The sequence below is a fragment of the Pinus tabuliformis genome, chromosome 8, assembly GCF_031772625.1.
Source record: "Pinus tabuliformis cultivar Carrire ecotype Pingquan chromosome 8, CPIR1, whole genome shotgun sequence".
Taxonomy (NCBI): domain Eukaryota; kingdom Viridiplantae; phylum Streptophyta; class Pinopsida; order Pinales; family Pinaceae; genus Pinus; species Pinus tabuliformis.
Window position 1 is genome coordinate 1,848,376,927 of NC_142294.1, and position 72,089 is coordinate 1,848,449,015.

The window sequence follows — 72,089 nt, forward strand, 5'->3', positions numbered from 1 at the left end:
TGTTTGGGAAGTGGTCCCAAGACTAGCAGACCAATAATTGGTTGGTTCAAGATGGATTTACAAGGTAAAGCATGCAGTAAATGAGAACATAGAGAAACATAAGGCCATATTTATGGCCAATGGGTTCTCTCCGGTGGAGGGAAATGGATGTGAGGATACTTTTTCTCTAGTAGCAAGGTACGCATCCATCAAGTCAATTCTAGCACTATTAGTGCATATGGGGTGGAAGATCCACCAGATGGATGTGAAGACAACATTTCTCAATGGAGTTATTCAGGAGGAGTTGTATATTGAGAAACTAGAGGGGGCTGAGACCTTTGACAGGGACTCACGTTTGTTTAGACTGAAGTGATCATTATATGGACACAAACAACCACCCGATGCTTGGTATACCAGGATCAATATCTATCTCACTAGTTTGGGCTTCACCAAAATTGAAGCAGATGAAAACCTTTATTACATTGTCGCAGAAGTTAAATTATTGATTATTATGTTATATGTTGATGAATTTATACTTACTCGTGATGAGTAGTTGATCATATCTTGCAAGGAGGACCTTTTAAGATAGTCAATATGAAGGACATGGTACTCATGCATTATTTCCTCGATTTGGAAGTATGGAAAGGAGATGGGGAACTGTTTGTCTCTCGAGTAAAGTATGCTGACGAGATACAGAAGAAGTTCCGCATGGAGAGCAACAAACCCATGGACACTCCTATAGCAGGTAATTGGAGGAAAGAGGATGCCACTTCAGGTGAGTACGTGGAGACTGCCATTTACAAGTAGCTTCTGGGTTCACTTATGTATTTGGTGAACACATGACCAAACATGTGTTATACAATTAACTAACTTAGTCAATCCATGGTTAATACAACCAAATTGTATTGGAAGGCAACAAAGCATGTGTTTATATACCTCATAGGCACTATTTAGTTTGGTCTTTGGTATAAACGAATAGAGGGGGTGAAGCTACAAGGCTTCACAGATGTAGATTTGGAGGGGAGCCCATAAGGCAGGAAGAGCACTTGAGGAGGAATTTTCAGTGTTGTGTCAACAATAGTGTTTTGGTACAGTAGGAAGCAGATATTTGTGGAACTCATCTTAGCGGAAGCAGAATATATGGTTACACTTCAAGCAGCATGTAAGGCTATCTAGAAGAGAAATTTTCTATAGTGATTTACTATGACAATTAGAGTTGTATAAGACTCTCTGAAAATCTAGTATTTTATGATCGATCCAAGCATATCGGCATCTAGTATCACCATCTACAAGATTGTGTGTAGAGGCGAATTATGTTATTATAGTACATTCCGACATGAGAAACATGATGTTGATATTTTGACAAAGGCTTTGGCAAGAGGAAAATTTGAGTTCCATGGAAGCAGGATTGGGGTACCTGATAATACCTTTCTTGTTGAGAGCGAGTGTTGAAAGTGTAGCAACAAAATCCTAATTTAATTTTGCCTTGATCAAATTAGGAGAAATTTCAATTTCAATTTTAGTAGAATACTTGGAGGTATTTAACTGAGGTGACATACAAGGAAAATTTTAAGGATGGGAAATTTTCTTGAAGTTTAAAAACATTGGTGAATCTCACTAATCCCTAATATGAAAACTATAAAATGTTTATTGATATATTTGTAAAATTATTCAAATTTATAATGATTTTATATATAGTCTCTATACAATGTTGGTGATTTTTAAGGTAAAATAATTTTATATTCTGAAATGTGGGCAAATCATCTTTTATAAAAATTTGAAATTGGCGAATCTTTTTTGTGGAAAAATCATGGAAAATTAGCCCACTGGGCGAACATTAGCCCCTAAAATTTTCCATGGTGACATAGCTCTTGTCACTTAGTTAACTCAGTAAATTCGAGCTGGAGACAATGGAGTTAAGTTCTACATGATTGATTTCTATTTTGTAGCAATTTATTTCATTTAATTTGAGTTATTGTCAGTATAACTAGTTCTCACTGTTAGTAGAACTAGTGGAGGTTCAGTCTAGGGTCGGTAACTTTTTCACACTAAGTGATCATCTAGTTAAACTGATCAATCATCCTAAATTAACTCATGCATGTAAATAATTCGAGTTACCAAGTTGGAATTGGAGTTCAAGGGTAGTGTACTATCAGTTGTAGAGTTTTCCAAGTTGTACAGGTGGTGCATCCAGTCAAAGAAGGGCCTAAAGGAATTGTGCAATTCTCAATGAATAATTTCCCTAATTAATAGGGGTATAATTACTTATAAAACAATGCATGGAAATAGGATCTTGGTAGGCTTAGAAATTAGCTAAGTATTGCCTTCAGTCAATCTATGAGGCTGTGAGATAGATTATACTAGTGTAGGGGTTTCTTAGGCTTGAGCAAGCATTGTATTTCAACTATATTATTTGATTAATGTAATACATATAGTAAGGGGTTTTTTGAGAGGTTGATTTCCCCTAGATAAATATTTGTGTATATATGTTCAATATTGATGCATGTGAATGATTTGTGTTCTCGATCGCGATAAAATTCTGCAGATGAGTACAATAGCTTCAAGTCTTGTGATCTAGTAAATTTCATGAGTAGTTTTGAATCTAGACATTAAATTTCTACAATATGCCACCACAACCAATTGTAGGAAATTAGTCCTCTTAGGCAATTTTTGGGAAGTGCCTCTAATATTTGGTTATTCTTTGCCAAGATTGAATGAGTCTAGTGCATTGACTTGTTGCACTCAATGATTCTTCTTGGATGATGTCTAGGGATCACCTACGTTAGACATATCCTCTCTTTTTATCTATCATTTGTCCCTTAAAATTTTTTGAATGTTGATTGAGGGTTTATGGTACTACATTTCACATGTACTTGTTTTCTTAGATTCTTCTTCTAATGTATACATTTTTTTAGTCAACTTCCTCCTTATTGCTATAATTATTTTCTTCAATGTGATAACTCTTCAACAATGGCTAAGGCATCTCATGAACCAATGACCCCTCCTTCAATGTGATAAATCTTTAAACAAAAAATATTATTCTTAAACCTTGAATACAACCCACACTTCTAACTTCCATTACAACCCTAATAAAGCCTCTACTCCCATGATAAATAGTGGAGGTGACAAGTGGAACCCTTGTCTCAACCTTATAAATGGTTTGAATAAGTATAAGGCTTCCATATTAAACAAATTAGAAATGAGTACTTATGTAACAAACACCATTATTCAATTCACAAAAAGAAGACTAAAGCCAACATGAATCAATGTAAACCTTAGGTATAGCTTTATTTATCTATAAACACTTCGAAAAGGGCCTTTTCATTTGGGAAATATACTAGTGATATGACCATATAAATAAATCAAAAACACATCTAGATAAAACATTACCATAGTCTAGTGTTTGGTTATAAATTATGTGACCAAGAACAATGTATAATATCTCCACTAGATATTCCTTAATATTAATCACCACCACCCCTTCCCATTGTTCAAAATGCATTGGAATTGAAGGATTGGTCAACCATAATTACTTTACTAAATTCATTCTCTAATTAAATGTCTCATTCAAACCCTTGTATCTTCACTTCAATGGTTAGTTTTGTGTCAACTTCAAACCTTAAGTTGAGGTACACATTCCACAACTTCAAGGCAATAATGAAGACCCAAAAACCAAATACCCTCAAGGATTAAGGATAAGTATACTCCTAAGTGGAAAGTGCAACCTATCCAACCACGAGGAATTATGTAGAAAACCATACCATAGTTGATAAGTAGGCCATAAACTTTTTGTAACTAAGAATTTAGGAAATCCTCTATAATTTTCCTCCTAAAAATTTTACTAATGGGTGCTTTACATGCATAGTTCAATACTTGATAAAATTATAAATCCTAATTGATTACCGTCTTCATATTGTACTCTTTCCTTTCAATTACCCTCCTATCATTCTTTTCCTATCACCCTTCCTAAGAATCCAAACCTTGAGCCAAAACTCATTTACATCCATCCAGAAACTCCATATACAAACTATCACCAATAAATCCTCTTCCTTTTCTAAGTCATGGATGGAACATTTTCTATACCTTGACATTGTTGTGAATCCTTGAGATGGACTTTCTATTTTCTCACTCTTTGGAGTCTCTTGCACTTGAAAATTTTATGATTCCACTAGAGACTATATCTATGCATCTTGAATGATAGCTTTCGATAATGGAATTAGAAACTAGGACTGAACCTTCCCAATTTTCCTTTTCCAAAATTCATGGACACCAATTGAAAGCTCTAGAGACTATCATTAAGTGCAATATTCCCCTTTAATGCTCTTGATATTAAATATAAAGTTGAGATTTGAAACCATTGATGGAAACTGGGGTAATACTGAGAGGGGTTATGAATCAGTATTCTATAAAATTTCACAATTATTTAGCCAATCAAACACATTCAACAATGTAGCAATATCACATAAAGCTTGAACATGGAAAACTTACGTGGAAACCTGGATGCAAGAAAACCAAAAATATTATTTTAATTATAGTGTAAATGCAAGCACTAACTTCAAGTTTCATTAGCTTTTGTAAGCACCAACCCCATTTCTTTGCAAGAACCAGCTCCCATTATTTGTAGGAACCAACTTGCTAGAGGCACCAACCCCCTGATCTTCATAGGCACTAACCTAAAGGAGACACCAATCTACTTATTTGAAAGCAACCACTTTCTTCAACCACTCACATCCTTTCTTCATACATTTTCAAACTCAAATCTATAGGATTTTTAATTAGAAGTCACTTAAACATCAATGGTTAAACTTTGATTTTCTTTCTTTATTTGATATTTATTAGCAGCTACCTTTTTCTCTAGTTGTCTAATTCAATTGAATTTCTACTTGATCATAGAAACTCCTTCTCAATTCTTCTTATGGACAATCACTGTTTTATAAAACAATTCTACAGATAAAGCTTCAACACCTCAAATCTAGAAATTTATTTAACACAACATCTTCAAATCTTAGTCAATCTTCTCTTATATTATTTTTAAAGTACACCTATGCATACTCTCTCAAATTACCCCAATTTTATGCTAAAATTAATGTATTCACAACAACAAGGCTACCTCTCGTTATTCATCACTAACTCCACTATTATGCATGTCCACAACATTTTCACATTGATTTTCATGAGAATCATTGGGTTCAAATTGTTTTGTTTCTATTTGTAGAAATTAAACTCTTTGTCTTGTCTAAATCAGAGTTTAATAATTCCAAACTTTAATTAAATTTGGTGCTCGAAACACCAAATTTCCATTCTCAACACTATAATTCTAGCCCCCATGATTCATATGATTGATGGCTAGAACTAGTGGCTTAACCCAAAAGGCTTTAAGACTAACATTCTATGTAATCTAGTCAAACCATGTTATCACCATTTCCTACTCTAAATGGAATTTATTTCATTTTCCTTTCACGACTTCATTGGACATGTTCACTTCCTATTACAACACTCTCTAGCTAGGTGGTAAAATAGATAGAGTCTTCATTTGATGGTGATATTCCTATTTGTTGTTGATGATGTGAAACTATCTCATTCATTTCTCACCACTCGTCGCTCTTCAAACATATTCACCACTCATTACTAATCTAGATTATATCACTATATTTTTTTTTCCTCTATCTCGATGCTCTTAGAGTGGAAAAAGTGAAGGGATTAGCTTACAAGGCCATTTTTACCAATGGGACCCAATTTGGCATATTGGGATTTGAAACCTTCCAGGAGCATTTTTAGGCATAAAATGACATTCTTTTGGGGGAAAAAATTGTTTCTTTAGAGACAAAACTTTGTTTCCTATTCTACACATATATACCTTTCCAATGGCACTAGAATTGCCTCAATCAGAGGCTGTATGCAAATGTTATTCCACTCAGAAGTTGACCTTCTTATTTTGGCCACCATAATTTGAGAGGATACCACATCAACCCCCATTATTTATGTAAAAGGGTCTAGCCACATAATCATGATGAAGAATACTATAGAAGATTCCATACACTAGTTAAAAGTTGAGGGAGCCAAACCTAACCATTAGTAGGCTATCAAGTTCTATTATAACCATGCCACTAAGAGGAAAATGGGGGTTCCATTATTTTAGTGCACTTGTTCCATAAACAAGTAGAGTATATGAGATGGATAAGGAGAGAGAACACATAAAGGATTTATGTATTAAAATATTCCATAGGTCATAGGCCTTACTTCTTTTTACTCATAGCCATTTTTATATTCACAGAAAGAGAGCAGACTGACCTCAACTTCCATCTGGGCTTTCTCCCAAAATGGGTTCATAGGATATATCTTGTGTCAGATGTGCTTTGCAATTTTTTATTTCATTGTTCTCTATTTTCTACATAAATTTAATTTTCATGCATACAAAATAAATAATAATCTAAATATCTAGAAATATAAAGAGAAATAAACCCTAATAGTGTACCCTCAGTATTACAACAGGAGTGTTGCAACACCCAAGGCTACCAGCTTTAATTATCAACCCAGCGTTCATACAAACTTAATAGGTGGAAGTGCTATATGTATAGTAGGATAATCTCTACTCATGTCACTTTCAAGAAATGGACTAGACCTAGGAACACAAAGACCATTCTATCAACTAATTCTAGAATGGAAAGAAAAGAAATTGCATGAAAGGAAAGTTCTATTATATTTACAGAAATGGAAATATTGCTTTATTTTCAAAGGAATGGAAATGATGCTTGCTCAAAGGTAAATGATAACCCTATTTATAGGAATTTAAAGGCTACACTACTTGTAGAGATGTAAACAGTAATCTATTTGTAGAATGTAAATATTTCATATAGAGGTAACCTAGTCTATGTAATGGAATAACAATGCTTGAAATTGAAACCCTAGATTAAGAAGCATAAATCAAAGAAAGAAATCCTAATATACTCTGTATGAAGGGGAAAAAACATGTGATAAACCTTTAATCACTTTGTTACAAAGAGAGTAGATTTAGTGATAGAATTCATTAGACATCCGATGAGATAATCAAGAAATTCATCACTGTAGTACCCAATTCATAAATATATCCACTAACCCTAATTTCATAAATGTGTTGTAGTGGGAAAAAATGGAAGTCCTAGGTGGCCTTTGGTCTCCCTCAATCATGGTTTTAGAGTCTAAGGGGCATTATACAAGGTTGGGAGGAAAAAATCAAGCTTTACGAGTAATTCTGGCCAAGTTTACATAGTGCTACAAGATGTTACATAATTGCTACAAGATTGCTACAGGATTGCCTTATTTCACTATAGGATTAGATCCTTGAGAATTCCAAGGATGGTAAAGGAAATATGAGGGTAGGTAAAGGTAGTGAAGGGTATATGAAGATTATGTGAGGCCTTCAATCCTGATATCCATGGAAAATCTTAGGGGATAATGTTCGTAGGTGGGCTAATTTTCCATGGTTTTTCCAAAAAACATTCGCAAATTTCATTTTTTTTCTAAAAATTATTATCCAAAATTTTAGAGTATAAAATTATTTCACCTTAATTATTGCCAAAATTTAACAAACACTATATAAAATCATTATAAATTTGAATATTTTTACAAAAATATCTTCAAACATTTTATACTTTGCATGTTAGTGAATAGTAAGATTCACCAAGGTTTCTAAACTTTAAAATAATTTTATATCCTTAAAATTTTCCCTGCTAATACCATTTAGAGGCCCATCTTGTATAAAAACCAATGCATGGTGGGCTTCAACAACCCATAATTGTGTTCTCGGTGGACAATGTTTTGGGAGAGTTGTGAGGTGGAGATAAAGAGGCTAGTGGTGGGGAGGGGAGTGTGAAATGAAAATTCCAACCCTACAAAATAATAGTGGTAGCTTCACACCAACAAAAAAATTCTTTTGCAACTTGAAAAGAGTGCCAAACTAATAACTAAATTGTATAAAGATGGAAACAACCAAGAAAGGATGAGTTGAATTTTATTTGAGATCTATCTACTGCATTAAAATGCATTCTGATTTGTAGCATGCAAAATACCTACATCCATAAGATACTACGCTTTCCAGGTTCAAACAAGACTATTAGATCAATCACTATATGTGTAGAAAAGAGTATGTAAAAGGAGGAAAATCAAAAGACTTAACTAGTGAAGAAAAAAAAAAGAAACTATCTATTTTATTGTTTTCCAATGCTATATGTCCAACCATGCATCCCACAAGAGAAGTGATTGGAATACCTCCATAAGAAAGTTTCATAAACAAGTCTACTAGACAAATAAGGAAAATTTTTCTAGGAAAGAAAAAGCATGAATAAAATATCCAAATAAGAGAGACTCGAGCCTCTAGGTTGGGCTCTAATATAAGGAGACTCAACACTCTAAAATAAAATTGACTGTGGATTAACAACACATTTTTCATTGATGTAAAATAGTGCTCAAGTACATCAGAAATGGAAACAACAAGTTCTTAGCTCCTAACAGTCTTTATCCTCTTGCAACAATTCAAATCCTATTGATCCCTTAGGCTTTCTTATATATACAAAAGTGACTGAGGGGAAACCTCCTCGGAGAGAGGGCTACTCCCCTCCAAAATTCCTAGAAAGATGGACCTTTCTCCCTATAGTCCTCAAGTTCACCAGCTTCCAATGGATCTGCAAAATTAATGTGAGTAAATGTAAGAAGCAGGTCCAGATTTGGGTGAGTAAATGTAGGAGACCATCCACCTACATCCTATCCAATTTCCTTCCAATGTATCTCTGCATAGCAAATGCATTCTAATGAATATTTTCCTGAACATTAATCACATTAGGCCACAAGATATGATAATCATCCTCTAGTCTTCCTAATAACCACATAATAGTAAAGAAGATGTCATTAAATGCGAGGAAAGAGGTAAATATAGGCTTAAGGAAGGCCATATGAGCCTTATTATTTACCTATAAATGAGACCCATCATCACCCCTCTATTGAAGGTCTTTCTCACCCTGTGAGCAACTTAATCACTGATTTGTAACTCATGCATGGCCCTAGTAGGATCTATGAGATCCCAAGGCACTTCAAATGGTGTGCCCTCTTGTGGATAAAAACCTGCATTTTCCTTTATTGTTTCCCACTCCTTCTATTCTTATGCCTAATATCTCCTTTCTTGTAAACCCAATAACAAGGGAGGACTGAGATTTACCCCTATCTAGTTGATATTAAATCTCTAAAAAATATTCTTTTAGAATGGATTTCTCTCTAATACATTCCTCAACCTCTTAGGGGAGTGGTATTCCCTATCTTTAGACTGTGTGAATAGCATGACATCTCCTTTGATAGGCCTAAACACTCTTAGTCCCCAACAATATAAAAATCTCTTCAAAATTTAAGATGGTTTGCTCTTCATTAGGGGAGTTTCTAGGTCTAAAATGGGCCTCTTAAGGAAATTATAAAATAATAGTGGAAATAACAAAATAATAATAGATTACATCATCAAATTTTAGAGGGAAAAAAGAAAAAAAATCAACTCGTATTTTTTACTTATTGCCTTATGGGTTTACTCAAATTTCGAGTGAAAACACTTGTTGGATGCAGAATTTGGTTCCTCATCCAAGGAGTACCCATTTTTCATACTTTTGATGGACACTGCTACATGAAAAATGAGAAATACATTAAACAATATTGCAATCACATTTTTTCATGTATTTCTCAATTTTCTTGAAGTAGGGTCCATCAAAAGGATGCAACATGGGTACTGCTTGGATGAGGAACTAAATTTTGCATCCAAAGAGTACTCCCTCTTGAAATTTAAGTAAAACCTTATGGAGATAAGTTGAAAATACGAGTTGAAAAACTTATTTTATTATTTTATTATTTTTTAATCCTTTTACTTTTTACTCCAAAAATGGTGAATCACCCCCCATGGTTGACATCATCATCTTGAACCCTATTGGTCCTTATAAAGTTTATTTTGGTTGTACATTTTTCTTAGGAGGCCCATTTTAGACCTCAAAATTCCCCTAATGATTTTTGTAAGTAACGAGGAGCTAATTGGGTGTATGTAGAGATGACACTATGATTGTTTATGACAACCCTTGGACTTGTTAACTCTGCTACGATATAAAGCCTTCTTTACTTCCTCATCCCTTGCTTCCTCATGGGAAATCCAAGAGGCTAAGGCCATTATTTGTGCCTCCCCCTATATCAAATTGGGGTCCCAGAATTTGATCTTTGTGAGGATCATATTGTGCTTGTAAAATTTAGCTAATCTCACCCTATCCTCAAGGCTGACATGTTGAAAAAAATCAATAAACTTTCTATAATTATGAAATGGGAGAGAGTAATATTGTGCCAAGATTTTGATTTGAAATTGCAACAATTGTTCTTTAAGGAAGATTTCATATGACTTGGATAGTTATCTTCACTGAATGGCCTCCATAACTAAGCTTTCCATGGTGGCAATTTGTCCTTCTCTCTCCTGCAGTTGCTCTCTTAACCTATAATTTTGCATTTGCAACTACTCCCTCATGATTGAATTTTTGAATCTTAAATCAACCATTTCCTCACTCATATTCTTTATATTTTCTTCCATAAGGCCCACATCCTCAAATTTCTTTGATTTAACAATCTGCATCCATTGATAGGTTCAACTTCTCTATTTGTCTAGTTCAATTATGATGGGGATTGAATTTTTTTTAGGTATGATTTGCCCCTCCTCATAGAACTTGTAGTAGGACCCAAGATTAGGTTGAGTTTTGGGCTCCTAGAGTTATTTTGGTCCTACAACACCTTCTTATATAAAATCTTCCCTTTCCTATAGCAGTCATGTCTCTTCCTATAGTTGTGTAGTTTCTTTTTGTATTTGCTTGGCCCTAACTTCCCTGGTGTGTGGCCTTCTTTAGGAGGTCTAATGCGGCCTTCCTTTGGCATTGATGAAGGTAATATTTTCAAATTTCCCCTTGCCTTGTCCTAAATCCCCTTCTTGGTGACTGATAGATTATTCAATTGTGATTTGGACTGTTGAAGGAGGTTGAGGCTTCCCTTGTTTGATTCTAGTACTAATTATTCTCTTGAAATATAAGGGGCCTCGCTTGGGCTACCTCCTTTTGATTGTGATAGGTGTGCTAAGGGTTTATAGGGTGGCAACCACCTCTTTTTTAGTCTTTCCTTCTGATAGGATTAATTCTTTGTCATGTTTCCTCTTCTTCTGAGGCTTGGAAGGCTCCCCAAAGGTCTCTTTTTCTGCCCCTAGTTGCTCTTCTTCTTCCTCACCTTTAAATTATTCTCTCTTTCCTTCCTCCCTCCCTTCTTAATCCTCTTATTTAGCAGCACTATTTTTTATGGTCTCTTCATGTTCTATTAGAGGTTGGGCTTGAGTCTCAATTAAAGCCTCTATGTCCATGGTACAAGGTTGTTAAGGTGACTCAAGGAATCCATGACAATGAACCTATGATCCCATGATGAGAAATGTATTGGTGTTTCCCTTCTCTCACCCTTTGGCTCATTTCTATCATAGACTGAAGAAGAGAGTGGGGAATACTGAAGCTGCTTGGGGTAGGAAATTATGTCTAGAACCATAGCTCATAAAGTAGCCTAATATGATAGGTATACACAACAATCATCCTCCCCTCACATGATATGTATTGTAATATGTTGTAGGCTACTTCATCCCATTGTTAAGGTAAGATTTCCCTTCTAACTCCATTTTTATCCTCAATTGGCTTTTCTTCAGGGAGGAAGAAATTATTTTTAGTTGTGATGGCTTATGTCCTATCCTCCTTGACCCACCTAACTCCTAAAGCCAATGTGGTCACCCCACTAATGAGTTTTTCATTGAGATGGATGAAAATCCCTCTTACAATGGTGGTGGCACTATCTTCCCCTTGAGATTGAAGGACCATGGAAAATTCATGGGTTATTTCATCATCATATCCTTTAATTCTCTCAAAGAAACCCTTCCATTGGTGACTTATGAAGATGTCTCTATGGCTCCTCTAAGTTTCTTTCAAAGGATTTTTCAGTCAATTATCAATTTTTGGGTAGCCTATTATTTCAAAATAAAGATGAGAGAAATGGTGTTCTTCTTTTGACTAGATGTATGAAAATTATATGCCACACTCAAAACAAATTCATTCTTCTACTGTCATGCTTTCTACACATAAAATAACACATGGTTTTCTACAGGATGTAGAAATTGACCCAATTTTTCAATTTCATTGCATGGAAGGTGAGGGAAATGTGTGAATTACCCCTCCTTTGGAGACTACCTCATGGATTTTGGGGTTTTGGAGGAGAATTCACACCAAATTGAGCATTTCTCACCCCTTGGGCCAATCCTGTAGTAACTCGTTACAATCCTGTAGAACTAGACTATGACCCTGTAGTTGCCAAGGGGACCCCTAGTGGTAGATAGATCAACTATTGAAGATGTAGTGGGCCTCTATTACTATTTTTGGGAATGATCTCTTAGTACAAATTAATTTCGAGCTCGTCCTTTATTCATTTGGTGGTTTGGTGGCAGGCTTAGCACGTTTTATGAGGTGGTCCCCACCTCCACCTTCATAACTTCTCAAAAACCTATTGGCCCACTCCTAAAAATTATCACCCTCCCTATTTTGTTGTTTTCCCCATGTTGCATGATAGAGACAGTTTACCTCACTTAACTATTCAAGGGTGGCTAAGACTCTTTGTTGCCTTTAGCCTACAAAAACCTCACTTCCCATACATTTTAAACATTTCAAACTATCATGCACTTAAAGGAAGAGGTGAATACTTTCATACCTATGCTTACTTGATGGTATTTGGCGACTTTGATTTCTGCATGCTGCTTTAGAAATGCTGGTCGATCTACTGATTTTCTGAGTTTCCATTTCCTATACTAGTTTCTCCATGCTTCGAGTCTACTTTGGAAGTTTTTTTCTATTCTCTTTATATATATTATATATTCTTGACTGAGTGCTCACTGTAGGTCCTGTTGATGGTGGATCAGGCTGCTACTATTAGAGATGAGCAGTAACCCTTTAGCATCCTTGAATATGTTTTGTGGTTGTCCAAGATCAAGGAGATGATCCCTCAATGGTTCATGATGGCCAATTCTTCATTTTGGTGCTGCCAAGTGCTTTTGACTATGGTCGTGTAAGGTTTGTGCAAATTGTTATAGGATTTGGTTCCTTCCTATAGCAATCACGTAGACCCCCCTATAATTGCAATAATCTACATACAATGCATCCAAAAACTCTGATAATTCATGTTAAGCTCATGGACAAGGATCATAAGCTTTGGTTCTAGTGAAAATAGTGAAAGGAGTGTTAAAGGTGGGGTTTTTTTAATGGAAAACGATGGTTATTTGGGTGGAGAAGTGGCTAAATGGTGTGGAGGATGGGTGAAGGTGGTGTGGTGGAATTTTCATTCCATTTCCCCATGCAAAACATAGGATCTAAACCATTTCCCTACGTTGATCACAATCTTGTAGCAAATATGGAAAATCCTATAGCACTTCAATACTGAGGTGCAATTGAGTGAGATAGGTTTCTTAGTGATGGACGGACTTAGGGAGGATTATGAATGATGAAGGATATGAAGATATCTAGTCTTGGTGGGTGGAAAAGTGGAGTGTGGAGGCTTCTTACTTTGAATTTTGTCCTTATTTGTCTGTGGTTGGAACCCTGTAAAAAATGTTGGGAAAAATACTGAGAGGGGGGGTGTGAATCAATATCTTAAATTAACTTTAACTTTTCATTTCATACTCTAATTTTTGTATGCTATTGTCATTCATGAAACCGACATATGTATGTGACTGTTCCCAAACAAACCTGCATACAGATCTAAAAAACTTTCACTGCAAGCATAATTTCACTTTCCACAACCTTTACTATTAATACTATAGACTTATGAATAACTACTTTAGACCATAGTATTACCATCAACAAAGATTCATCAATGTGAGCTACTTATAAATTTGCAACAAGTAAATCAATCAAGCATATATGTCAACATATTTTAGATCTTTCATGTCTTACTCTTCTCCTTACTCCCAGGTGCACACCTTATTCAGATCAGATCACGCATGAATAACCCATAACTTACACACTAAACACCTTTGATCTCCCTCTCCTTGTATATTTTTAGCCTTAGCCAATATGTTGGGTAAATCCCTTAGTTATGTTACTATTATTTGATGGAATAAAATAACCATCGTTGTTCCCATTACTATGGGCCAATACAATTGTAAAGACCCTTGGTATCCATACTACCATGGTGTGGATTCTCTATGCGAATTTTCTTCACAATACCTCTGTATCTATTGACCTTGATTCTCAAGACCTGTGTATACTTTATCAAACTTTACCTTTACTGTCCATCTACCTCTGAACTACCATTCTTTTGTACATATCACCTATATCACTTGTATCAATCTGCAGAAACATCTTGTTATCACAATGATGACATCTCTATCAAGTAGGTTTCCATATAGTAAGACACATTAGCCATAATGCCAACAATCTCCCCCTTTGGACTTGATGGCAACTACATTGATGTTTGGTCATCACCTGTAATTACCTACAAACACACTTGCAAATACCAAGTCTTCTCACCAAGAATTCTTCTGCAAACACCAAGCTTCTCTTCCCCTTTGTCATCAAGGGAAAAGGGCCAACAAATGATGAATGAAGGCTTCTCTCCCCTTTGTATAGAATATCATTGTAGGTTTGATCTATTGAATATGAAAACTGCATACTGACCATGCTCCCCCTGAGCATATGTTGGACCCTTTGAAGATATATAATAAAATCACAAGACTTTATGACTCAACCAATTATGACCTTTCCTATCACCAATGAATCATGATTACATCAATCACCCAACATAGTGGGGTTACATATTTGACCCAACATTACATGAATTTCCCAAAATAATGGGATTTCATACATAACATGACTTGATCCCAATAACCCATACATGACTGAATTTTGCAATGACTACAACATGGGCTTTTTTCATGACATTTACATCAAGAGACAAATATGACACTTATAACCAGACAAGGACCTCAACAATGAGGTAACAAGATCATGATAGTCATCAGCAACCAACATACACCATATAGGAACCTACAACAAGAACATCTAAATGCAAAATCATAGAATCAATATGAACATCCTCATTGTCAAGACACTATGTAAGATAAGGAAATGTAGCATCAATATTTCCATCATTATATACCTATGACCAAATATTAAATGCTTCTAAGCATCACCAAGAAACTTGTTGACATTGTTGGACCCACCAACATTCAGGGGATCTCCCAAGTATGAAGTCCCAACTAGACCTCACACCATTTGGTGTAAAGGCACCATTAGGTATGATGGCCTAGTTTCCATTATCTTAAATATTTGCCTTAGCTCTTGCTTGTCATCACATGAGAGTGGTCTACTTTGTCTTTAAACAATGAGGTTTGTGTGCCTGGTGAGGGATTAGTGTCGCTTGTGTCAAGGTTCTTGCATTGCAAAGGGAGAGGGTGAGAGTGAGTCTCATGTCGAAAGGGAATAGTCCCAACTCTGTTAGAGACACACAACACAGTAGGACATGCACAACTTTCAATGGAGTACTCCACACGGATGCAGTACACGAAGTGAAAAAATAACACGTGCAACACCCATCAGAATAGTCCACATGAGTGCCATGATCGTTATAACAAGTTTACAAGAATGAATCTCTTGAGTGTCCGGTGAAATATTCCACACGAGTGAGAAAACATAAACAATTGATACAACAAATTTCTAATAGAATATGTATTAGAAAAACCAAAATAGTTCAACTGTCTTATTATCGGTTAAAGCAACATGCATTACAAGCATCCAAAGAATAGTCTTACAAGCGAATACAATACATGTTTGAAAACATGATGGCATGTTAACAGGCTTCTGAATTAAGTGAAAATTCCAAGACACATCTGTAAATCATTACATCACTAACCCCGATAGCAGGGCATTGGAACCACTGCTTGCTCCTTAAAGAAAAGACTATAGACTCTCAAGTCTATATGGGAGGAGCCAAGGTGAAAAGTCCATTACATGTCCAAATGAGGGGTATAGATGGCCAAGGGTGAAACTAACCCTTGTGATTTTTCAATTTCCCTCATGATTTCTCAACTTACATATGACTCTTTGTTGGGCACGGGATACCCCAAGGGAAATTTTGGGGCTTAAAGCCCATATTTTGGTCAAATTTTGTAAATCCAAGTGTAAAGACTCCACACTTTGTGGTCACGGAATGCGTAGATGTTAAAGAGTCATAGGATTATCTGCCCTTATTTTGGAAATGTAATGTCAGCAGTAGAAGATCTACCCATGGTCAGTAGACCATGGGATTGGATAAATAGAGCTAAGCTCTAAGTAGTTTAGAAAAAATAAGATCGAACATGTATGAGAGATAGCTCTGAAGTAGAAGTCTAATTTTGGGTCATAGTGTAGGTAGGGGCTCTACAACTAAGTGCACAGAGGCCTAGAAGTCTACAACTAAGTGCGCAAGGCAGGTCGAGTCTGTAATTGTTTAGAATTATCAATAAAGAGAAGTATTCTACAATTTCTACATCTTTATTTCCTGTTTATGCATCTAGTTATGTTGGGTATGAATTTCACTTATAATTCTTATATGATGCTTGAATATATGCGATTATGTTGGTTAAGTAACACAAGTAAGAACATTTATTTATGTGAAGATAAATAATATCTATTAATAAGACAAGTAAGATACCTAGTCCAGCTTGGGAGATATCACAAATCACTACCCTAGCAACGCGAAAGTATAGCAACCCCTGGTTAGGGTTGCACGAAAGCCGATTGTATCGTTTCGTTAAGGTACTAAGGGGTGGAACTTAGGGCTAAGCAACCTGCATGCAGGCAGGTATAGTCAGGATAGCCTGACATCACAACCATCTCAAGGGTGTGGAATCTTGGTTCCAACATCCCCCCATACTGCTTCGGGTGAGACTTCAGTTCGTGCTCTATGGGCTGATGCCAAAAGGGCCAGTAGTGTAGGGATTTGTTTAGCTAACTAACGTTGAACCTCAGTCAGGCCCCCACAAGCCAACAAATGGTTCCATTGCCAGGACCGGAATCTGCATAAGAGATGTGTGATGTCGTATCACTGGAATCCAACTCAAAAAGAGATCAATGGTTGGTTGGACAGAAGGATCCACGAGTTCATAGCACAAGAAAATATAAACCTGTGACTATCGAAAGAACAATGGCTAGACAGATACCTGTATACAGAGATCCATGAAATATTTTTCGCCTCCTTTCCTACTAATCTATACGTGTGGATCGAAAAGTTAGCAGATAACCAAGGGAGGTGGAAACTTGATGGTCATGTTGTGCGGACCCTGGAGATAGTGCAAAGGTTGGAAGTGTCAGAGGATAAGATCGTGTGTACTATTGGTCAGTAGCTTGATCACATCATAGAAGGATTTGTTACAGAATGCACGGTTGACACCTCAATCAGCTGTAGCAAGGCAGAGCGACAATTTTTCAAAGGACCATGATGTAAGTATGTAAAATCATTGAATACTTGGATTAAGATGCTGTTGTGCGAAAAACGAGTTATGCAACTACCTTGATGTTCGAGTCTACGTGTAATGGAAAATTTTACAGAAACGAAGGACATAAGGGTCTAGAGCATAGCCCCTTCATTTCACATCCACGAGGGGACGAAGAAGGGATCGTGAAGGTCTCTCCACGAAGTTATATTCAGTTTATAAGACAAGGATTTCTGCAAATACCTCATCTGCCCACACCGCGTCCATCTTCACCGCCATCACCTCCAACTTCACTCATACCAACTCCACCTCCACTAAGATTCAGCATGGCAAACACAGTGAAGTTGTCTTTGTTGAAAGGCTTGCGAAATTAGGACTTGGATCAATTCCAATTCGTTGTGAGGGCTGTATGGGAAGCTTATGGTGTTAAAGATGACCATATAAAGAAAGTGACACTAGTTAGCGCTCTGCAGGATCGCGTGCTAACCTATGTTGGGTAGCGAAGGTGTCGTGTAAGGGTTTTGGGGCAGAAAGCCCAAGAAGTAGGATTTAGATACTGTAAAAATTCTGAAATATGCGGAGCATGAGTCAAAGGGTAGTTCACCCGAAAATAATAATAAGTAATGTAAATAGAGTCGGCCTGCACAGGGATTGTGGGCCAGGAAAGGGTATAAATAGAGCGCGGCCCTATGAGGGAAAGGCAATTCTTTTGGAGTATCAAATGTAATGGGTTCTTAAAGAAGACAATCTAAAAGCATTTGTAAGTCCAAGTCAAGGGTTGGGTAGTAGGTAGAGGCTCTGCAACTATGTGCGCAGAGGCCTACAAAGTCTATAGCTGTGTGCGCAGACCCCTGCAGCTGAGTGTGCAGGGTAGATCTGGATGTATTGGTGAAGAATAATAATAAAGATAAGTTTGATTCTAGAATTCTATGTTATCGTGCATCTGTCTTTATGGTTTACCTTTCTATATCTGGTTAATGCAAATGTGATGAATGTATACGAATCTGGGTTCATTTTGTGTGCAAATAATTTATGTTGGTTAAATGTTTTCTTAAAGACCCTATTGAATAGTTCTGAATCATAACTGCTTCATTCAAGTAGAATAATGCATGAATAAGAAAAATATAATCACCCTATATCTGCACAAAGGCCAAGCAATGCGGAGTTATAGACCAATGCATGAACCCTCCAGTACACATCTAGACATCATTAGGGTGCGAAAACCTGGTTCCAGCACCCTCCCTTGCTACCTTGGGTGAGACCTCATTCTGCACTCTACAGGCTGTTGCTGAAAGGGCCGATAGTTGCGAGATTTGTTTGGCTAAATAACTCTTCCGAACCTGGTTCAGGCCCAAACAAGCCAACAAATGGTTCCATTGCTGAGACCGAGATCTGCCTAAGGGGTGTTTAGGTGTGGTACACGGGGACCCAATAGAGAAAGAACGTTGAAAATTTGAGAGGATTAGGGACGGTAATATATTAAGTTTAGAGATGGAAAACACATTTTAGTTACCTGTATTCAAGGGAGCCAGAGGTGAATACCCAAAACAATTTTGGCAAAAAGAAGGCAACGCCTCCTACAACAACGCAAAACATGCAGATGATGAGATCCGAACCTTACAACTACGAACCCACAATCAACAGGATATTTTGATGTGGTGAAGAACAGGAAAGTACGATGTGAAGACTAATATGGAAGCTAGGGAAAGCTTCACAAACGTCTCTACTCAAGGTAGTGTGGATCTGCCTAAGCCAACTCGGGATCCCTCGATGATAACTACTTTCTTACAGACATGCCTAAAACTGCTTCGCGACAACTCGGTAGTAGAGGGTTATAGGAAGTGATTAATAGATGCGCAAGGTGGGGTGAACCTCGCGTGGTCCGGAGAATAGGAAGACACGCATCATGTACGGGTCAAGAAATGTGGCTAATGACGCAGATTGGTGACTACGAGATGGATCAGGTCATTCTCGACTTGGGTTCTGATGCAAACGTATTGCCTAAACAGACTTGGGAGTGCATGGTTCACCTACACTACGATGGTCTCCTATCCAATTGTGGCTAGCCAACCAATAGAAGATCTTGCCCATATGAAGGCTACAAGGGATTACAGTAGACATTGATGGCGTAAGTACCCAGATGGATTTTGAAGTTATTGAAATCATGGACAAACATAGTCCGTATCCTGTGTTGCTAGGGATAGACTAGGCCATTGATATGAATGTGGTTATTAACCTCAAATAGAGGAAGATGATATTTGAGAAGAAGTTGCTCTGGGTCATTGTTCCGCTGGACCTAACAGGCGAACTGCGCGACACAGAATCAGCGTGTGGTGAAGAGAGGGGTGATGTATTAGATAGTATCAACAAATTTGGTGCAACAAAGGAGCGGAGATTCTCGGGGGATTACGCCAGTGATTTAGATGAGGAGGACGAGCGATGGTGCAACAAGGTGAATGAGGCAACCACATTGCACTATAATATGATGACGAAATCCCTGTATTGCGTTAAAGTTCAGAACCGTGAACTGTTGATGTATGACGAGCTGACAGTAGTAGAGGACTTACTGGATAAGTTCAGAAGCACGGTACTAGAGTACCAACGATTCAATGCACTAAAATGGGCGTTGCGCACGACACCGGTGCGATGGTGGGATAACCATGTAGGGACCTTCGAAGATTGGTGAAGCTGCAAGCGCATGATACAAATAAGATTTGGGAAGCCCGAGCTATGAATAACGGGGAAATATAATGGATGAGATGATCCATGCATGCACCTGACCAATTGGACTCGAGCTTATGGTGCAGAGCCTCAACCAGAATGGGTGCACTTATTTTATCATACCCTGGATGTCATTCCAGGAAACTGGTATAAGGAAACAGAGCTCCGGCATCGCACTGGCGAATTGGATACCCCACATGAAGGGTTTTTGTCAACTTTTCTCTTTGAACACCAATGGATGGATACTGTGGATGACACATTATAGCTAGTAAAGGCTACCATATTTAGAATACTGCAAGAGCCAGAAGAAGTTGGGTCATCAGACTGGGTGCGATAGTTGAACCAGGCCTGAGCATGTTACAATGTATAAGAAGAAGATGGCGAGGATGACCCTCATAACATCAAAATACCAGAATCCGTAGGGAATCATGAGGAGCATAGCCCTGAGATAGAAGACCCTGACATCACGGCACCATTGAAAACAAGGAAAGTAAATATCGGAATAGAGAAAGAGACAAAGTATGCCACTCTTAGGAACTGTTGGGATGACGCCACAGTGGAAAAGGTCTTCGAACTACTCTGCGAATACCATGACTTAATTCCTACAAAAATGATGGAGTTAAAAGGGATTCTAGGAGACCTAGGGATGATGAAGATAACTTTGAAGCCAGATGTGAAGCCAGTGAAGCAGCGGCCCTATCGATTGAATGCAAAATACAAAGAAAAAGTCCATGAAGAATGGGATAAGATGTTGGCAGTAGGAATTATTGAACCAGTTGAGGAGTCTGATTGGGTAAGCCCTATGGTCGTACAGGAGAAGAAACAGAACGGGGAGATCTGCATCTATGTGGATCTGTGAAAGCTCAATGATGCTTGTGTTAATGATCCATTCCCAACACCCTTTACAGATGAGGTACTAGAAAATGTGGGCAGGTAGGAAGCATACTCCTTCACAGATAGGTTCTCCGGGTACCATCAGATCAAGATCGTGCCTGAAGATCGGAGCAAGACAACATTCACTACCAAATGGGATGGTTTTTAGTATATAGTAATGCCCTTTGGACTGAAGAATGTGCTCGCGATATTTTCCCGTATTGTGGTAGCCAAATTCAAGGGGTTTATTCACAAGTTCTTAGAAGTCTACCTGGATGACTAGACCGTCTTTGGCCTGGTTAAGAAGCATGTCGCGAGCTTACGATTAATGTTGGATACTTGTCGACGACACCAGATTGTGCTCAACTTAAAGAAGTTTACTTTTCTCGTCCCTTTCCGAAACTTACTAGGCCATGTGGTTTGTAAGCAAGGACTGATGGTGGATTCGGCAAAGATCGTTGTCATATTGAATCTGCAAGTGCTTCGCAGTGTAAAGCAGATACATGCTACATTAGGACATACAGGCTACTATTGGAAGTTCATCAAAAGCTACACCCATATTATGGCTCTGATGGAGCAATTGCTGAAAAAAAATGCTACTTATTACTGCAATAAGGAATGGAACAGAAGCCTAGAGACGCTTAAGGAGAAAATGGCTTCAGTTCCTATATTGGTCTTTCTGAAATTGGACATCGAGTTTCATGTGCATGTGGATGTGTCCTGTATCGCACTAGGAGCAGTACTCACTCGACCAGCAGCAGAGGGACTGGACCATTCAATTGCATTTGCAAGTCGCAGGTTGTCCAAGGCAGAGAAGAATTACTCCACTACTAAGCGAGAAGGATTAGCGATGGTATACGTGCTTCAAAAGTTTCGTCACTATCTACTCGGAGGACATTTTAAGATGTACACGGATAACTCTGCGCTCAAGTACCTAGTGAACAAGCTTGTGTTAGGGGGGTGCATTTGTCGATGGTTGTTGTTGTTTCAGGAATATGATTTTGATGTTGTTGTAAAGCTAGGAGGTTTGAACACAGGTCCGGATCATTTGTCTCGAATTGAGACCGATGAAGAACCAACAAATCTAGAAGAGGGACTTTCAGATGCTCAATTATATGTCGTACGTATTGCAGATGGCCACTTTAAAGATATCATCCACTTTTTAACTACGGCACTGTGCCACAGGGGTATTCCATGCAGAAAAAGAAGGAATTGGTGATACGCACAACATATTTTACCATAATTGTAGGCCACTTCTACAAGATGGGAAACAATGAAATATTGCACAGATATGTACCTGAATTCGAGCATGGGCAAATCCTAGATGAAGCACATGGAGGGGTTGCTGGCAAACATTATGTGGGCCACACCACAGCCAACAAGATTCTTCGCACCAGATTATGGTGGCCCACTCTACATCAAGATTCAAAGGCATATTATCGGGCCTATGATCTATGTTAAAAGACGGGCAAGCCGTCGCAAAGGGATGAAATGCCACTTTGGCCACAAATGACGCTATAACCATTTGAGAAATGGGCAATTGACTTCGTCGGGCCTATCGAACTACAAGGAAAGATAGGCATGCACTATATCATCACTACGACTGAGTATCTAACTGGATGGGCCGAGGCACAACAAGTTAAAGATTGTATGGCTGCGACAGTAGAAAAATTCTTGTTGGAAAACATATTGACTAGGTTCGGCTACCCCAAAATTCTCATGAGTGATAGGGGAACACAATTTTTGAATGAAACGATCAGCGCACTCACTGAGTAATTCCAGATCTATCACCAACAGAGTACGCCCCACCATCCGCAAGTGAATGGGACTGTTGAGGCATTCAACAAGAACATTGACAAAAGTTTGCAATGCATGACGAAATGACTGGGATTTGCACATTCTTGTCGTGCTATGGGCATATAGAACTACATGTAAGAAGTTGACAGGCCAAACACTGTTTCGGTTATTTTATGGCTAGGAGGCCATTATGCCTATGGAATATATTGTGCCTAGTCTACAAAATGCGGCAATCACAGGTATGGCAGATAGTGGGGCATTGGAAGAGAGGCTCGCAAAGCTAGAAGAATTGGAGGAGGAATGGTTTCTAGCTAGATTCCATCAGCAGGTACAGAAATAGTGTGAGAAAGCATGACATGATCACCATATCAAGATGTGAACCTTCAAGGAGAATGATCTAGTCTTGCTGTATGACAGTAAGTTCAAAAAATTCCTGGGAAAACTTTGCATGCACTGGTTGGGACCCTATGTCATCAAAGAAGTTACTGATATAGGCGTGGTTCAGCTGGCTAAACTCAATGAAGACCCGTTTTCAGGAAGAGTGAATGGTAGTCCCCTAAAGCTCTACACGGGCGGGCTGATCTCCTGACTAGCCAAAGAGAAGATAGTCTCACTGCTCCAACCAGTTACAAGAAAGCGCGAGACGATAAAATAGCCTAGGGAACAAATGTGCGAGTACCATGGTGCACAAGCATTTAACCAAACACAATGGTCTCACTGGTGCGAGCATGCTCACGCGAATGCACCGATCGCAATGATGACCGTTGATATCACTATTCATGACAAGATGTCAGCAACATGGCAAAACAAAGCGGGTGGCAGGACATTAAGAGATATAGTACGAGCCAAATATGGAAAAAATGGCCACCGATTCCACACGGGAAGGTTACATGAGGTGAAACAAGTGGCAATCACCACATTTGAATTTTGCATGGCTTATAAATTACCAAGGGGAGTCCACTTAGTGGCCTACAGTTCTAAACCACTGATGCAACTATTAATTATCCATGCACAAGGCATGCACCTGAAGGTAGTAATATGGCTGATGGCGAGGCAGGACTCTCTAAGGAGTATGGGGGTGATAGCTACAAAATCACCAGTAATAGAGGTATCGGAAGAAAGGGAAGACGACGCAGAATTGGTCTGAAGGCCGTCACCTCACCCAGGGGCAGGCTGGTGCACTACAACAGAACAACGAAGGGCTAGAAAGATGGGGACCAAGGGTAGATATGCACTTAATAAGATGTCTCTAATGTCCCTCAAAGTTTGGGATCCTGCAGATAGTAGCCAGGGTCTTGCAAAATTGCAACACAGGATGCAGCGGATGATGCAAAGGGAGGATACAAAGGTCACAAATGGCTACGATGGTACCAGGCGGTCTCGTAGGCGGCTCCCCTGCTTGCACTAAAATCCTCAGAGGTGGTGTTCTATGTTAACCGAGCAGAGAAAAATGAGCATCATTAGTTGTGAGATATGGTAGAAACACTGAAGCAGGAGACGGATGAAGCGTTGCAGGAGACAAGGAAGGAGTACCAGGATGAAAACCATCACTCATAGGGAGGTAAACCATGAAGCCAAGGCAGAGTGTCAGTTGCACCGACGAGTGACTCGGGACGAGTCATGATGATTGTGTTGGGGGACTGTTGGGTAGTAGAGGTATCGTGTAAGGGTTTTGGGGCAAAAAGCCTAAGAAGTAGGATTTAGATATTGTAAAAATTCTGAAATATGCTGAGCGCGAAGAATAATAGATTGAGCCAAATGGTAGTCTACCTAAAAATAATAAAAAGTAATGTAAATAGAGTCGGCCCGTGTAAGGATCACGGGCTAGGAAAGGATATAAATAGAGCGTGGTTCTATGAGGGAAAGACAGTTATTTTGGAGTATGAAATGTAATGGGTTCTTAAGGAAGACAGTTTGAAAGCATCTATAAGTCCAAGTCAGGGGTTGGGTAGTAGGTAGAGGCTCTACAGCTGTGTGCGCGGACCCCTGCAGCTGAGTGCGCAAGGTAGAACTGGATGTATTGGTGAAGAATAATAATAAAGATAAGTTTGCTTCTAGAATTTTGTGTTATTGCACATCTGTCTTTATGGTTTACTTTTATATATCTGTTTAATGCAAATGTGATGAATGTATGTGAATCTGGGTTCATTTTGTGTGAAAATAAATTATATTGGTTAAATGTTTGCTTAAAGGACCTGTTGAATAGTTCTGAATCATAATTGCTTCATTCAAGTAGAATAGCGTATGAATAAGAAAAATATAATCATTCTAGATTAGTGCAAAGGCCAAGCAGCGCAAAGTTATAGACCACTGCACGAACCCTCCAGTACACATCTAGACATCCCTAGGGTGTGGAAACCTGGTTCCAACACCCTCCCCTACTACGTCAAGTGAGACCTCATTTTGCGCTCCGCGGGCTATTGCCGAAAGGGCTGGTAGCTTCGGGATTTGTTTGAATAAATAACTCTTCCGAACCTACGTCAGGCCTAAATAAGCCAACAACCTGGTATATTAAGTACTCCAACAATAACCCAAATGCTAGAGTAGCGGACATCCAAGTAGCAATAAATATGGAATTTAGCAGGCCTAAATCTGAAGCGCAGTTAATTGTGGGATTCAAAGAGATTACGATGCAACCAGGTGAGATGCCCTGGGAAATGGATCAGAGGCTGAAATGTATAATTCATGAAGCCAACATGAATTTGACAGATGGAAAACATTGCGAATGGTTTGTGGCTTCACTATTACCACACTTAAGGAGTGCGCTGTCGCAGCAGAAGATAACAACTCAGGTAGAGGCCTTAGAGATTGCCATGAGACTACATGAGACTCCGATGCAAGATCCTAATCTACGAGTTTATCAGATCCACACACAGCTAAGGAATCTGTGCCTTGAGATACAAAGCTTGAAGGAGGATAGGACGGTTCGACCAGAGGTATGCGAAGAGGTATGGTGCTTGAAATGCAAGAGTTAGGGTCATGACAAAGACCACTACTCGGTCTTCACAAATAACCTTATAGGAGGAGGACTGATGCCTTTAAGGCCAGAAGATAAGGCAGGACCTAGCACGGTGTCTGCTTTATAGTGCGCTATCTATCAAGTAGCTAGAAAACATGCCACAGATAATTGCCACTTGTTACATAAGTACGTGCAAGCACCACAATAATTGTTCTGCAAATTTTGTAGGTTGGTAGGACATGATGAGTGTACTTGTAGGAGCTATGAATTGATGATGGACAGAACTCCCACCTCCGGGGTACAGGCGGAAACGTGGACCCTTGACTAGAATTTAGGGATGGCGCAGACAAGATTTCAAGGGTGCGGATGAGGTCGAGGTGGAGGAGGAGCTGGTAGAGGTAGCAGACAGTTGATCTGCTATAATTGTAGAGGACCAGGACACTATGTGCACAATTGCACTAATCGAACGCACCCGTCGTGCAAGTATTTCATGCCGTTTGATCATGAAATAGAAGATTGTCTCACGCTGATTCCTAGGATACATGACAAAAGGGTGCTACAACCTTCCTCGACTCAGAATCTGTAGATGATGAGGTATGATCCATGCGAGGAAGATCCGAGCATAAATATAGTGCTACGGAGTGGAATCACAATGGGAGATGACAAGGGGAAACAACCAGAAGATAGTGTATAGGTTCGTAAAGCCCCGACGAAAGAAGCTGAGTTCAATTGGAGCGTGCTAGTGAAGCACTCATGGAAGCTAAGAAGAGCTTCACTGAGTCCTCCACTTCAGGAAGCAAAGATAACCTTGAGCCGGAAATGGACCCCTCTATAATCACAACTTTCGTGCAAACCTGTATGAAGTTACTGTGTGACAGTAAGGTTGTGAAGGGTTACAGAAATTTATCAATAGATGTGTTGGGACAGTGCCAGGTGAACCACGCGTAGTTCGTAAGATCAGAAAGCATAAGACAAGGACAGGGCATGAAATGAGACTCACCGCATAGATCAGAGAATATGAAATGGATCAAGTCATTCTGAATTTGGGATTAGATGTGAATGTTCTACCAAAACAAACATGGGAGCGAATGGGGAGACTTGCACTGCAATGGTCTCTGATTCAGATAAGGATGGTGAATCAATAGAAAATCATACCCATGGGGTGGCTCAGGGAGTGACCGTGGATATTGAGGGAGCAAGCGCTGGAAAACTTTGAAGTAATAGAGATTTTTGATGATAGCAATCCCTACCCTACGCTCTTGGGAATTGACTGGGCTACTGATATGAACGAGATAATCAATCTAAAGAAGTGGAAGATGATCTTTGATAAGAAACCATTAAGCATAATAATACCCTTGGATCCTACTGAGGGATTTCACTATACAGAGGAAGTCTACGACTATGAGAGTGATGATGATCTAGACTGCATCTATAAGATAACAACTTGAGACCAAGACTGGGTGAATCCCACCATTGATTGACGGATTACATGGGAGCACGAGAGTCCCTGCACTTCAGATTCTGACGAAGAAACAGAACGTTGACAGAATCAGTTACATGAAGTAACTATGCTGAATTGCAATATGATGACCCGGTCGCTACATTCTATGTTGTCCAAGGTAAGAAATCTTCCTAGTTATGACGGTCTAACTGAGGTAGACACCCTTTTGGATGCATTTGAAAGGGAGGTGCCAGAAAAGAAATGCTTCCAGGCCTTTGACTAGGTACTGTGAACTACGCCCGCAAGATGGTGGGGTACGCACAAGGGAAGCTTTGATGATTGTCGCAAATGTAGGAGGATGACGCGAGCATAGTTTGGGAAGCCTAAGATGCGACTGACAGAAAATTATGGTGGGTAGGTTGATCCATGTGTGCAGTTGGCCAAATCAGAGAAAAACTATTCCATCACTGAGCACGAGGGGATAGCTATGGTGTACACACTCCAGAAGTATTGACACTACTTGTTAAGAGGCCACTTTAAGATGTATACAGACCACTCTGCGCTGAAGTACCTGTTCAATAAGCCTATATTGGGCGGGTGAATATGAAAATAGCTCTTATTGTTCCAAGAGTGCGATTTTGAAGTTTTTGTGTGATCCAAATGGATCCTAAAACACTCTCTCAAGTCTTCGAAATCTACTAAAATCATTAAAAGACCAAAAAAAAAATCACATGAGAAAACGTTTCAAAAAGGTGGAAAACACTATCGGTGGCCAAAATTATGAAGAAACAGTGAAAAATGGGTAATCGGCAACTTTGCACAGTAGCCGCTAGCTCTAGCTGATCAACGGTCTAGATCTGATCAGAGAATCACAATCGGCAGTGGCAATCAACGGATATCAGTGGAGACCATATGTCTATTGTGACAACAATACGGTGGGGTCAACAAGGACCCTTGATCAAGCATGCAGATCGACAACCCATGTTGCACTGCCATATCGCATTGGCGGATTTCAATAGTAGCACTCACCATGACCCGAGGCCCATGTGACTTGCGACTGCGATAAGCCGCGTGGCAAAGTCGCATTGGAGCCATACAGAAGGGCAGACATATGTATATATAGGCGACAGCTAGACCCAATAGAGTTACAAATGAGATGCGATAAAGTTTCAGATCCGTAGAAAGGAATTTTGTAATTTATTTTTGAAACAACGCTGATGTGATAAAAACCCAGAACCGAAGGGGTTGGGAATGAAAATACATAATATTTGAAGTCTGGAGGGAGCCATTTTTTTACGTTATTTTCACAAGTTTAATGTATTTCTAAAATACAAAGGGACAGGCCCTTCTGACATGTGATAGCGACTTATAGGCGGACCCAATAGGATAATAGGGCGCAATTATGAAGATTTGAAGTCCGGAAGACTATGTTTTGGAAGATTTTCTCATTTTCGAATACATTTCTCTGTTTTAACAGAGAGCAGCTAGTTTAGGGGTTCGAATGGCTCATGGCACTCTTATGTTGCAGAATAGGTGGCCATCTCCCGTTTATGCGTTATGCAAAGATTGTGTAAATCTATAAGAGGGATTCCAACGGACAGAGGCCAAGACAAAAAGTTGAGAAAGAAAAATGAATAGGTAGCCTAGATTGGCTTTAAATCCACAGATAGAGAGAAAACACAGGCAAGCAGTAATGTAGGTAGTGCCAAGACAGAGCTAAGACAAAGACAGAGAGTGATTGAGAGAGTCTGTGTACTCAGAGAGGCTTGAGAGGTTCAAGCAAACTCTTGTTGTTGTATCTGTTGTGTATTGAGTCTCAAATTGAGCTCATACTATTGTAAAACTCTACTTGAAGACACAATAGAGAGGCCACCACTGAAGGCTGGACCAGGAGATGTAGCCCAGGAGTATTGGGTGAACTCCTCATTAAATTTGTTTTGTTCTGTGTTGTCTATTATGTTTTTGTTTAATACTTCATTCTCTGTGTATTTCGCAATCTTATCAATCCATTGCATAAAATAACATAGGAACATCCAAGAACATGAGTCTGTAATACCTTATTAATTGTCTTAGATCTCATTATCAGATCAAGTGGTATGAGAGATTTAGGTTTGCTAAGGTTAGACAAGCTTGTGCTAGATTGGTGAATGATAGCTAGCTAAAAGCTCAAATTAGGAGAAGGAGAATTGGTTGAAGCTAACCCAGAAATAGGAAGAGTCTATCCTAGGAGAGAAATGGCAAAACAAAATCCCTTGGAATCAGACTCTCAGTTCATGGACAGTTTCATGACCATGAGAGCCATGGTAGAAGAGATGTATCAAGAATTTAAGAAAGGTCAAAGTGAAGATTCTTTAAGCTCCAAACAAGACAAAGGAGCAGAAGAATCTCTTCTATATGGCCATTCTGAAGGAAAAGGGAAAGGAAAATAGGCTCCTCTATCCACACCTCATGATAGCCCTGAAAATAAAAAGAATAAAACATCTTTGATTAAATTAGATGTTAAATTTGATTTTCCAATATATGATGGAGAATTAAATGCAGAGAAGCTAGATAACTGGATTAGACAGATTGATGTGTATTGTAGGGTGCAGAATATTGATTCAGATAGGAGTAAAATTCAGCTGGCCAACCTACGCCTTGGAGGAACTGTCTTAGTCTGGTGGGAAGGTAGGACACAAGCTGACTTGAAGAAGCATGGTGAAATTCTTTCTGTTTGGAGTGAATTTGTTTCTACCATTAAAAGACAATTCCATCCACTAGCATATATGCAATAAGATATGATAAGTTGGCAAACGCTTTGCCAATTAAAAGGGCAAAGTGTACAAAGCTACACCCAAGAATTTAGAAAAAGAGCATTGATTCTAGGCATTTCTTTAGACTCACCTAAAACTTTGCTAAAGTATATAGGTGGTCTACACAGCTATTTGAGGCACACCATTCTCATGTTTAACCCCACTAGCATAGATGAGGTATCTGTTCAGGCTACCCATCTAGAGGCTAGAAGTAAGAATGTGAACCCCGAAATTGGGGGATCATCAAAACCCACTGCAAGCAAGAACAAGGAAAATAGGAAGCATAAATTGAAAGAGAGGAAGGCAAATGCTGTACAGAAGGCCAAACCTTCACGCACTCATTGCAAGAAGGATGGACATGATGATGAACATTACTGGTCTTTGCATCTGAAGCTAAAACCCAAGAAGTTCGATGGCAAGAAGGAGAAGACTACTGCTACTACACAGAAAGATTTGGGGTCAGACTTAGGTGATGAAATAACAATCGCAGCCATAGGTATAAAAGGTAAAAATTTTGAAGCATTTACTAGTAATTTTGCACAAACTATTGATAGTGAAGAAAATGAGAGGAAAAGACATGAGATTTTTCATATTAGAGTTATTTCCAAGCATCAAAAGATTGATACTTTATTTGATAGTGGCTCACAAGTAAAATTGATTTCTGAAGCAATTGTAAAGAAATTGGGACTAGTAACCACACCTCACAAGAAGCCATATCCATTAGGTTGGGTATGTGATAAAGCAAAACTACAAGTGACTAGACAATGTAAACTTAGGTTTTCTTTTGGGTTAGAATTTGTAGATGAGGTTGAGTTAGATATCATTCCCTTGGATATATGTGGAATTGTTTTAGGAAGTCCTTACTTGTATGATAGAAAATCTCTTTTCTATAGAGCTGAAAATAAGTATCAACTCATTAAAGATGGAATAGAATATATTGTAGGAGCTCATAAACTGAAGAATAATTATACTTTCATAAACTCAGGGCAGATGAAAAGAATTGTAAATTCATGCAAGCAATTTTTACTAATGATTGTAAAGGAAAAGAAACCGGATAAAACCAATGTATTTGAAGGTTGTGATGCTAAAAAACAAGTTGATTTAGAAAAATTTGTTTCAGAATATGATATCCTATTTCAAGAACCTAAAGGTCTACCACCCAAAAGGGAAATTTTACATGATATTAATTTGCAGCAAGATTCTCCATTGCCTAACGTCGGAATGTACATGTTATCCCCTTTAGAGAATGCAGAGATGAAGAAGTAGGTACAAGAGCTGCTCGTGAAATGGTTCATAAGACCAAGCACGTTACCATGTGGATCTTCAATCATGTTGGTGAGGAAGAAAGATGGTTCGTGGAGGATGTGCATTGATTATCGAGAACCAAATAAAATAACGATCAAGAATCGTTGTCCCCTTCCTCGCATTGATGATCTATTTGATCAGTTGAAATAAGTTGTTTACTTTTCCAAGTTGGACTTGCGTAGTGGTTACCATCAGGTCAGAGTAGCAGAGCAAGATGCATGGAAGACTACTTTCAAAACAAAGCAAGGGCTATATGAATGGCTAGTTATGCATTTTGACTTAACTAATGCTCCTCCCACTTTCATGAGAGTTATGAATGATGTACTTAGGCATTTTATTGATGATTTTGTAATTGTATATTTGGATGACATTCTTGTTTTCAGTAAAACATGGGAAGAACATTTGAAGCATGTAAAGCAGATTCTAGATGTTTTGAAAAAAGAAATCTCTATGTTAAGTTATCGAAATGTGAATTTGGAAAAACTTCTTTGAATTATTTGGGTCATATTGCAGGGGGTGGTGAATTGAAGATAGATCCCTCTAACGTTGAATTCATTGTAAACTAGCCTAAATCCAAATCTGCTAGAGAAGTTAGAAGCTTCTTAGGAGCATCACAGTATTGGAGAAAGTTTATTGCCAACTTTTCCTTAATTGTAGCTCCCTTACATGCTTTAACAGGATTGAATAAGGTGTTTTAAGGGGGAGGAAAACAATAGAAAGCCTTGAACACCTTGAAAGAAAAATTTAGTACAGCACCAATACTAGCATTGTCAGATCTTCAAAGACCGTTTGAGATCGAAACAGCTGCCAGTGACTATGCCATGGGAGCAGTGTTGATGCAACATGGTAAACCCATATGCTACCATTCTAAGCCATTTAATTCTGCAATAGTTAATTATCCCACATATGATAGAGAATTGTATGAATTAGTGCAGTGTGTAAAGAAGTGGAAACATTACTTAATGGGCAAAGAAACAGTTATACATACTGATCATTAGCTACTTCAGTATTTTCACTCACAAACTAAATTGCAGCAATCAAGACACTATAGGTGGATGGGTTTTCTACAACAGTTTCATCTAGTCATCAGATATAAGAAAGGCATACACAATAAAGTTGCAGATATGTTGTCTAGACCAATTATAAATGCATCTACTATACTTAAGCATAACTCAGTAACGCATGAAAGCTACATTGAACAGTATGATCAAGATATAGATTTTAAAGATGTATATGCAACTTTATGTCATGGAAAAAAAGTAGAAGAATTGGACTATTATGTTAAGGACCAACTCTTGTATCATTTGGGAAAGCTATGCATTCCACAAACTGAAAGAGTTAACATAATTAGGGAAGCACATACTTCTCTGATATCAGGTCATTTTGGTGTAAGCAAAATAGTTGCACAGTTGCAAAGATTTTTCTATTCGCCAAGAATGCATGACACAGTTTCTAGATATATTAAAGGGTGTACCATGTGTGCTAAAAGCAAGCCCAACAATAGAAAACTAGGGTTGTACACTGCACTTCCAGTTCCTTCTCATCCTTGGGAAAGTGTTTCCATGGATTTTGTTGGGGGATTTTCAAAATCTATAAAAGGTCATGACTATTTGTATGTTATTGTGGACAGGTTTAACAAAATGTGTCTTTTAATACCTTGTAACAAACAGATTACAGCTAAACAAACATCAAAATTGTTCTTTCAGCATGTCTGGGTGCAATTTGGGTTACCCACTTCCATAGTATCTGATCGAGATTCCCGATTTGTTGGGAAGTTTTGTTCAAGTCGGTGGGAATTGATGGACACCAGACTAAAGAAGAGCACAACCTTTCATCTACAAACAGATGGCCAAACAGAGGTGGTCAACAGGACAATGATCTAGTTGCTCAGGGGTTATTGCAGCAAGCATCCCAATATTTGGGATGAACATTTATGTTATGTGCAACATGCTTACAACCATGCTAAGCATTATTCTACACAGAGATCTCTTTTTGAGACCTATTTTGGTTTTATACCAAGGTCTCCTTTGGATTTTGTCTTTGAAAAAGACATAGCGGTTGATGGACACAACAATGTGGAAAAAGCAACTAGGTTTATTGAATAGATCCAAGAAATTCACTAGGAAGTGTAGGAACAGCTGGAAAAGAGCCAAACCAAGTACAATGAAAGGCATGATAAGCATCGGATGAAGGTAAAGGAAAGAAACTAAAGCAAATAAGGTATGGGCCTTTCAAGATACTTGAGAAAATTGGTGAGAATGCTTTCCACCTTGATTTGCCATCTTACATGCACATCTATTCAGTGGTAAATGTAAAAAATTTAAGACTGTTTGAACCTTCATTAATTGAAGATCCCAAAGAGTAAAGTCAATTGCCTTCTATTGATGATTTGTTGCCTGAATATCTCAATCAGTTACAGGAAGATACATTTCTGGATAGGAAGGTGAGAACCACGCGTAGAGGGGATGTTGAGTACCTAAGAATTGGGCTTAAAGGTTCAAAACCCAGCAGTGCAAAATTGATAGAGATTGGACAAGTGAGGAAGTTGTATCCTCACTTGCGTGATGCTTGAAAACCAACTTTTGGTGGTCCAAAATCCTTTTCAGTGGGAAGGCATGATCCAAATGGATCCTAAAACACTCTTTAAAGTCTTAAAAATCTACTAAAATCATTAAAAGACCCAAAAAATCACATGAGGAAATCTTTCAAAAAGGTGGAAAACACTATCAGTAGCCAAAATTACGAAGAAACAGTCAAAAAATGGGTAATCGGCAACTTTGCGCAGTAGCCGTGAGATCTAGCGGATCAACGGTCCAGATCTGATCGGAGAATCACAATCAATAGTGGCAATCGACAGAGACCATATGTATATTTTGATAGTGATACGGCAGGGTCAACAAGGACCATTGATCAACCATGTAGATCGACGGCCCACGTTGCACCACCATATCGCATCAGCGGATTTCAATAGTAGCAGTCACCACAACCCGAGGCACATGCAACTTGTGATTGCGACAAGTCGTGTTGCAAAGTTGCATCGAATCCATACAGAAGGGTGGATATATGTATATATAGGTGACAGCTGGACCTGATAGAATTACAAATGAGATGCAATAAAGTTTCAGATCCATAGAAAGGAATTTTGTAATGTGTTTTCAAAACAGTGTCGATGCGATAAAAACCTGGACCTGAAGGGGTTGGGAATGAAAATACATAATATTTGAAGTCCAGAGGGAGCCATTATTTTACGTTATTTTCACAAGTTTTATGTATTTCTAAAATACAAAGGGATATGCCCTTGCGACATGCGATAGCGACTTATAGGCATACCTGATAGGAGAATACGGCATAATTCTGAAGATTTGAAGTCTAGAAGATTGTGTTTTGGTGGATTTTCTTAGTTTCAAATACATTTCTCGGTTTTAACAGAGAGCAGCTGGTTCTGGGTTTCCAATGGCCTGAGGCACTCTTACGTTGCAGAATAGGTGGCCACCTCCCCTTAATGCGTTATGTAATGATTGTGTAATGCTAGAAGAGGGATTCGAGCGGACAAAGACCAAGACAAAAAGACTAGAAGGAGAAATGAACAGGTAGCCCAGATTGGCTTTAAAGCCATAGACAGAGAGCAAACAGAGGCAAGCAGTATTGAAGGCAGTGCCGAGACAGAGCTAAGACAGAGACAAAGAGTGATTGAGAAAGTCTGTGTACTTAGAGAGGCTTGAGAGGTTCAAGAAAACTCTTGTTGTTGTATCTGTTGTGTATTGAGTCTCAAATTGAGCTCATACTATTGTAAAACTCTGCTTGAAGACATAATAGAGAGGCCACCATTGAAGGCTGGACCAGGAGATGTAGCCCAGGAGTATTGGGTGAACTCCTCATTAAATTTGTTGCGTTATGTGTTTTCTATTATGTTTTTGTTTACTTCTTCATTGTTTGTGTATTTCACAATCCTATTGATCCATTGCATAAAATAAAATAGGCACATCCAAGCACAAGTCTAATGCCTTATTAATTGACTTAGATCTCATTATCGGATCATTGTGAAGCCTAGAAGATTGAACATGAGACCATACCATCTGTTACGCATCGAAACAGGGGAGGAAGATACTAATTTGGAGGAAGGATTACTTAATTCGAAACTCTTTGTTGTGCGTGTCGCGGATGGACATTTTGAGGATATGATACACCTCCTAACAACATGAATTGCACTAGAAGGATACTTTGTCCAGCAAAAGAAGGAATTAGTGGAGTGTGTGGCAGATTTCTCTGTCATTGTTGGGCATCTATACAAGATTAGGACTAATGAGATACTACGAAGGTATGTACTTGAGTTTGAATGAAGCAGAATTCTCACAAATGCTCATGGGGGCGCCAGGGGAGGACATTATGTAGGGAGAGAAATCATGCAGAAGATTCTATGCTCAAAATTGTGGTGGCCAACCCTTTATCGGGATTCAAAAGCATATTGCAGGGCATGTGATGTATTTCAATGAATAAGCAGGTCATCACGGAGGAATGAAATTCCTTTGAATCCACAAATGATGTTGCAACCTTTCGAAAAGTGGGCAATAGATTTGTAGGACCTATTCAGCCCCAAGAAAAGATAGGTGCGAGGTACATTATCACTTTGACGGAGTACTTGACTCTTTGGGTAGAAGCACGGTCGATGAAGGATTGCACGGGCGTGACTGCCGTGAAGTTTCTATTTGAGCATGTACTGATGTGATTTGGATGTCCAAAGATCTTGATGAGCGATTGCGGTACGCACTTCTTGAATGAGAAGGTCAGTGCACTAATGGAGGAATTTCATGTGTATCACCAGAAGAGCACATCTTATCACCCACAGGGTAACGGGGCAATGGAGGCATTCAACAAAGTGCTCAAAACCATGTTGACCAAGGTATGGAATGCTTAGAAAAGTGATTGGGACTTATGCATACCTGCAGTATTATGGGCTTATCAGACAACGTCCAAGAAGTTAACAGGATAGACACCCTTTAGGCTAGTATACGGTGTTGAAGCGGTGATGCCTATGGAATACATCGTGCCTAGTATGCACATAACAACACTTACAGGTATGACGGATCGTAGAGCCCTGGAAGAGAGGTTCTCACAGTTGTATGAGATTGACGAAGAGCGATTTTTGGCTGGATTTCACTAGCATGTCCAAAAGCAGCATGAAAAAGCGTGGCATGATCGACACATCAAGTTGCACACATTCAAGGTAAACGATATGGTTTTGTTGTATGATAGTAAGTTCGATAAATTCCCCAGAAAATTCAGTATGCACTGGTTAGGGCTGTATGTTATTAAGGAGATCACCGATGGTGGCACGGTCCAGTTGGTTAAGTTAAATGGAGAATCCTTCCCAGGAAACGTGAATTGCAATCGCTTGAACCATACACCGTTGATCCAGCATGTGACTATATGAAAGTAGCACAGCCTTAGCACTCTAGGTAGCTACAAGGAGGCACGGGACTATAAACTACACTACCCAAGTTGGGGAGCTGCGCGATGTCAGGACTACAGGAAGCAGCAAAGTGTCACAGTGTCTGTGACAGTGCAAAGACAGTTGCGCTAGCACACAGGTTTGCTGGAAAGTGACTGTTAAAGTCACTATTCACGATTTGATGGTCGGTTTGAGGCCAAATGGAGCCGGCAGCATGCATTTAAGGTGAAATTTATGGGTTATATTCTTGAAAATCTACCACCAATCTAGCATTAATGGGCCAAATGTGGGGGGAATGTTCGAATTTGAATTCAAAAAGCCCTATAAATTACAAGTGGTTGTCTAGCGAAAAAATATTGGTATTTTAAAAATTCAGTTGTTGCGCTATCAGTTATGTATTGAGCTTTCAAATTTTGACGCTTTGAGAGCAAGTTCAGTGTTTGAGAGATTGTCAAAGGAGACGCAAAACCTCGTGACTAGAATGATGTTGACACCTGAGGAAGCCGCGTAGGAAATTGTGGTAGTAGAAGCCCCAGAGAGTGCTAGAGTGATATTTGAGGTCCTTAAATCACCCAGAACACCGAGACATAAGAAGGATAAGAAGGCTATGATCCTGATGCACGTATCACTAAGAAACTCACAGAGAACCAAGCTCACCTTGTAGGAAAAGGGGAAGGCCATTAATCTAGAGGTCGATGAGGAAGAATCTGAAGAAATCCTGGTGAATGAGGAGGACGTGGAAATGGAAGTTGAAACCCAGGGTGCGAACCCTATTACCAAGTCATCGGAATATGTTCCTCTATGAAAGGGTAAAGCCAAAGTGCCAAACAACATAGACGAGAGAGAGAGCTCTTTGCAAACTCTGCTACTCCCAGATGACATTGTTTTTAAGGGGCCACTCTTAGGGTGGGTTCCTGTCCTTATGTTTGAAGATTAGGACCTCACAGATCATGAGAAATTCCCACATTTAGTGACTGAGCAGCTAATTCTTCACCGGATTGATGCGACGGCTGGAACGATTGAATTGGAGTTGCGCACATGGATCAAGGGTGTAGGGAAAGTTGGGTTGCTAAACCTGCTCTAGGTGCCACATTACCACTGCGCCCCAGTGACCGTCTTCATCATCAGGCAGCTACTCTACTTGGTGCATGATGGGTGTTTGTGGCTGGAGGAGTCCATTCCCATCATAGACCACTTGATTCATTGAGTCACACAGCTGCCTTACTCAGGGGAGGATCTAGCCAATATATCAGAAGGAAAAGGTGGCAATTTGGCCCTCATGGAAGTAGTGAAGAATAAGTTCAAGTTGGAGAAGAAGAAGCGAGGATATGCCATCTCCAGCATTAACAATCCTCCAGTAAAGGTCACAACAAAAATTTTAGCAAGAAAAGTGATGCGGAAGTGCCGCAAGGATGAGGTTCTTGTGCCTGTGATTGCACTAGTGGCCCAATGAGTAGAAGGAGTCCAGTTCAACTGGGTGAATTATCCATGCGGCGAGTTCCTTGCGAACTGTCGCAAGGATCAGGAGCAGGGAAAAACATTTAACTACGTGTGGCTCCTGTTGTCGATCATACTGTGGCATGGGAGCTGCGAGAAGACAGTCAATTCCCTTTAGTCACACTAGATCTTCTAGAGGTAGTGAGGTATGCTTCGCCATGGGTGACCAAGGATGTGCAACATATCAAAGAAAGTAAGATCTTTTGGGTCTTAATGGAGATGAGTATCCAAATGGGGATCAATCGCAAGTCGCAGTTGTCGCCCACAATATACACCAGTTTGTAGAGCTTTGCAGAGTTCAAAGTGGATTTCCACCATGTCTTTATTTTGGCGCAGAAGGACCCTGCGAAGACATGGCATAACCTACCATATCTGGTGACTGATGATGTTATTTTCACGGTCCTTGAGTCTTGGTCACCAAAGTGGCGCGCTCTAGTAGGCTCCAGGTGGAAATGGACAAGGCCACTACACAGTGCAAGAAGGAAGAAACAAAGCTTCAAATGGCACAGCTAGCGGAGAAGCACAAAAAACAGGAAGTCAAGGCTAAGGCCCAGGTAGTGCGCAACGCCACGAAATTGGCAGAACAACAAAAAATAGGAGGAGAAGAGCATGAAGGACAAAAGTCACCTTTGCATGAAACTGAGGCAAAAGAAAAGACAGAAAAAGGTGGTGTGGACTCGTAGATGACATCCACCCAACTCAAGCATCCGTGACCGTGAGAGAAGGTAGTGCCACGAAATAAAACCAAGGCATCAAAAACATCCTTCGACCCAATCACCCTCACTGAGGGGGATTTGCATGATATTAGAGAAATGGTGATGGATGTCACATGGAGGCCCTCCAATAGTTCAAAGAACATCAACAGTTGGTATTGGGGACTCTCCAGACAAAGCTACAGGAGTTGCAGGTTCACACTCCACAGGCTGGCAAAGTGTCCACCAGCCTCGCGATTGGCACTTTAGCCACTAAGGAGATGTTGCGCATAAGGGTGACCAACACGATAGTGCTAGGAGATGAAGCACTTATTACAGATAAGGAGGCTGACAGGCCCACAGTCAGCAGTCTGAAAGGGGTATGATTAAATATGGCCATGCTCCCTCTAGAGACACTCTACCTCTTGCAAGATGGAGTCACCGTGGAACTCAGGCCTTGGGAGAGTCGTGCTCTACAAGTGATGAGCGAGCAGTACATCAACATTGAGCAGTTGGGCCTGCAGCATAATAAGGCAATAGAATAGAACAAGAATCTCATGCAGGTTGTGGAGGAAGCCTAACGAATGGTCCTGGAGTTGCACATTCAAGTAGAAGAACCAATGGAGGTGTGCTTCCATAAGTTGGCCACAGGGATGTGCAACACTTGAGCAGAGATGGCTGCAGAATTGCAGTTAATGGTTCAGCCTTCAAATCCGCCAGAAGTCAGAGAACAATGTACCACCACTGTTACAACAGCAATAGCGGCGACTGACAGTGTAGTGACAAACTGCATGCATCTTTTTGAACAGTCAGTCGAGGTCCTAACCACCTTGCAAGAGGACTCAAATGTAGAGCGACTGGAGACAAAGGCACATGAACTACAACAAAAATATGACGAGGTAAAAGGGGCTGCACAGACAGTTACCCTTACACAGAGGCTCCCATAGATGCAGGAGGCAAAGTCGCTCAAGAGGTGGATGTCGCTTGGCATAAATAAGTGGTCTTAAAAGCATGCCTACAACCATGGATAGACAAGGCTTATGTGATCACAACCTCTATTGAAAGAAAGCTCGTGCAACTACAGGCAGCTCAACAGAAGATTCAGGGTAGCAGTTCAACAGCAGTCACCAAGCAGCGAGTGGAAGAAGTCCAACAGGCGGCCACTCAGTGCATTGCCGAGGTTGCGGTGATCCAAATGGAGCTAGGAGATCTTCACACTAAGATCTCCATACCTGCAGAGTGACTCGATTGCAAGTCACAATGTTTGTGTTGGGGGCCTGTTGGGCATGGGATCCCCAAAGGGAAGTTTTGGGGCTTAAAGCCCATATTTTGGTCAAATTTTGTAAATCCAAGTGTAAAGACTCTGCATTTTGTGGTCGCGGAGTGCGTAGATGTTAAAGAGTCATAGAGTTGTCCGCCCTTATTTTGGAAATATAATGTCGACTGTAGAAGATCTACCCATGTTTCACGGACTGTGGGATTATATAAATAGAGCTAACCTCTAAGTAGTTTAAAAAGAATAAGATCAAACATGTATGAAAGATAGCTCTGAAGTAGAAGTTTATGTTTGGGTAGTAGCATAGATAGAGGCTCTACAACTGAGTGCATAGAGGCCTAGAAGTCCACAGCTAAGTGTGTGGACCCCTGTAGCTGAGTGCGTAGGGTGGGTCGAGTCTATAATTGTTCAAAATTATCAATTAAGAGAAGTATTCTACAATTTCTACGTCTTTATTTCCTATTTATGCATCTAGTTATGTTGGGTATGAATTTGACTTATAATTCTTATATGATGCACAAATATATGTGAATGTGTTGGTTAAGTAACACAAGTAAGAACATTTGTTTATGTGAAGATAACTAAGATCTGTTAATAAGACAAGTAAGATACTTAGTGCAGTTTGGGAGATATCACAGTTGGTTGTCATAGCAGTGCAAAATTATATCAGCCACTGGTTAGGGCTGCATGAAAGCTGATTGTATCCTTTCACAGAGGTATTGAGGGGTGGAACAGAGGGCTAAGAAACCTGCATGCAGGCAGGTATAGCTGGGATAACTCAACATCACAACTATCTCAAGGGTGTGGAAACTTGGTTCCTTCATCCCCCCATACTGCTTCAGGTGAGACTTCAGTCCATGCTCTGTGGGCTGATGCGAAAAGGGCCAGTAGTGTAGGGATTTGTTTGGCTAACTAACGTTGAACCTAGGTCAAGCCCCCATAATTCAACACTCTTTGACTTACATGAATCTTTGACTTCATCTATGGGTCTCTTGGACTTCTACATTACATTACATTGATTACACATTTATGAACCAAAGTAGTGATGTGGGCAAGGCAACTCTTCACACAACTTGACATGATGCTGCAGGTATGCACATGATCATTGTGTTGTTCATGTCGAGTTGTTTTCTTGTTGAGTGACGAGTGTGCCTGGGGTGTACCATAGCTTCACCTCCGCATGGTAGAGTGCATGGAGTCTTCAATTCTATTGGTGTTTGCTTTATAGTTCATCCATGCACATGTGTCTCCTTCACTCGCTACTTGGTATGCTTAGTTTGTTCATTCGTTCATGAACAAGTCTCCTAGCATGCACTCCTCATTCATAGTGTTCATTGTCATGCCATGTCTCATCCATGTACCTATATCTACAATCCCTCATGATGAGACGACATCAAATCTAGAAATCCCCTAGTCTACCATGATGTATCATCTTTCGTTTCTGGGTGCAGGTTATCGGGAGAGAGGACAAGGCTCTGAAACTACGCAGAGCACATTTCAAACCACAATGCAAGATCCGAGGCACTGTCAAGGAAAATTTCATAGAGGTCACTAGGAGGCTAAGATGAGTAGTCCGAAATAGTAGTGACCATCTATGGGATTTGGCTTGGTTGGAGGGTAGAACTGAGCAAATTTTCCAGGGAGGCAGTGCAGGCAGTAGGGAGGACACTGGCAGTGAAAACTATGTAGATTCTTTGAGGAGGCTAGTAGCAGGTTGCAGCCTGGCAAAAACTGTTCAAAACTAGGAGGTTGCCCTGCAGGACATGTTTGCATTGTTTCTGGGCTGAGAGGAGTGTCGAGCAGCTTGAGCATAACCTAAGAAAACTGTGGAGTTTTCTGGAGGGACAACACGCCGACTAATATAACTACGTAAATTTTAGGGACAGTGTAGTGACAGGCACTAGGTTCCTATCCTTCATGTCTATGCAATTTCTTCAGTCGAAGGAGGCGGGCATGCTGGCAACTTCTACACAATTTTTTGGAAGAGTGAAGCCCGGGGTCATTGCCTAGTCAAACTCTCTGGTTGACTTTCAAGAGGCTTGATAGATTTTCTAATGGGCAATGCAGATTGAGATGGCTTGCCGAGCAACTTCTGCGTTGTTCCGGGTGAAATTTAGTTGGGTTGGTTCCAAGATTGCACAGTGCATATTACCTGGGAGGCAACCTCAAGCTCTGCGCAATCCTTAGTAGTAGTACATGATCACTGAGGGCTAAGACTGCGTACTACATCTCAGTGGAGGTTTGGCTAATGGAGCATGGTTTAGTCGACAAAATTTCAGAAAAATGGCTAAGTGTGTGAGCGAGTGAGCTCATGAATACATTACCTTGTGAATACACATTCAACATGACTCAATGAAAAGACACCTCAAACCAACAAGATAACATATTCTCAGTGTGACTGGCTGCAATACAATCTAATGGTGAAAGCAAAAAGTGTGACACTTCAGATAGACCTTTGGATGAATGTGACGACACTTGTGCGATAGTGCTTACAACATCGTGTGTGAGTGTGATATATATCTACATAGAGAAAACAACTCAAACACGAGCCTTCAACATCACCAAAATGAGGTCGCAAGCATGACATAGAAATCAACATGCCGAAGATGACCATTGGCCAAACAAGCAAAAATGGAAGCAAGACATGTAGAGGAAACACATGAAATTACTTTTGTGTTTATGCACATGCATGTTACTCAGGACGAGATGATATGACAATGATAAGAAGTACTGTAAACTCAACTAGGAGGTGTACTTCAAAAGGCATTCTTTACTTACCATACTTACCCTCAAGATGATCATGCATCTGATGGATTTTGCATGTGGTCCTGATATTTTCCATTACTTGGTCTCTTAGTCCTTTTCCTCAACTCCTTGGGAGTGATCTCAGCATGTCACATTTTCTTGTTGTCACTGAGAGATAGGTCAACACTATTACAACTGGTAGTGACTTTTGCCGAAATGAGGCCTTGGGAAGCCCATTTGCACAGTTTTTGAATGCAAGACAGACTTGGAAGCTTGGACAACACTGTGCAATTTTGAGACACAAGACACTGCTACAGGATGGGGTTTCTGGGAGGATAGCTCTGTGGAATTTTTGAGACCAGTGTTGGATGCCTAAATTCTCTCTGCATTCCTAGATAGCATTGTTGGCTAGGATCTCTATGGGCTGCAGGGTTTCAGGAGGTAAGGGAGGAAGCTTGATGGTTGCAAAAGCAAAGTCAAAAGTTCCGAGAGGCTGAATGAGGCTAGGTTTCTTGGGAAATGGCTAAGTGTGAGATCAATGACACATATGTAAACAGTGATAAGACTTGACTATCATCGCACACAAATAATTAGTGACAAAACATAGACCATCCAGAATTCAGATACTTTTATTGATACAACAACCTTCATGACAAGAGTGCATGAAGTGAGTGTGAAACATGTCTATGTGATGAAAACCACTCACATGCACACAATTCCCTTGATGCAAAACAACAACCCCTATGCCCAAGATGACACATGCTACATAAATATGTGAACATGAACAACTCTTAAGTTCAAGGAGGGGATCTTGAAATAATCTCTTACCAACAAGTGACCAAGGATGATCGATCACAGGATCCAAGGTAGGCTCTGAAATTTTCATGCGAGACAAAATTTTGGAGGGTGGTTGTAGCCACTACAACATTAGTGACACACTGGTAAAACTACATCTCTCTGTATGGACCTTGTTTCATGAAAAGTGAGCCTATCCCTTCCAGAAGTATTGTTAGATTCATTAATTGTGATGGCTTCCGCACTCATTTGTGTGAAATATGTAGTCCCTGCCGTTCTCTTAATTGGTCAACACACATTCCAAACCAAGTCAACTTAGTTGTTTCGATTGGGGATGAGGGGTATATGGATGCACAAGTAATATAACTGTCAAATTTTAAGTTTCATCTCTAGTGTTTCTCTGCTGCCAGCAGGCCTGAACAGTACCCCGGTGGAGTCAAGCAGGAACACAAGCACCGCTCCACTTCTAGTGAGCCTAGTTAGTACCCTAGAAGAGTTTCTTGCATCACCTCTCTATGCATGAAGCCTTTCTCTTCCTTCATCTTATTCACTTTTCATTTTTTTTTCATTTTTTCAAAGAATTGTGTATAGGCACTGGTTTATTACAGAGGTAGAAGAGGGATCTCGACTTATGCAGAGTAGAAGAGGTTTTTCCTTCAGAGAAGTATGTTATATATATACCTTTGACATACTTGTTAAGGTTTTCCCCTCACCTTAATCTACTTGATTGAGCTGATAAGGGCTAACCCAAAGGAACCAATTAGATTAAGCGGTACTAGTTAACAGTGCAAGCATTGTGTTTTCACCAAGAATCACTCTGAACATAATGTATTTTCCATCAAGACATCATATAATGAAGGCAACAAGTTCTTCATAAAGAGAGAGGACAATAGATAACCGAATGTTGATGTCCGTACAGGTCCTCTTAGATTTTCCTAGCTTGTCTCGAGAGCCAAACATAGTTTCACAAGATCCTAACCTATGGGTATAAGAAAGAAAATAAAGAAAAAAGAGAAAAGTAGAAGTAAAGTGAAATAAAAGCAAGTAGGAAAAGCAAGAAAATGGACATGCAAACTAGAAAGAAAATCAAAGCAAGAAGAAAGGACTACTCCTACGCTAAATAATGCATGGGCCTACTCATGTGAAGTGATATTTCCAATGTAGCCATAAATGCATTGGCTGGCCCATGTTGGGGAAGGCATGAAAAATATGCATGTAAACCAGTGAACAAGGATTATTTAACAATGAATACTAACATGCTTTGAGTTCTAAAACATCCACAAAAAGGAAAAGAGAAAATGCAAAAGACAGGCATTTTGTGGACCTAACATGCTGTTGTGCCACATTGTGTTCATATGATAAGCATGCACACTCTCTTAACTGTGACAAAAAAGAAAATATGAGAGAGAGAGAGAGAGAGACAAATTATGCCTTGCAAGTGTGCTTATCGTGTATTATTCCTCCAATGCATGAGCGATGGGATCATGTGATTCGAGCAGAGGAAGCAAAATTTGTCTATTGGGTTGATCTTCAGTGCATATAGATGAGTGATGAGGAGCCTTGGGTGTTTCATAAATTTTCTGATCAGAAGTGGAACTAACCTCAGGACAATGAGAACTTGACATAACCATTAGCCTAAGCTAAAGTGCATTAACAGCTAGTGGGGTTTCCACTTCGTCAATAGATAGATAATCAAAGACCAGTGGCTTAGAAAGATTAACAGCAAGTGAATCAAAATCATGATCAAATGAAGAAGTACAAAGCTCATGGCAAACACAATCAGAAAATTCAAGACGTTCATCGACATCCTCATGATTTGATGAATCAAGTAGAGGGGTTGATGAGAAAAAGGGAAGTTCACCCTCTGTGCTTTTGAAAATGACAGATGACAGATGGAACATATTTTTAGAGGAACATGTGTCCTCTCCATAATGTAATGATAGGCTAAAATCTGGTGTGTCTTATGAATGATTGGAAGTAGAAACATATGGAGCTGAGTTTTCACGGGGAAATCAAAAGTGGCAGAATCACAAGGGATGTTAGGATAGATTGGATGAGGTGCGGATGGAAGGGAGTCATCCTTAACCGTAGGTTCTTATTTAGATTCCCACAAACACTCATCATGAATGTTAGCACAAGTGGGTTTCACAACACCAAATCTGTCGATAACTGGATTGTCGTTCACAACAAGTGTGGAGTAGGGAACGAAGGAACACAAGACAGTACAATCTAGAGGATCAATGGAACATGGGGACAGAGGTTGAGGGAACAAATTCACATGACAACGAGGAGGATTGTAAGCCAAATCTACGCAGACATTGAGAGCAAGTGGGGTGGGAGGATGTGACAGTTCAACAGATGTGCATGCACCTTTGCCCACCTCACACTGTGGAGCTCGAGATGTTTGATGAGAAGAGGACGGAAAATCACTTGTGACAATAACCTTGTCCATCTTAGATTTGGTAGCTCTAACACCAAGTTCCGTTGGGATATATTTGAATGATTCTAAGAATTGTGTGTTTTCGGATATGTAAAGAAGATACCTAAATCTTCCGTCGAGAAATTCCCAATCAATTTCATCTTCAAGGAATTGGTGTGCAAGATTACAAAAGCGTGCATGAAATTTCTCAACAAATTCATCAGGTGCTTTCCTTAATTTCAAAATTTCTTTATTGAGTGCTTAATGATCAAAATGATGGAAAGCACGATCTATCTCTACGGTCAACTGAGTGGGAGAGTGAATAGAGTTATGAGGCAACGTGGCACACCAATGCAGTGAGTTCCCTTGAAGCATGTGTGCGAACAATGCACACCTCATGTAATCTTCACGGAGTTCATACTTTTGATATACAACAACTAAGGCCATTCTTTGTTCAAGCTAGGTCATTTCACCTTCACCTTCATATGTGTATTGTGACAAGAAATTCTAGAGCTTCTCCAAGATTTCAAAGTCACTCCCATAAGACATACACTCTGGGAGAGAAATCCTGTGTTTAGTCATGATAAGTATGTGAAGATTCAAAATAGATAGTTAGGAATCAACTTGTCATCTGGCCCTCCTTCTAGCACCAAACATTTTGATAGTGGTGGACCTACCAACATTCAAGGGATTTCCACGGTATGAAATCCCAACTAGACTTCACATCATTTGGTGTAGGAGTCCCATCTATTATGATGGCCCGGTTGCCATTATCTTAAAGGTCTTCCTTAGCTCTTGTTTTTCAGCACATGAGATTGGTTTACTTTGTCCTGAAACACCGAGGTTCATGTGCCTAGTGAGTTCTTAGTGTCGCTTGTGTCAAGGTTCTTTCACTGCAGAGGGAGAGGGTGAGAGTGAGTCTCAAGTCGAAAGGGAATAGACCCAACTCTGTTAGAGAAAAACAACATAGCAGGACATGTGCAACTTCTGGTGGAGTAATCCACACAGATGTAATAGTCACAAACACGAAGTGAAGAGATAGCACATAAAAACACCCAATAGAATAGTCCACATGAGTGTGACGGTTGTTATAACAAGTTTACAAGAATAAATTTGTCGAGTGTCCTGTGGAATAGTCCACACTGGTGAGACAATGCTAACAATTGATACAACATATTTCCAACATCATATGTACAAGAACAGCCGAAATAGTTCAACTGTATTAATACAGGTTAAAGAAACATGCATTATAAGCGTCCAAAGAATAGTCTTACAAATGAATACAATACATGTGTGAAGACGTGTTGGCCTATTAGCATGCTTCTGAATTAAGTGAAAGTTCCAAGACACATATGTACACCATTACATCACTAACGCTGATAACGGGGCATCGCAGTTGTTATCACTCAGATTTTCCTTGAAGTTGTTAGAAGAAGGAAAGGGGTCCGAGGTAACCACAAACAAACTTTTAAGTACAGAATCTAGCCAATTTGTACTCAGAGAGGGCTCTCTCTTTAAGATTTAGCTTTTTTTTGTGAGATATTAGGCTAGTTATGAAAGCTTGGGGGTTTTGATTCTGTTTTGTAGTGGAATTTAGGAGTAGATGGATAGAACGAAGTATTTCAGGCCATTGGGCTATGGAGTCAAATGAGGATGGATTAACTAGATTAGCTTTATTTCAATAAAGGAGGGCTTCACAAGGCAAGATAGCTAAACAAGGGACAAATGATAACTTGAAAGGGTGAAATGGTCTTGAAAGGGAAGAAGGGAAATCAAGAACCATTCAAAAAAATTTAAGAGAAGGGAAAGTGGGTGATCACTAATAAAAAGCAATTAAGAATTTCTTATTAAATGACCGCAATGATAAACTAACAAGCAAGGAGAAATTAAGAATTCCCTCCCTATGATAGTTTAGAAGAAAACATTTAGAATAAAAACAATTTTAAAGACAAAATGCAGTAAAGCACTTTCTGAAATATACTTTTTCGTTTATTATTCAGATATGCAACACGTGAAATATTAAACTAGAAAAAAATAACACATAAGATATAGAATACTTATGTGTCCAATGTTTGACACATGAATCCTGTAAAAAGTCCTTTGCCTTATTTCTTCATCTATCCAACCATACAAGAATTGTCCAACAACACTTTTATTCCAAAATAATAAGTCTACAAAAATGTCTAAGAATAAACCCAAAATACTTCAAATGAAGAAGTATTTATACTAATTGTAAATTGAAATATCTTGAAAAAATATCAAGATGAGTTTCACAAATATCTCCAACTATTTACATTAATAGAACTTAAATAAAGGACATTCAAAACTAATGAATCTATTTGGAACTATTTCTATGGATTTATGGTGACAAAGAAGAGAAATTCGAATTTGATAGCAACTCTTAGTTGATGATGAGGCATCCCAGTCACTAACTGCATCCTTCCTTTGTGCATTCTGCCCTAGAAATTCTGCAAACCTAGGGTCCAATGATACTCTTGCATATCTCAATCTGTGATATATATGTAAATAGTGAAAGAATTTTTTGTAAATAAGAATGTTTTTGAGATAAACCTCTTTTCGTCTCCCAAAATTCAGCTCCAGCTGTTTACAATATTCTCTGCAAAAAGATGTCAAAACCAAGACTTTGCACAAACTGAAAAATAGTCTGTGAAGACATGCACTTCTCTCCCTTTTGGTAATACCTGTGTAAAAAGTGAGATAGGTTTTTGTATATTTTTCTGTTAGGAACAAAAGACTTCTCCCGTTTCTTGAAATAGTTCTTGGATTAGCCACAATAGTTTCTGCAAAACTATGACTTAAAAAGGAAATTTCTAAAGAATGTACCATTTTTGCTCTATTTTCATCCTTTAACCTTAAACTTCTTTTGACTATTTTTCACTTTTGCTTTGGATAAAATTAATTGTAGAGAGTTAAAGTGTTTTCATATTTGTTTAACTGCTAATGTCTTCATGTTTACTTTTACTGTTTACTGTTTACTTTTTACTTTTACTGCTTTGTTTTTTCATCTGTCTTCACTTTGACATGAATTTGTATACTCTATTTTGTAACTGTCTTCCCTGTTGTTTATCTTCATGCTAGCTAATTTACTTGACCTGGTCTTCAATCTAATACTTTTTAATCCTGATACACTTTGAATATTCCTTACTGTGTCCTTTTACCTTCAATGTGTATTTTAGGTTTTTACTATCTTTTTCAACAGTAAATCCTTTTAATTCCATGTTTCCTTTGCTTGTCTTTTAAATGTATGTTTTATTTTCCATCTCTCTTTGAATAGTCTTGATAACAATATTGGAGTAAACAGGTTTTATGATTAGTATTAAGACTTGTTTATCCAAGGTTGTGGTCTTCTGATCACCTATAAAATAAAACAAACTATTAAGAATGCATTGGTTTGCAGGGGAGGTGGAAAAGGTTTCATTTGAGCTTGAAAGGTCTATGCAGTGAGTCTAGAATGTTTTTCAGGAGGTAAACCATGCTCGAATCAGTTAACAGAGGCTTCAAGTGGTGCAGATGGATTACATAGTGCTTTACTGCACAATCAAGTGAAAATGAGCAAAACTGGGGTTCTTGTGTTTAAAGGGGTAAATGGTTGATATTGGCGGGTAAACTATGAATGAATAGTGGAAAATTTGTCATATGCGGAGAGTGGGAAGCAAAAGCAGTTTGACGTTTTTGTCATTTTTGGGAGGTGTTAAGCGGGTTTCATCGTACCACTTACGGAGGGTAAGTGATATTTGGGGGGAGCCACACGATTCCATTCATTGTTCGACATGTAGCATTGGCACTGTTCACAAAACCCCTCACGTTGCATGCTAAAGTTTGACCAAAAGGATCGTGCGATATCTGCGATAGCTATCGAATATGAGGGATCTGATTGGATAGTGGTCGCGATGCTAAAGTGACTAATGGATTACGTAGGACAAGCCCAATATTAATTAAAGGAGTTAATCATATCAGGGCGATTTGATTGGCCACTGAGTTATTAATTAATCCTGATGTTTAATTAATCCTCATTTAGTATGGCGTGGTTTTGGGTCCTTAATTAACCACAAATTGGTAAATTAATCCTGTTTATGAGTGTTATTAAGGTTATTTTGCAACCGAGGGCAGGATATATAGTTTATTGGGATTTATTAACAATAACACGGGTAAGGGGTAATTCTTTCCTGGAATTAAATAATAATACAAGTTAAAAGTTAATATGACTTTGAAATATGAAGTATGCTAAGATAGATGTCCCTGAAAATGTATTTCATCATACAAAACTTATACCTTAGGCTAATGAATATGAGAGGTTTTATGAAGAATGTTTTAATTTCCCTAAGTAAAATAGTATTTTACTTAGGAAAAACTTTATAAAGGGAGTGAGTGACTCTATGAAGGGGTAATTGTTGAGGAAGGGGACTTAAGTACTTCAGGTATTCCAAATTATTGGGCCGAGGGTCCAGTCCCTCCAAAAGTCAGAGAAATGCTCTGATCCCCTCTAACTTTGTAAGTGCCTTTAGTACTTAGGAGAAATTAGTGAAACTTAAGGGGAAAATGGATAGGGAAATTAAGTAATTTGACTTTGTTTCTTTGATGTCCTGTCTCCAATGTGTGTTGTGCTTTGTCCAAGTGATGAAAGCAAAAGATTTAAGCATTAAACTTAACCATTCACCACACATTTATTCTTCAACCATCATCTACTTACCCTAGCTACTTTATCCTAGCATTTTTACTTCTTTATTAGGGTGCACTTAAACTGGAAAACCATTATCACATTTTCTTTTCTTTTACATGTAGATATCTATCTAAGTCTAGCCTTATTACATCCAAGGGCTCAGATTAAACTGTTGAGCTTCTTTTAATCACTCTACCTATCTACTTATCTGCCACTATTAAACTATTTGGTTAGATCTTTCTTCTCTATATCTAAAAACATGGAATTGAAAACATGGAATAAACAAGATTAAGCTATTTGGGTAACCATGGATTGTAGCATAGTTAACAAGTTGCACACAATATTTATTATACATAAAGTAAATAGTAGTGGCATTTAGGCTTGCACACTTTCATGGTCTTTTATTTTTGTTGGGGTTCATTTTGTTTCATTTTTTGACCTTTTCTTTATTTTGTTTACCCTTTTATTAATTTTCTAGGGTATACCCTCTTTATATTTTTTAATTTTTTATTCTTAACAAATATGAAAAATATTTGCAACAAGCAAAGGTATGAACATATTTCAGAGTTAAACCAAGTCAATCATGATATATGACACCTAGTTGTATAGGGGCATAATAGTGGCTCCACTCGGGGATGGCTTTTGTTGGGGAAAGTCAAGAACAATAGATCAGTGGCCTTTGAAAAACAGTGATTATGCTCTACAAATCTCCTTTTTCCTGCTACTTTATTTTTATGTATGACAGTAAAGCTTCTGGAGCTTAGGGTCTTCTCTTCGGGCTTAAACTCCAAAATTACCATCCAATCAACACCCAACCTTTATTCTTCCTTCTTGAATCCCACTTGAGCACCTTCTCACTTAGGTAGGAATCTTCAACCTTGGTCTTTTTATTAAAAATCTTTTTAACCTTTTCCTGCACAACTTGAGATCTGACCTGAAACTAAAAGGTTCTGCAACCTTCAAACCAAATTAGTAAATCATCAAGATCTTGGAATTTTTGATTGGATTCAAATATTTTAGGATTTATTTCATAACCTAATTAAATCCTACTACTCTATATTGTTTGAGGATCGGGCTTATTTAAATAATACAAAAATGCCAATGAAGCCAATCAAGCAACTGCAGAAACAAATGAACTGCTTGACTGATTGTCAGTAAAGTTAGAAGCATAATTTGATCATGTACCCACATAATCAAAATTGTGATATATAAAGGCCACTGCTGATGTATTTGGTCCTCATAGAGAAAACATGTTAAAGAATTTGAGCTGAGAAGAACCTCCATATAATCTGCTATAGGATCAACAAAAGCATAAAGTATGATAGTTTCTTCTAGGCCTTCAATGTCTAATTGATCAACTGTATCCTCAATACTAAACCCTGAAACTACTTCTTCAGTCTTGCTCTTGACAGCATAATCATCCTCAATCTGCAAATCAAAAAGCAGTACAATTTCCTTTTTGTTTGGAGAAGGAATATTTTGTAAGAATTCTTTAGGATATCAGAAATTATATGACTAAATTTGAGAATGCAAAAGTTTAATTCCATTTTCATCTTTTTCAACAACTAAATTAAGAAAGCACATTTTAATTTTATGAGGGTATTCTCTTGATTTGACCGTTATAAACACAACACTTAAAAAATCTTCATCAAACTGAAATTTTGATAACACCTCCTTGAATTCATTTAAAGCTTCATGAAATGAAAGATTTTCTGCAAACCTTGTCATCTTGTATAACTCTTAATGCTTTGTAATATGGATTATTTGGTTGTGGAATTGCTCTAAAATTTGAATCTCTGGATCTTTAAACAATGGAGTCCTGATTGGAAAATGATTATGAAAAGAGTCAGAAGAATGATGCTCAAATGTGCAAGGATATTTTATATTTACAATTTTCAAAGGAAAATAATAATAAAAAAAATTAATCTAAAATTTTCTCTAAAATACAATATACATTGGAAAACTCTATCAATTTAGAAAGAACATAATGTCTTGGATAACAATCCAAGTTAAAAGTCTGATATTTTTGTATTGTTCTTTCAGGTTCATTCCTCCAGTGGAGTCTTAGTTGTGAAATTGATGTGAAGTCGCCAGGTGGATGATTTTAACCTTTATGTGTCTAATCACTGTCCACCATCATAGATCAGATCTAAACCTGTAAAACAATTCTGAAAAAAATAGTAAATAACTTCAAATCATTCCTTTAAAATACATTAAATATTTAATTTAGTTCTTTCTCAAAGGTTTATTTTAACTGATGATTCGTTCTTCTACAGTGGAGTCGCCACTATGTTATCACTCAAATTTTCCTTAAAGTTGTTAGAAGAAGGAAAGGGGTCTGAGGTAACCACAAACCAACTTTTAAGTGCAAAATCTAGCCAATCTGTACTCAGAGAGGGCTCTCTCTTTAGGATTTGCCTTTGTTTTGTGAGATATTAGGCTAGTTATGAAAGCTTGGGGGTTTTGATTGTGTTTTGTGGTGGAATACAGGAGCAGATGGATAGAACGGAGTATTGTAGGCCATTGGGCTATGGAGTCAACTAAGGATGCCTTAACTTGATCAGGTTTTTTCAACAAAGGAGGGATTCCTAGGGCAAGATAGCTAAACAAGTTACAAATGGTAACTTGAAAGGGTGAAATGGTCTTAAAAGGGAAGAAGGGAAAATAAGTATCCTTCAACAAATTCTAAGAGAAGGGAAAGTGGGTGATCACTAATAAAAAGCAATTAAGAATTTCTTATTAAATGACCACAATGATAAACTAAGAAGCAAGGAGAAATTAAGAATTCTCTACCTATGATAGTTTAGAAGAAAACATTTAGAATAAAAATGATTTTAAAGACAGAATGCAGTAAAGCACTTTCTGAAATATACTTTTTCATTTATTATTCAGATATGAAACACATGTGAAATATTAAACCAGAAAACAATAACACGTAAGATATAGAGTACTTATTTGTCCAGTGTTTGACAAATGAATCCTGTAAAAAGTCCCTTGCCTTATTTCTTCATCCAGCCAGCCATACAAGAATTGTCCAACAACACTTTTATTACAAAATAAAAAGTCTACAGAAATGTCTAAGCATCCACCCAAAATATTTCAAATGAAGAAGTATTTATACTAATTGTAAACTGAAATATCTTGAAAAAATATAAAGATTCGTTTCACAAATATCTCCAACTATTTACATTAATAGAACTTAAATAAAGGACATTAAAAACTAATGAATCTATTTGGCACTATTTCTATGGATTTATGGTGACAAAGAAGATAATGTTGAATTTGATAGTGTTGGGTCCCTATAATACTAGTGATTACCCCATTACTATTGTAGTTATACCCCTTATTTATATTGTTGTGCCCCTATTACCCCCATATTGTTATTTCTGTGCCCCATAGAATCCCTCTATTGTTATTTTTGTGGCTTTATATTATTATTGTTAGGTCGGCTGGATTATATTGTGACTCCATAGACTTCTATATATAGAAAGGAGGATTTGTCATTTGAATCATCCAAGAATTGTTAATTTATGTAATGTAAAGGAGGTTTCCCCCTCAAAGAGGCTGAATTCTAAGGCGTTGATCTATCTTTTATATCTTTTCTTGAGCTGGTTTCATAACATTTGGTATCAGAGCTTTGGATTCTAGGGTTTCGCTGCTCCAAACAGGTCATCATGGAATTTTCGCTATAACTTTTTTTTTGTGATGTTTCAGAAGTCACAAACAAAACCCATTTTAGAAGAAATCACGCTGAACTTTGGGTCCAAATTTCATAACTTTTCACACAATATTTGCGGAGATATAATCTGAGGAAGTTGGTCTTTTTGCAGACTCCTGAATTACATTCAAAACAGGTGACCTGGGGAAAATCGTCATAACTTTCTCTCTGGGGATCGGATTGAAATTTCGTAAGAAGGTACAGAAATAGGACGGACTGTAGTTTTCTGGTATGCATGTTTCAGATCTAAAGGTTGAAACAGTGACTCGTGGCACGTCATACAAGTTCGCTCTACTAAATTAGTCTAAAAGCAAGTCACTGTGGGAGAGTTCACATAACTCTTCCTTGGAGAATCCAATTGGGGTCAGACTTGTGGCATTGGAAAGAGGACACAGAGGGCTACTACAGATCACAAATTCAAAACTAGATGATTGGAAAGTACAGAGATACATCAGAGGCAATATCAAGCTCCTACAAAGTGAAAAAAGGTGTGTAGATTTTCTTAAATTTTTGCTTAAGCTTGGTTTGAAAATTTATTTTGAAGGAATTCAAAGGGCATAGTAGAGCATTATTATCGGTAATTGATGCCCCGAGGAAAGAAAATGCAAACACCTAGTAAGGAACCTGAAAGCTCTAGCATGACTCATGAAGAAGAGGAAGAAATGCAACATGATATATCAAAATTACAAGACCAAGTGCAACAACTGTCCCTTGCACAAAAAGGAACAGAATCTAAGATGGATGGTTTAAAGAAAGATGTAGAAGCTAAGATGGATGGTTTAAAGAAAGGTGTAGAAGCTAAGATGGACTGTTTAAAGAAAGGCGTAGAAGCTAAGATGATTGACGTGGAAGCTAAGATGGATGATTTGAAGATAGATTTGAAGACAGACATGGACGAATTGAAGATAAATATGAATAAGTTGCTACAAGAAATGGTCCCTAAGGTGAAAGGGTACTAAAGGAAACTCATGATGAGAACAAAAGAAATGTTAATCATGATTCCATAGACGCTAATGTTGGATCGAAGAATCACCATATTCCAAAAATCGATATGAGGAAGTTTGATGGCAAGGATCCCGCCACATGGATATTACAGATGGAGCAATTCTTCGATCTCAATAATGTGCAAAACACACAAAAGGTACGTATGGCAACTGTATATTTGGAACCAAATCAGTTTGTATGGTATCAATGGCTTTGTTCTCGTAAACAATTTATCACTTGGGCAATTTTTACGGAAGAATTGATAGCACATTATGAGGATACAAAAAGCAACACTTTTTTTAGCCAATTGATAAGTCTCAAACAAAAGGGTTCAATAATGGAGCACATTGAGGAGTTCCAAAAATTGAACATAAGGGTAAAAGATATTCCAGAGGAGCATAGGATTGATGTGTTCATAGGGTCTTTAAAGGATAATATCCAACATGATGTTCGCCTTTGGGAACCTGATTCATTAGAGAAGGCATTCAGGTTAGCAAGAAAAATGGAAAGCAAAATTATGGCAACTAGGAAGCATACCACTCACAACTATAAAGACGGAAGTGTTGTTGCCCCTAGTCTTCCACAACCTACAAGGTTGACACCACAACAATTGGAAGAAAAAAGAGCAAAAGGGCTTTGTTACAGTTGTGATAGCAAATACACAAAAGGTCATAAGTGTGCTGAGAAGAAATTATTCTACATAGATTGTGAAGAGGAAGAAGAAAAGGAGCAAGAAAGGTCAAAAGAAGAGGATATACTCCAGGAACAAAGCCTAGATGAAGAACAAATAAATCCGACCATATCTTGTAATGCATTGGCGGGAATTACCACTCCTCAAACCATCAAGATAGAAGGACAAATCAAGAAGAAAAAGGTAATAGTGTTGATTGATTCAGGAAGCACCCACAATTTTATTCATTGTAAGGTAGCAAAAGAATTGAATTGCTTCCTATATCCAGCACCAGAGTGTCAAGTGATGATTGCAAATGGAGGAACAATAAATTTCTCTGGAAAGTGCCATAATATCAAGCTATCCATGGGAGAATATGTATTGACTAGCCCAATGCTTTCCATTCCAATGGGAGGTGTTGATGTTGTACTAGGAGTCCAATGGCTACAATCCTTGGGTACAATAGCTTTTAATTTTCAAGAACTTTTCATCAAATTTTCTATGGAAGGAAAGGAAGTTGAATTAAGGGGTATTGCAGGGAAACCAGGAAAGATAATCAGCTCTAATGGCATGACAAAGCTTCTAAAAAAGGAGCAAAGAGGTGTAATTGCACAATTATGTTCGCTAGATGTTTCCACATTGGAATCATCTATTTCTCCAGATCTCCAAAAAGTCCTGGACAATCATTCCAAGGTATTTGAGACTCCCAAAGGTCTCCCACCTATGCGTGATCATGATCATGCTATTCATCTGATTCCAGGAAGTGTTCCTCCAAACATCAGGCCGTACAGATATCCCTATGCCCAAAAAAGTGAAATTGAACGTATGGTTGCAGAAATGCTAGAGGCTGGTATAATTCAACCGAGTCAAAGTTCTTTCTCAGCTCCAGTAGTATTGGTGCACAAGAAGGATGGATCATGGCGCATGTGTCCGGATTATAGGGAGCTCAACAAGCTCACTATTAAAGATAAGTTCCCCATTCCTGTCATTGATGAATTACTGGATGAATTGCATGGATCAATTTACTTCACCAAGTTGGATCTTCGTTAGGATATCATCAAATCAGAATGAAGATTGAAGACATTCCGAAAACGGCATTTAGAACTCATGAGGGTCATTATGAATTTTTGGTCATGCCTTTTGGCCTTACCAATGCACCTTCAACATTTCAAGGTTTGATGAATTCAATTTTCAAACCATTCCTTAGAAAATTTGTGTTAGTATTTTTTGATGATATACTAATCTACAACAAGTCTTGGAAGGATCATGTTGAACATGTTGACAGGGTGCTACAACTATTGGAGGAGAAACAATTATATGCAAAAAGATCCAAATGTTTCTTTGGAGTCCAGGAGGTGGAATATTTGGGTCATATTGTATCTCATGAAGGAGTTAAGGTAGACCCTAGCAAAATTAAAGCCATTAAGGAATGGAAAATCCCCACATCCATAAAGCATCTGCGAGGATTTCTTGGGTTGACAGGGTATTATCGCAAGTTTGTTAAGAATTATGGGAGAATAGCAGCACCTCTAACAACATTATTGAAGAAAGATTCATTTTCATGGACTCCGGAAGCAACAAAGGCCTTTGAACATCTTAAAGAGGCAATGTGCCAAGCACCGGTCTTAGCTACACCGGACTTCACAAAAACCTTTATTGTGGAATGTGATGCTTCAGGAAATGGAATTGGTGCTGTTCTAATGCAAGATGAAAGACCCATTGCTTTTGAAAGTCGTCCAATCAAGGGAAAGTTTTTAAGCAAAGCTATTTATGAGAAGGAAATGTTGGCAATACTCCATGCACTTAAGAAATGGCGACCCTACCTAATGGGAAGACACTTCAAGGTAAAAACGGATCATGATAGCCTTAAATACTTTTTAGAACAAAGATTATCCTCTGAAGAGCAACAAAAGTGGGTCACAAAGATGTTGGGTTATGACTTTGAAATCATCTACAAAAAAGGGAAGCAAAATGTGGTGGCAGATGCACTCTCAAGAAAGGATGAGGATGTGGAAGCATTGTTGTGTGCCATTTCTATTATCCAACCAGATTGGATAAACGAAGCAAGGGAGGAATGGAAGAATGATGAAGAAGTGTGGGCACTTATTCGAAAGCTACAACAAGATTCCAGTACTTCTGATACATTTAGCTGGCAAAATGATTCGTTATGGTACAAAGATCGCTTATACCTCTGTAAGAATTCCCAGCTAAAACAAAAGATTCTTATGGAATTGCACACTTCTCCCTTAGGAGGGCACTCAGGATTTTTAAAAACTTACCACAGGGTTAAGAAGGAATTTTTTTGGGATGGCCTTAAATCAGATATTCAAAATTTGTGGCGGAATGTTTGGTTTGCCAACAAAATAAAGTTGAAACAATTAAGACAGTAGGTCTATTACAACCTTTATCCATTCCAAGCCAACGTTGGGAGGAGGTTTCAATGGATTTTATCACAGGTTTACCCAAGTCTGAGGGAAAGAGTGTCATCATGGTGGTAGTTGACAGACTTACCAAGTATGCACACTTTTGTGCATTATCACATCCATTTAAAGCCAGTACAGTTTCTACTGCATTTATGGAAACAGTTCAAAAGCTACATGGAAACCCAAAGATTATTGTAAGTGACAGAGATCCCATTTTCACTGGAAATTTTTGGACATAATTATTTTCTTGTCTTGGTACTCAGTTAGCTCATAGCTCATCTTATCATCCTCAATCTGATGGGAAAACTGAGATAGTAAACAAATGTTTGGAAGGATATCTTCGTTGCTTTGTATCTGATAAACAGACACAATGGGTCAAATGGTTGCCTCTGGCTGAATGGTGGTATAACACTTCCTTCCATACAGCAACAAAAATGACCCCATTTATGGCACTTTATGGGTATCAACCACCATCCATCACATCATATTTAAGAGAAAATTCTAAGGTTCAGGCAGTGGAACATCACATCGAACATCAACAACAAGTCCTCCAACTCTTAAAGGATAACCTCGTGTTGGCACAAAATAGAATGAAACAACAGGCAGATCAACATCGCAGTGAAAGAAGTTTTGATGTAGGTGATTGGGTATTCCTACGGCTACAACCATATAAGCAAATGTCCCTAAAGCAAGCTAAGAAGGATAATAAATTATCACCAAAGTATTATGGTCCATACAAGGTGTTGCAAAAGATTGGTACTATGGCATACAAATTGGAGCTTCCTGCAGCTTCTCGATTGCACCCAGTTTTCCATGTTTCATGTTTAAAGAAGGTTATAGGTGACAAGCTCCCAATTCAAACAATATTGCCAGAACTTGACGAGGAAGGAAAAATTATATTGGAACCAGAAGCAGTCACAGAAACAAGAACTCGACAGCTACGAAATCGATCAATTTCAGAGTATCTTATCAAGTGGAAGAACTTATCCGCTGAAGATTCCACATGGGAGGATGAGAATTTTATGCAAAAGTATCCAGAACTACTCAAGCGTTGAGGACAACACTTTTTGAAGGAGAGGGGCATGTTGGGTCCCTATAATACTAGTGATTACCCCATTACTATTGTAGTTATACCCCTTATTTATATTGTTGTTCCCCTATTACCCCCATATTGTTATTTCTGTGCCCCATAGAATCCCTCTATTGTTATTTTTGTGGCTTTATATTATTATTGTTAGGTCGGCTGGATTATATTGTGACTCCATAGACTCCTATATATAGAAAGGAGGTTTTGTCATTTGAATCATCCAAGAATTGTTCATTTATGTAATGTAAAGGAGGTTTCCCCCGCGAAGAGGCTGAATTCTAAGGTGTTGATCTATATTTTCTATCTTTTCTTGAGCTGGTTTCATAACAGATAGCAACTCCTAGTTGATGATGAGGCATCCCAGTCACTAACTGCATCCTTGCTTTGTGCATTATGCCCCAAAAATTCCACAAACTTAGGGTCCAATGATACGCTTGTATATCTCAATCCATGATATATATGTAAAAGGTGAAAGAGGTTTTTGTATATAGGAATGTTTTCAAGATAAAACTCTCTCTGTTTCCCAAAATTTAGCTCCAAATGTTCACAATATTCTCTGCAAAAAGATGTCAAAAACAGGACTTTGCACAAACTAAAAATAGGCTGTGAAGACATGCACTTATCTCGCTTTTGTTAATACTTGTGTAAAAAGTGAGATAGGTTTTTGTATATTTTCCTATTTGGAACAAAAAAATCCTTCATTTTCTTGAAATAATTCTTCGATTGGCCACAATAGTTTCTGCAAAACTATGGCTTAAACAGGAAATTTCTGAAGAATGTACCATTTTTGCTCTAATTTCATCTTTTAACCTTAAACTTCTTTTGACTATTTTTCACTTTTACTTTGGATAAAATTCATTGTAGCTAGTGAAAGTGTTTTAATCTTTGTTTAACCCTTAATGTCTTCATGTTTACTTTTAATATTTACTGTTTACTTTTTACTTTTACCGCTCTATTTTTTCATCTGTCTTCACTTTGACATGAATTTGTATACTCTGTTTTGTAACTGTCTTCCCTGCTGTTTATCTTCATGCTAGCTGATTTACTTGACTTGGTCTTCAATCTGATACTCTTTAATCCTGATACACTTTGACTTTTCTTTACTGTGTCCTTTTAACTTCAATGTGTATTTTAGGGTTTTACTGTCTGTTTCAATAGTAAATCCTTTTAATTCATGTTTCCTTTGCTTGTCTTTTAAATGTATGTTTTATTTTCCATCTATCTTTGAATAGTCTTAATAAAAATCTTGGAGTAAACAGGTCTTATGACTAGTATTAAGACTTGTTTATCCAAGGTTGTGGTCTTCTGATCACTTGTAAAACAAAACAAACTGTTAAGAATGCATTGGTTTGTAGGGGAGGTGGAAAAGATTTAATTTGTGTTTGAAAGGTCTGTGGAGTGAGTCTAGAATGCTTTTCAGGAGGTAAACCATTCTAAAATCAGTTAACAGAGGCTTTAAGTGGCACATATGGGTTACATAAGGTTAACTGCACAATCAGGTGAAAATGAGAAAAACTAGGGTTTTTGCGTTTAAACAAGTAAATGGTTGATATTGGCAGGTAAACTTTGAATGAACAGTGGAAAATTTGTCATATGCAGAGAGTGGGAAGCAGGGGTGGTTTGAAGTTTTTGTTGTTTGTGGGAGGTGGTAAGCGAGTTTCATTGCACCGCTTATGGAGGGTAAGTGATATTTGGGGGAGCCACGCGATTCCATACATTGCTCAACACGTAGTATTGGCACTGTTCACAAAACCGCTCACATCGCACGCTAAAGGTTGACCAAAAGGATCATGCGATATGTGCGATAGTCGTAGGATGTGAGGGCTCTGATTGGACTGTGGTTGCGATGATGAAGTGACTAATGGATTATGGAGGGCGGGCCCAATATTAATTAAAGGAGTTAATCATATCGGGGGCGATTTGATTCGTCACTGACTTATTAATTAATCATGATGTTTAATTAATCGTCATTTAGTATGGCAGGGTTTGAGGTTCTTAATTAACCACAGATTGGTTAATTAATCCCATTTATGAGTGTTAATAAGGTTATTTCACAACTAAGGGCGAGATATATAGTTTATTGGGATTTATTAACAATAATACGGGTAAGGGGTAATTCTTTCCAGGAATTAAATAATAATACAAGTTAAAAGTTAATATGACTTTGAAATATGAAGTGTGCTAAGTTAAATGTCTCTGAAAATGTATTTCATCATACAACACTTATACCTTAGGCTAATGAGTATGAGGGTTTTTATGGAGAATTTTTTAATTTCCCTAAGTAAAATAGTATTTTACTTAGGAAAAGTGTTATAAAGGGAGTGAGTGACTTTATGAAGGGGTACTTGTTGAGAAAGGGACCTAAGTACTTTAGGTATTCCAAATTGTTGGGCCGAGGGTTCAGTCCATCCAAAAGTTAGAGAAATGCTCTGAGCCCCTCTAACTATGTAAGTGCCTTTAGCAGTTAGGGGAAATTAGTGAAACTTAAGGGGAAAATGGATAGGGAAATTAAGTAATTTGACTTTTTTTCTTTGATGTGTTGTCTGCAATGCGAGTTGTGCTTTGTCTAAGTGTTGAAAGAAAAAGATTTAAGCATTAAACTTAACCATTCACCACACATTTATTCTGCAACCATCATCTACTTACCCTACCTACTTTATCCTAGCATTTTTACTTCTTTATTAGGGTGCACTTAAATTGGCAAACCCTTATCACATTTTCTTTTATTTTACATGTAGATATCTATCTAAGTCTAGCATTATTACATCCAAGGGCTCATACTAAACTGTTGAGCTCCTTTTATTCACTCTACCTATCTACTTATCTACCAATACTAAATTGTTTGGTTAGATCATTATTCTCTATATCTAAAAACATGAAATTGAAAACATGGAATAACCAAGATTAAGCTATTTGGGTAACCATGGATTGTGGCATAAGTAACAAGTTGCACAGAATTTTTATTATGCATAAAGTAAATAGTAGTGGCATTTAGGCTTGCACACTTTCATCGTCTTTTATTTTTGTTGGGATTCATTTTCTTTCATTTTTTGACCTTTTCTTTATTCTGTTTACCCTTTTATTCATTTTCTAGGGTATACCCTCTTTACATTTTTTAATTTTTTATTCTTCACAAATATGAAAAACATTTGCAACAAGCAACTTAGGTATGAACATATTTCAGAGTTAAACCAAGTCAATCATGATATATGACACCTATTGGTATAGGGGCATAACAGTGGCTCCACATGGGGATGGCCTTCACTGGGGAAAGTCAAGAATAGTATATCAATGGCCTTTGAAAAACTGTTATTATGCACTGCAAATCTCCTTTTCCATGTTGCTTTATTTGTATGTATGACAATAAAGATTTTGGAGCTTAGGGCCTTCTCTCTAGGCTTAAACTCGAAGATTACCATAAAATCAACACCTAACCTTTATTATTCCTTCTTGAATCCTACTTGAGCACCTTGTCACTTAGGTACGAATCTTCAGCCTTGGTATTTTTATTAAAAATCTTTTTAACCTTTTCCTGCACAACCTGAGATCTGACTTGAAACTAAAAGGTGCTACAACCTTCAAACCAAATTAGTAAATCATCAAGATCTTAGGGCCTTTTGATTGGATTCAAATCTTTTAGGATTTATTTCATAATCTAATTAAATCCTACCTACTCTATATTGTTTGAGAATCAGGCTGATTTAAATAATACAAAAATGCCAATGAAGCCAATCAAGCAACTGCAGAAACAAATGAACTGCTTGACTGATTGTCAATAAAGTCAGAAGCATAATTTGATCATGTACCCACATAATCAAAATTGTGATATATAAAGGCCACTGCTGATGTATTTGGTCCTCATAGAGAAAACATGTTAAAGAATTTGAGTTGAGAAGAACCTCCATATAATTTGCTATATGATCAACAAAAGCATAAAGTATGATAGTTTCTTCTAGGCCTTCAATGTCTAATTGATCAACTGTATCCTCAATACTAAACCCTGAAACTACTTCTTCAGTCTTGCTCTTGAAAGCATAATCATCCTCAATCCAAATCAAAAGGCGGTACAATTTTCTTTTTGTTTGGAGAAGGAAGATTTTGTAAGAATTTTTAGGATCTCGGAAATTATATGACTGAATTTGAGAATGCAAAAGTTTAATTCCATTTTCATATTTTTCAACAACTAAATTAAGACAACACATTTTAATTTGATGAGGGTGTTCTCTTCATTTGACCATTATAAACACAACTCTTAAAACATCTTCATCAAATTGAAATTTTGATAACACCTCCCTGAATTCATTTAAAGCTTCATGAAATGAAAGATTTTCAACAAACCCTGTCATCATGTATCACTATTAATGCTTTGGAATATGGATTATTTGGTTGTGGAATTGCTCTGAAATTTGAAGCTCTGGATCTTTAAACAATAGTGTCTTGATTGGAAAATGATTACCAAAAGAGTCAGAAGAATGATGCTCAAATGTGCAAGGAGATTTTATATTTACAATTTTCAAAGGAAAAAAAAAAATAATCTAAAATTTTCTCTAAAATAAAATATACATTGGAAAACTCTATCAATTTAGAAACAACATAACGTCTTGGATAACAATCCAAGTTAAAAGTCTAATCTTTTCATATTGTTCTTTTAGGTTCATTCCTCCAGTGGAGTCTTAGTTGTGAAATTGATGTGGAGTCACCAGGTGGATGATTTTAACCTTTGTGTGTCTGATCGTTGTCCACCATCATAGATCAGATCTAAACCTGTAAAACAATTCTGAAGGAAAATAGTAAATAAATTCAAATAATTCCTTTAAAATACATAAAATATTTAATTTAGTGCTTTCTCAAAGGTTTATTTTAACTGATGATTTGTTCTTCCCCATTGGAGTTGCCACTATGTTATTACTCAGATTTTCCTTAAAGTTGTTAGAAGAAGGAAATGGGTCTAAGGTAACCACAAACCAACTTTTAAGTACAAAATCTACCAATCTGTACTCAAAGAGGGCTCTCTCTTTAAGATTTAGCTTTGTTTTGTGAGATATTAGGCTAGTTATGAAAATATGGGGGTTTTGATTGTGTTTTGTGTTGGAATTCAAGAGTAGATGGATAGAACGGAGTATTGCAGGCCATTGGGCTATGGAGTCAACCAAGGATGGCTTAACTAGATTAGTTTTTTCAACGAAGGAGGGCTTCATAGGGAAAGATAGCTAAACAAGGGACAAATAGTAACTTAAAAGGGTGAAATGGTCTTAAAAGAGAAGAAGGGCAAATAAGAATCCTTAGAAGGGCAAATAAGAATCCTTCAAAAAAATTTAATAGAAGGGAAAGTGAGTGATAACTAATAAAAAGAAATTCATAATTTCTTATTAAATGACCACAATGATAAACTAAGAAACAAGGAGCAATTAAGAATTCCCTGCCTATGGTAGTTTCGAAAAAAACATTTAGAATGAAAACAATTTTAAAGACAAAATGTAGTAAAGCACATTTTGAAATATACTTTTCATTTATTATTCAGATATGAAACACATGTGAAAATATCAAACCAGAAAACAATAACAAATAAGATATAGAATACTTATTTGTCTAATGTTTTACACATGAATCCTGTAAAAAGTCCTTTGCCTTATTTCTTCATCAAGCCAGCCATACAAGAATTTTCCAACAACACTTTTGTTAAAAAATAATAAGTCTATAGAAATGTCTAAGAATCCACCCAAAATACTTCAAATGAAGAAGTAGTTATACTAATTGTAAACTAAAATATCTAGAAAAAATATCAAGATTAGTTTCACAAATATCTCCCACTGTTTACATTAATAGAACTTAAATAAAGGACATTCAAAAATAATGAATCTATTTGGAACTATTTCTGTGGATTTATGGTGACAAAGAAGAGAAAGTTGAATTTGATAGCAATTTTTAGTTGATGATGAGGCATCCCAGTCACTAACTGCATCATTCATTTGTGCATTCTGCCCCAGAAATTCTACAAACTTAGGGTCCAATGATACGCTTGTATATCTCAATCCATGATATATATGTAAAAAGTGAATGAGGTTTTTGTAGATAGGACTTTTTTCGAGATAAAACTCTCCGTTTCGCAAACTTTAGCTCCAGCTATTCACCATATGCTCTGTAAAAAAAGATGTCAAAAACAGGACTTTGCACAAACTGAAAAATAGGCTGTGAAGACATTCACTTATCTCCCTCGTGGTAATACCCGTGTAAAACATGAGATAGGTTTTTTTACATTTTCCTGTTAGGAATACAAACCTCCTCCAGTTTCTTGAAATACTTCTTGGATTTGCCACAGTAGTTTCTACAAAATTATGACCTAAACAGGAAATTTATGAAGAATGTACCATTTTTGCTCTAATTTCATCTTTTAGCCTTAAATTTCTTTTGACTATTTTTCACTTTTTCTTTGGATAAACTTCATTGTAGCTAGTGAAAGTGTTTTCATCTTTGTTTACCATTAATGTCTTCATGTTTACTTTTACTGTTTACTGTTTACTTTTTACTTTTACCGCTCTGTTTTTTCATCTGTCTTCACTTTGACATGAATTTGTATACTCTATTTTGTAACTGTCTTCCCTGTTGTTTATCTTCATGTTAGCTAATTTACTTGACATGGTCTTCAATATGATACTCTTTAATCCTGATACACTTTGATTGTTCTTTACTGTGTCCTTTTACCTTCAATGTGTATTTTAGGTTTTTACTGTCTGTTTGAACAATATATCCTTTTAATTCCATATTTCCTTTGCTTGTCTTTTAATTGTATGTTTTATTTTCCGTCTCTATTTGAATAGTCTTGATAAAAATCTTGGAGTAAACAGGTCTTATGACTAGTATTAAGACTTGTTTATCCAAGCCTGTGGTCTTTTGATCACCTGTCAAACAAAACAAACAGTTAAGAAAGCATTGGTTTGTAGGGGAGGTGGAAAAGGTTTCATTTGAGCTTGAAAGGTCTGTGGAGTGAGTCCAGAATGCTTTTCAGGAGGTAAACCATGCTCGAATTGGTTAACAAAGACTTTAGGTGGTGCATATTGGTTACATAGGGTTTACTGCACAATCATGTGAAAATGAGCAAAACTGGGGGTTTTGTGTTTAAACGGGTAAATGGTTGATATTGGCGGGTAAACTTTGAAAGAATAGTGGAAAATTTGTCATATGCAGAGAGTGGGAAGCAGGGATCGTTTGAGATTTTTGTTGTTTGTGGGTGGCGGTAAGCAGGTTTCATCGCACCGCTTATGGAGGGTAAGTGGTATTTGTGGGGAGCCACGTGATTCCATACATTGCTGGACATCTAGCATCGACACTTTTCGCAAAACCGCTTACATCGCACACCAATGGTCAACCAAAAGGATCATGCGATATGTGCGATAGCCGTCAGATTTGAGGGATCTGATCGGACACTGGTCGCAATGCTGAAGTGACTAATGGATTATGGAGGGCGGGCCCAATATTAATTAAAGGAGTTAATCATATCGGGGACGATTTGATTGGTCATTGAGTTATTAATTACTCGTGATGTTTAATTAATCCTCATTTAGTATGGCTAGGTTTCGGGCTCTTAATTAACCATAGATTGGTTAATTAATCCCGTTTATGAGTGTTATTAAGGTTATTTCACAACCAAGGGTAGGATATATAGTTTATTGGGATTTATTAACAATAATACGGGTAAGGGGTAATTCTTTCTGGGAATTAAATAATAATACAAGTTAAAATTTAATATGACTTTGAAATATGAAGTGCGCTAAGTTAAATGTTTTTGAAAATGTATTTCATCATACAACACTTATACCTTAAGCTAATGAATATGAGGGTTTTTATAGAGAATGTTTTAATTTCCCTAAGTAAAATAGTATTTTACTTAGGAAAAGCTTTTGAAAGGGAGTGAGTGACTTTATGAAGGGGTAATTGTTGAGTAAGGGGAATTAAATACTTTAGGTATTCCAAATTATTTGGCCGAGCGTACGGTCCTTCCCAAAGTCAGAGAGATGCTCTGAGCCCCCCTAACTTTGTAAATTCCTTTAGTACTTAGGAGAAATTAGTGAAACTTAAGGGGAAAATGGATAGGGAAAGTAAGTAATTTGACTTTGTTTCTTTGATGTGCTGTCTCCAATGTGAGTTGTGCTTTGTCCAAGTGATGAAAGCAAAAGATTTAAGCATTAAACTTAACCATTCACCACACATTTATTCTGCAACCATCATCTACTTACCCTACCTACTTTATCCTAGCATTTTTACTTCTTTATTAGGGCGCACTTAAACAGGAAAAACCTTATCACATTTTCTTTTCTTTTACATGTAGATATCTATCTATCTCTAGCCTTATTACATCCAAGGGCTCAAATTAAATTGTTGAGCTCCTTTTATTCACTCTACCTATCTACTTGTCTACTAAGATTAAACTGTTTGGTCAGATCTTTATTCTCTATATCTGAAAACATGAAATTGAAAACATGGAATAACCAAGATTAAGCTATTTGGGTAACCATGGATTGTGGCATTGGTAACAAGTTGCACACAATATTTATTATACATAAAGTAAATAGTAGTGGCATTTAGGCTTGCACACTTTCATGGTCTTTTCTTTTTTTGGCATTCATTTTCTTTCATTTTTTGACCTTTTCTTTAATCTGTTTACCCTTTTATTCATTTTCTAGGGTACACCCTCTTTACTTTTTTTAATTTTTGATTCTTCACAAATATGAAAAACATTTCCAACAAGCAAACGTATGAACATATTTCAGAGTTAAACCAAGTCAATCACGATATATTACACCTATTGGTATAGGGGCATAATAGTGGCTCCACTTGGGGATGGCTTTCGCTGGGGAAAGTCAAGAACATTAGATCAGTGGCCTTTGAAAAACTGTGATTATGCTCTACAAATCTCGTTTTTCCTGCTGCTTTATTTGTATGTATGATAGTAAAGCTTCTGGAGCATAGGGCTTTCTCTTCAGGCTTCAACTCCAAGATTACCATCCAATCAACACGTAACCTTTATTCTTCCTTCTTGAATCCCACTTGAGCACCTTGTCACTTAGGTAGGAATCTTTAGCCTTCGTTTTTTTATTAAAAATCTTTTTAACCTTTTCCTGCACAACTTGAGATCTGACTTGAAACTAAAAGATGTTGTAACCTTCAAACCAAATTAGTAAATCATCAAGTTCTTACGGCCTTTTGATTGGATTCAAATCTTTTAGGATTTATTTCATAAGCTAATAAAATCTTACCTACTCTATATTGTTTGAGAATCAGGCTGATATAAATAATACAAAAATGCCAATGAAGCCAATCAAGCAACTGCAGAAACAAATGAACTACTTGAATGATTGTTAGTAAAGTTAGAAGCATAATTTAATCATGTACCCACCTAATAAAAATTTTGATATATAAAGGCCACTGCTGATATATTTGGTCCTCATAGAGAAAACATGTTAAAGAATTTGAGGTGAGAAGAACCTCCATATAATCTTCTATAGGATCAACAAAAGAATAAAGTATGATAGTTTCTTCGAGGCCTTCAATGTCTAATTGATCAATTGTATCCTCAATACTAAAGCCTGAAACTACTTCTTCAGCCTTGCTCTTGAAAGCATAATCATCCTCAATCTACAAATCAAAAGGCAGTACAATTTCCTTTTTTTTTGGAGAAGGAATATTTTGTAAGAATTCTTTAGGATCTCGAAAATTATATGACTGAATTTGATAATGAAAAAGTTTAATTTCGTTTTCATATTTTTCAACAACTAAATTAAGACAACACATTTTAATTTTTTGAGGGTATTCTCTTGATTTGACCATTATAAACCCAACTCTTAGAAAATCTTCATCACACTGAATTTTTGATAACACCTCCCTGAATTCATTTAAAGCTTCATGAAATGAAAGATTTTCCACAAACCCTGTCATCCTGTGTCACTATTAATGCTTTGGAATATGGATTATTTGGTTGTGGAATTTCTCTGAAATTTGAAGCTCTGGATCATTAAACAATAGTATCTTGATTGGAAAATGATTATCAAAAGAGTCAGAAGAATGATGCTCAAATGTGCAAGGAGATTTTATATTTACAATTTTCAAAGTAAAATAATAATAATAAATAATCTAAAATTTTCTCTAAAATACAATATGCATTGGAAAACTCTATCAATTTAGAAATAACATAATGTCTTGGATAACAATCCAAGTTAAAAGTCTGATATTTTCGTATTTCTCTTTTAGGTTCATTCCTTCAGTGGAGTCTTAGTTGTGAAATTGATGTGGAGTCACCAGGTGGATGATTTTAACCTTTGTGTGTCTGATCATTGTCCACCATAAGAGATAATATCTAAACCTGTAAAACAATTCTGAAGAAAAATAGTAAATAACTTCAAATCATTCCTTTAAGATACATAAAATATTTAATTTAGTGCTTTCTCAAAGGTTTATTTTAACTGATGATTTGTTCTTCCCTGGTGGAGTTGCCACTATGTTATCACTCAGATTTTCCTTGAAGTTGTTTGAAGAAGGAAAGGGGTCCGAGGTAAATAAAAACCAACTTTTAAGTATAGAATCTAGCCAATCTATACTTAGAGAGGGCTATCTCTTTAGGATTTAGCTTTGTTTTGTGAGATATTAGGCTAGCTATGATAGCTTGGGGATTTTGATTGTGTTTTGTGGTGGAATACAAGAGTAGATGGATAGAATGGAGTATTGCAGGCCATTGGGCTATGGAGTCAACTGAGAATGGCTTAACTGGATCAGGTTTTTTCAACAAAGGAGGGCTTCACGGGGCAATATAGCTAAACAAAGTACAAATGGTAACTTGAAAGGGTGAAATGGTCTTAAAAGGGAAGAAGGGAAATTAAGAATCCTTCAAAAAAATTTAAGAGAACGGAAAGTGGGTGATCACTAATAAAAAAAGTTAAGAATTTCTTATTAAATAACCACAATGATAAACTAAGAAGGAAGAAGCAATTAAGAAGTCCCTACCTATGATAGTTTAGAAGAAAACATTTAGAATAAAAATGATTTTAAAGACAGAATGCAGTAAAGCACTTTCTGAAATATACTTTTTCATTTATTATTCAGATATGAAACACATGTGAAATATTAAACCAGAAAACAATAACACATAAGATATAGAATACTTATTTGTCCAATGTTTGACACATGAATCCTGTAAAAAGTCCTTTGCCTTATTTCTTCATCCAGCTAGCCATACAAGAATTGTCCAACAACACTTTTATTTGAAAATAATAAGTCTAGATAAATGTCTAAGAATCCAACCAAAACACTTCAAATGAAGAAGTATTTATACTAATTGTAAAATGAAATATCTTGAAATAATATCAAGATTAGTTTCACAAATATCTCCAATTGTTTACATTAATAGAACATAAATAAAGGACATTCAAAACTAATGAATCTATTTGGCACTATTTCTATGGATTTATGGTGACAAATAAGAGAAAGTCAAATTTGATAGCAACTCTTAGTTGATGATGAGGCATCCCAGTCACTAACTGCATCCTTCCTTTGTGCATTCCGCCCCAGAAATTCTGCAAACTTAGGGTCCAATGATACACTTTTATATCTCAATCCATGACAGATATGTAAAAAGTGAAAGAGGTGCTTGTATATAGGAATGTTGTTTAAATAAACCTCTCTCCGTTTCCCAAAATTCAGCTCCAGTTGTTCACAATATTCTCTGCAAAAAGATGTCAAAAACAAGACTTTGCACAAACTAAAAAATAGGCTGTGAATACATGCAGTTATCTCCCTTTTGGTAATATGTATGTAAAACGTGAGATAGGTTTTAGTGGATTTACCTATTAGGAATACAAAACTCCTCCATTTTCTTGAAATACTTCTTGGATTTGCCACAATAGTTTCTGCAAAACTATGACTTAAATAGGAAATTTCTGAAGAATGTACCATTTTTACTCTAATTTCTTCTTTTAACCTTAAACTTCTTTTGAATTTTTTTCACTTTTACTTAGGATAAACTTCATTGTAGCTAGTGAAAGTTTTTTTATCTTTGTTTAACCCTTAATGTCTTCATGCTTACTTTTACATTTTACTGTTTACTTTTTACTTTTATCGCTCTGTTTTTTCATCTGTCTTCACTTTGACATGAATTTTTACACTCTGTTTTGTAACTATCTTCCCTACTATTTATCTTCATTCTAGCTAATTTACTTGACATGGTCTTCAATCTGATACTCTTTAATCCTGATACACTTTCACTGTTCTTTAC